The following is a 72089-nucleotide window of genomic DNA, read 5'->3' on the forward strand; positions in this document are numbered from 1 at the left end:
CTCAATCCCATGCAGTTCATATTAATCTTTCTTCATATTGATACCAACTTTAAAAGCGACAAACTAATGACTATGCTATTTCATTTAAATATTGTGATAATCATCCTTTAGAATTTGACGTTGCCTTATTATACCATTTCTAACTTCTTTTTTTCAAATACTAGGACTATCACACTAATAATCTTGTTTTTCTAGTTTTAAGTAATATTTGTCAAGGAATGATAGTGACGGACGAATAAGAAGTTGCACAAATATTCTGACTTCACACTGTTTGTCACTTTCACAATAGTTTTAAGCGTTTATCAGCACTGATTAATTGATAATTTAATTTATCAAAGCGAAGTTTCAACTTGAGCTGAACAAATGTCCATATTAAAACAGCAAAATTGCCTGACCAACATTTCCATTCTCTAACTTGCAAGGTTGAATTAAAGCTGCAGATGAAAACCCTTACATTGTCTGTCATGAGAGAAATTTCTTTAAATGTTTTGATAAGAAACATTATTTTTTTTGATAACTCGAATAAAACCCGAATCAGGGTCATCTCCCTGCCCGAATCCAGTTTTGTTTTGATCGAATATGTATATCACTCTAACAATAGAGGGGGCTATATCAGAATTAAATTGCTCCATCCAGCTAGATGATCGAGACGCTTGCCGAGGCCAAATACTTTCTATTTTTTTATCAAAGATTTTCGTGTTGTATCAACTTTCTCCAGAGGTCCAGTTCGTCATCTCCTCTAGAGAATCCATTCATCTGTACATCTGTCAATTTTCAAGGTAAGACATCTTCTAGATTAGCTGATTTGAGCAAGAACATGGGGTCTCATTTCGAATTTCCGACATGGCCGCATTCATTGACCGGCGTACTACGAAAACACACGTGGGTGTGTAACGGGGAACCGACCGGCTAGGCTAGGCCAGCTCTCGCGTGCACACTATATTACACACAGATCAATTCGTCGCCGAACATGGTAATTTTGAGGATTCGGGAAGCTTGACATTTTTCAATGTCACTGAAGATATTTTGCTTCATCGGCGGTGGCAAGGTATATTCTTTTCACCATTTTTATCATTATCTTCCACTCCTTGAAATACTAATGCTTTGTTCCTCTCCCTTTTCCCCCTATTTTCAACTTCCCCCGGAAACAAGAGATTTCCTGGGTTAGGATTGTTTTTGTTTCCCCCTCTCAGCTGAGCTCTCCGTACTCCATAAACAAAGGGCTTCGGTTGGTCCTGGTTGATCGACCGGGCCTCGCTGGGGGTCTTTGTTCGCGTGCCTGGCACGTGCCAGTCGCGAGCCACTGAGCCTAACAAAGCGATATATGGCCAGGATTTGGGCTTTATTCTCCCCCTGTGCTTTGTTCCTATTGGGTAGCACCGAGACCAGAAGGGTCCATAATTTATGCACACTGTCCTACTGGGTTGCGGTAGGGCTAAGCTGGCAATGAGTGATGTTTTGTTTAGGTTCCTTCTTTATTGTGGTCTAGCTCCCAGAACTTGGTGGACAAAGACAGTTTTGAGAGGTTATTTTCAACCACACACAGACTCACAGTTGTAATTTGGCAGCTCTGAAGCTAGGTTGGATTTAGTACATCACTCCCAGGACTTAACCATTTTAGGACAAATTATAGAGGAAGAATATATTGTCATTGTCAAAATGTGAGTATTTCATACTAAAATTTCATAATGCTATTGTGTGACAGCAAATATTTGCCAAGTTGATAAAAACTAAAAGACAAATGTGTTGACTCTTGTCTTACTCTTCTTAGCGTGAGTGTGACACATGATATTCAGCGTTCATTTAATTCACTCATTGTCATACTAGTACTAGTAGACCTCTACATTTATTATTATTATGAGGCATATTTTATTTGTAATGAAAATATATAAATTATCGTTGCCATTTCATAATCGTCTTGATGTAAACAAGATGGTTGAGAGCTATTGAATAATCTCTCAATTCATCCTCTGTTTACAAATAACATTCAATTTACGTGACATGTCACTGACCTCTGACCTTTAGTATCAAAACCAACTGCATCCATCATTTGTGATGATGTCATGTTCAACACTTGTTATAGGGGCTACTGGCTAGTGTCATGTATGTACATTTAGGTCTGTATAGTCAACGTGCAAACTACTTGTCTCTACAAATCAAAGCATATTTACTTCTAGACCGAAAGCTTCAGTCTCTATAATCGTCGGTTGTTCCACTGAGACTACGTCTGGCTCCACTAGACCTCCGGTTATAGAGACAGAACGACTGCCTATGCCAGCCTGTGTTGAACTTATTCCGCTAGATTTTAGCCGCTAGGCCCCTCCCACAAACTTGCCACGGCCGTATTGTTATGCCCCCAAAATCCCCCAAAATGTCATTTTACCTCGTTCATTTCCAATTTTAAATTAGGCCTAGGGTATAATACATCGGTTCCACTTACTAACTTGATTGATATAATCCGTTTAATGGTCCCTTTTAAGGAAATTATCGGTCAAAATCGACATCCATGTTGAAAATCTTGCAAGCCGTGTTAAACTCTCGCTGCCGTCAATCTCATCCCTTCTAGTCTACGCCGAAGGCAAAATGATTATGAAGGAAAAACTGTGCGCCATCTACACGTTCGTAATGGCGTTATCACAGTTTTTCCTTCATAATCATTTTGCCTTCGGCGTAGACTACAAGGGATGAGATTGACGGCAGCGAGAGTTTAACACGGCTTGCAAGATTTTCAACATGGATGTCGATTTTGACCGATAATTTCCTTAAAAGGGACCATTAAACGGATTATATCAATCAAGTTAGTAAGTGGAACCGATGTATTATAGCCTAGGCCTAATTTAAAATTGGAAATGAACGAGGTAAAATGACATTTTGGGGGATTTTGGGGGCATAACAATACGGCCGTGGCAAGTTTGTGGGAGGGGCCTAGCGGCTAAAATCTAGCGGTATAAGTTCAACACAGGCTGGCATAGGCAGTCGTTCAGTCTCTATAACCGGAGGTTTAGTGGAGCCAGACGTAGTCTCAGTGGAACAACCGACGATTATAGAGACTGAAGCTTTCGGTCTAATTTACTTCATGTTTTTAGAATATTGTCTACTCCATTGATGGACATTGTTTGCAGACACTGACTGTCATTTTGTTCTTTATGTAGTACGTTGAAACTAGGCATTTCTCATTTTGAAATCCTGAAAACTGGCTGGTTTCAAATTTTTTTCAATCTGTTGTGCCATGTCAATGGATCAAACTCCCTTCATTTTTGAGAAATAGTACTTCACTCGACTTCTTAAAAAAACATCTGAAAAAAATACCAAATACGATTTTTTATTTGTCCTTAGACAGTTATGCTAGCTGAGTATCCCCTGGAAAAGGCACGATGCACATCCATATATTATTATTATTATCATTATTATCATTTTGCATCCTGCACAATGCAAAAACATTGTATGTCAGGTGACAGCTAACCTGTCTCTAGTGCCCCCCCCCCCACCTGAAAATAGAATCCCTTCAGCCTTAAATAATTATTTGATTACTATTATGACTGCCTCAGTAATTGTATTCATATTCTTCAAGTATCGATACATTTTTTAAGTCTCGTCTTTTTCAGTCATATTTCACTTTCATTGTTATTTCGCTACAGAGCGTACACAATACATTGGCCAAGCCCTTTGTGCAGATCTCATGCAGAGGAGATTTCTTTGTTGCTTCCCATGCCAAATTGCTCTTTTGATCAAATGTCTCTGAATTTCTCTTTCTCTTTGTCTCTCTTTGTCTATTTTTCTCTCTCTCTCTCTTTGTCTCTCTTTCTCTCTCTCTCTCTCTCTCACCTTGTATACCCCTCTGATTAGCATTATGACCCCCCCCCCCCTTACCCTACCAGCTGTGTGATACAGCATTGTGACTAACAATATCAAATGTAACACTAGTAATCTTATCAGCTACATGTACTTGTATTTATCTCTTATCATGCACATGTAGGTTGAAAATGTACCATCGTTACCAGCAGAAAAGTGTAGACACAAGATACAGGCTATAGATAGGTTACTGGGTGCTAGAAACTATAATTGAGTACCGGTAGACGGTAGTAAATCATTTTTAATCGATTCAGGAGTAAGTCACCACAGTTTCTGATCTGGGTATTGTAAAGATTGTTGTTATTGTTTTTGTTTATTTATTTATTTATTTTTCAACTTTATATATTGCAGCATGATGATTTAATTGATTATATGATCCCATGGGGGGGGGGGGGGCAGTTTGAGAAGCTTTTCATGAGTTCTAAAAATCTCAAATACATACAGTATATGGGGCTCTGGAACGACAAATATCATCTGAGAAGATTTTATCAACAGTTACAGGCTTTTTCTGTAGAAAATCCTATTTTGACAGCAGAATGAAAGAGAAACGGTAATGTACGGAGAGAAGAGAAGAGGAGAGAGAGAGAGAATGGAGAGAACAAACGGCATAGAGAGCGTTCTCTAGCTTTCCAATCACAAAGTTATTCCATCACGATCATCAACATCAGAAAGCAATTATGCATGGACTATTTATGTATTCTAGAGTAGGATTCGAGTAAGTCAGGGAGATGAAAATAGCCCCGATTGATCCATAGATTTGGTCCTCGTATCGAGGGTGTAACGAAAAAGGAAACCATTTCATGCTGTCGCTTCAATATACAATAAAATAATTTGTGTGTTTGGCTTCATGATATACATAAGATGTGTGATGTCTGCACTGCATTGAAGAAAGAAGGAATACAAAAATTACGCAGTTACTTAATGGCCAGATTTGGCTCAAAAATGTACAGTACTACTATTAGTAGGTTTGCTTACAAAGTTCAATCGTATGAAATAGATATATGGCAATATTCAGATTAGACTGATAATATTTGATTGGGCTATCTATTTTTAAGGCTCTTTTCTGTGTTTACTTCTTTAATTCAGAAATTTTTTTGAAATACTAAAAAGCATCTAGTAATTGTGTAGAACTACAATACATCCAACTAGTACCATCACCAGGGAGGGGCTTCGTGCTTCTTGCGCCCCCTTCCCCCCTTGATCCGCCAATTCCACATTTTGTGGTATAGCTTAATAACTTGTGATTCAGAGCCCTAACAATTTGGAATGCTCCCCAGGGAGTGGAAAATGTGCACACATTGTGTGTGGGTAAGCCTGAATCCGATGACCGGGGTAATAATATATCTGTAAAGCGCTTAGGTACATCGTTGGATCGGTGTATTGAGCGCTATATAAAAAACCGGATTATTATTATTAACAATTATTATTGATTGCCATCTGAAAAACAATATGTGATCAATGTAGCCCTAAAAATAATTCCTGTCCAGAAGGGGTGAAAAGTAGTGTGGAGACTTGCTTTAGGGTTAGTGACAGTGCTAAACATTTTCAAAACAATTTATAGTTTTTACAGGTACCCACTTATCAGCCTTGACCCCCCCCCCCCCCCCTCTCAACCTTCCGCCCCCACGCACGATACAAGATCAACTGTGATGTATTAAAGCAGGGTATATGAGAGAAGGGTATTCATGATATATGTAGGCCTGCTGGTACATTACATTAATTTATGCACATTGCACATGATAACATAGATACAGGTACATACACGTGTTAGTGTGTAAGGAGTAATTAATTAACTGCGATTGTTCACACGCAATCTGAACACATGACTCATGCTTGATGATACAGAGTCGATCCCCATCCTCAGACCAACCCGATGCACTCACACACACACACGTAGAGCATGGGAACGTTCACACTCTGTGACTCATCATGCAAGGGCAATCTCTTGATTCACTGATCTTTACACAGGTGATTAATTAATCTATAATGTGAATCACCTCATGCATATTCATGAGGTACATCATACAAGTAGATAATCATAATCTTCATTTGATTAAATCCATAAGCTCCTAGCATAGGTGCACATGCACTTTAATTAAGATGCAACATATCTTATGTGTGTAGCTGCAAATCGGATCAGTGACTACTTACATGCAGGTGTACATGTAGCCTAATCACAATTAACAATTATAGCGCCATACATAAAAATGTATTGTACATATTTACAATGAGCAGTAGAAATGTTGTAAGGTTGATTGGCGATTTGCATACCTGGTACATGTTTTGTGATTCTATAGCCGGGCAAAAAATACAGTTAAGCTCACAGTATCAAAACCTAGACCACCATTACAAACATGATCGATGGTGAGATTAAACTATCCTTGAATAATAGATTAAAATGAACTTGACTTTACAATATCAAAGAATGTATTTTTGGTAGTAATTAAAATGATTATCAATTTAATGTACAATAAAATTGAATATTTATTGCCAAAGTGAGCTGACTCATATTTTTCAATAAAAAAACATATCACCTTTTCCTTTAGCTCTTTACATTTACAACCTAACTCGATCATGGTGGTAATCTTGGAGAGCCATGTTCCCATTTAATCTAAACCAACAACACACATGACTCATCTCGCATCACTTCTTATCAAAGTACTGTACATGTATGCATAGCCTCTCTTCTTGTTGGAATGAGTATCGAGTATCAGAGAAATGAAATTGTCTTAACGCAACCAAATTTAATGCACACTTCTTTGTGATGTGCCTCAATACAAATTATTTCATTCACCTTACTATTGCTTACAAGCATAGACCGAGGCCTTGATTTATAATAAGGCGTACACAAAAAAGTGTTATATTGCCCTTTGCGACCGACCCCAAAATCTTGAAATCCATGGTCGGCTTTTAGAAGAAAAAATTTTACTGTTTTTTAGAGAAAAAAATGTTTAATGAATACAAAAACTGACAAATATCAGCCCAAAGAGGGAGAAAAAAGAAGATTTTTAAAAATTTGTATAAAGATTTCTGACCGACCGACCCATGTTTTGTCACCCTAAAGGGCAATACAGCCCAAAAAATTGTGTAAATGTACATAATAATAATAATTTGTTAAAGTCCACTCCAAATTTTATTAAGTTAAACCGAAAATGGAAATTCTTTTTGCCCAATTGATCGTGAGCCCGGCAGCCACTGAGCAGCGCCAGATCGACGTTGCTCTATCTCTTATTGTTGAACACCAAACAAGGTAGCAGCAACTCCCGTCTTTTAACGTGAGTGGTTGTGAGGTGGACGCTCTACTGACTGAGCCTTACACACCGGTCACCGGTCATACATGTATGTGCCCCTCATTACAGTAATGTTTCAGCTGTATTCATGTTCAATCTTATTCTCCTGTTACACATTTATGACTCACAACCTTCTACAAATTAACTCATGTACTCTCTCATGATAGTTTGCAGACCTTTGCAAAAGCAAGCAGCCATGTTCACATTCCACCGTCCCAAGATCTACCGCAGTGTAGCTGGGTGCTGTATCTGCAAGGCCAAGTCATCCAGCTCCAGATTCACAGGTAAGTGTGAACAGTCCCTCCTTCGGACACATCACACAGTACACATACTACATACATACATGTACTTTAACTTGTCCGACTCATAAGTACAGTGAAACCTGTCTTTAAAGACCATCCAAAGGGGAAACACAAAAAGTGGTCTTTGTAAACAGGTGGTCTTTGTAGTAGACAGGTTCCTTTAGTACATGTTTCAATGAGAAACCATTTTCAAGGGAAACAAAAACTTGGTCTTTGTAGACGGGTGATCACTAAAGCCGGTTTGACCGTATAAAAGCATGTTAACTCTAATACACCCATTTTAATCAAATGTCAACTAACTTTCAATCAAGATGTTTAGGTGAAACGTTATAGTTGCCCAATAGACTGGTGTACTGACTAGCATATTCAAACTTATGGATATTGTTTCCCTGGGGACCTAGTGACGAGGATTGAGATTGAGATTGAGAGTGAATGAACCACTCTATCACGACACCTCCATTTTACCCCGAATCCTCATCTTTGTATGCTTTTAAATTTTCAATTATCATATGGGCTACTATACAGTTTCTACATATATCAATTCCGTCTGGTAGATCTTTCATTCACAGATTCTAAGACACATTTTTTCAAAATTGCTTTTGATGATTAGCTTACTCTGTTCACATTGATGTATATTTCATATGTACATGTATTGTAATTTTTTTGGGGGGGTTTTGTTTAACAAGTAATTGTTTATCATTGTATTTTGTTTGTTAGCGCTTACAGACTTTGGTGGTTAGCGCTTTATAAGCACCGTTTTTATTATCATTATCATAAAGTCCCCTGTGTTATTCTGAGAGAATCTCATTTCTAGTCATGACCAAAATGTAACACATGACCTTTAACACAGGTTTACCGCGGTATAAAGGATTTAACATGAATCATATCCCACACATGCCCTACTACTGTTTGAACCCATGTCATGAGTCATTCATTTACCAGCTGTGTCATGTGCTAATTTCCTTTAGAGTCATGAATATCAATAATGGTAGAATGATCAGAGGTATCATCATTATTACATGTTTCCTGTTGCAACATTTTTTTTTCTTTTCATCATGAAATAATAGACTACCGGTATGACTATTTTCGTAATATAATAAAATTGAATGCACAAATCTTTGTTACCGGTAATTGCCCTATTACAAATTATTTCATTCACCTGTTACGAATAAATGAATCTCAGTAGTCAAGATGCAAAACGCAAACATAACATGTAGTTGTTGCTAGGTAGGGCAAACATTATGAGTTGTCCTACCTAGCAAAAGGTACCCATTTACCTCACCTAGGTCAAGTGTTGCAAATGTAGATTAATGTATTGTCAAAGGACATTAGTGCCATGGCGGGGAATGAACCGCGGACCATATGTGATCTACATTCTGGTGACATATCCACTAGACCAAGACATGTCCAGATATCATGATCAAGACTCATGATGTATTATGCGCTATACAAGACTGGATTATGTAACAGTATCCTGTTTATATACATTATAGTCTGTCAGTTGACTACAGTAAATCACATAAATAGGATCAACTGACAGACTTTCATGTATATTCAGTTAGAGGGCGCAACCATGCCTTTTAATAAAAACTTTCCTCACATGTTAAAACACCTGTGTAAGCTCTCTTCTCTTCAACTCAAGAATAACACTTGAAGATAAGGTTGAGTTCTGGTCATGCGATTGCATTGTGAAAGAAACTTTGTGGAATCGATCAGAGAAGGTTGATGATTGATCATCTGGCATATAAGTATTGATGTGTACTGCAAGGTTCTGGAATCATAAAAATGATAAGAAATTTGGCCCAGTCTTGGTAAAGTTACAAGCACTGTACACAGAAATATGTATATTGGACTACATCAAGAATATATCAAGAATATTAAGGCATTTGAAGAGCCATGCTTTTCAGGGAACATTGTTTATCTGATGTTCTTCGACATCACAAATAATACAATGATAACGCTCACAAATTATTGTTCACCTTATTTTTCTACTATGCATCTACATTTCCAGACAGCAAGAAGTATGAGATGGAGTTCAAGAACTGCTTCAACCTGGTGGAGGGCCAGCAGAGACAAGGAGAGATCTGCAACGCCTGTGTGCTACTCATCAAGAGGTGGAAGAAACTACCCAAGGGAACCGAGAGGAATTGGAACCATGTAAGTTTCAGCCATTGCCATGGTTACCACCTGAAAATCAGGAAATGAATTCATTTATTTCCAACTATCTTTTCACCTTTGGGATTTTAATTGTGTTTTGTGATAAACTTTTTTTTCTTAGCACCTTTAAAGGTATTAAAGGTAAAGACCAGTATTGGAAACGCCCCAATTTCAAAAAATGAAATGGAAGCTCTCATTACCAATCATGTGAAAGAATATGTTTTGACTAATACATGATGATAAAAAATTTGCCGGGAAACCACCTACTAATTCATATATTTGGTAAATTTGTTTCTCTCATGGTCTGTGAGAGATATAGGGTAGTCCCATATACATCTTTCTGTGTATAGTGCTTGTAACTTTACGAAGAATGGGCCAAATTTCTTATCATTTTGATGATTCCAGAACCTTGCAGATGCTAGATGCTAGATGATCAACCTTTTCTGATCGATTCCACAACGTTTCTTTCACAATGCAATCGCATGACCATAACTGGTCTTTACCTTTAAGTTCATAATTATATCAAGCTTGCATGTATATCCAGTGGGGTTGATAAACTTGTTTGTATTTTGTATACGTTGAGGACTACGCGGCCTTGCAGGTTTTCAGCAGTTCAATTTTCCCTTAATTGCATCCAATCTTGCACTGTATATACATGTATATCATTGTTCTTCTATAGCTCTTATAACTGTCGGACTTCACAACTGTCATTGTTTTTTTGTATGATTGAGAAAAAGAATAAGATTGAACCAAATTGAACTAACTCACTCTACCACACCTTCCCTTCAATCGACCACCAGGTAGTAGATGCCAGGGCGGGGCCAGGGGGGAAGTCCCAGCTGAGGCAGAAGCTCAAAACCCAGAAGACCGCGCCCACCAACCTCTACTCCAACAACTGCAACAACAACAACCCCGGCTCCCTGGTGACGGAGCACGGGTGGAGCCGGAGACACAAGAGGAAGCACGCCGAGCGGAAGAGGAGGATGCAGCTCCTGGACGGGCTGAGAGCAAGGAGTCACCCTGACAGTAAGAGATTCATTGAATTTAGAGTTGTACGGTCCCTTGGATAGGATGTTTAAAGGGATAGTTGAGTTTTGTTGCAGAGGGTGCTTCGCAATTTTTTTTTTTGTGAGCTAACGAAAAACTGAGAGTCTAATTTGAAAGAACATACAATTTAAATGACAAAATCATCTTTGTTTGATCAAAATCGGTTCAGAGACGGCTAAAATATCCATAAATATAACAATTTCTAATATTTTTTGGTGCCCCACAAATATTCCATAATTTAAACCAGCCGTTGAAAAAACGAGATAGCCCCTCATACGTTTTATTCCAGCCAATGCCGATATTGGCTTTTTCATGTTGGTTATAATACGCACAACCAGCCGGCCTGTGTATTGTTATTATTAATGAATAAATTAATTAACAGTTACCATTATTATTTTAAAAGTGGAGCTGAATTGGTATGATCGTATTTGCTAAATTGCACACATTTTGGGGTCTAAAATTACCTTCATAGCAATTTTAGGTCCTAAAAGAGCAATAGAAATGTCATAAATAAGAATAAGAGCAATAACCGTGCACTTTGAAGGCATTTGCGGTCTGGAAGAAGAACTCAGCTATCCTTTTAGTAGTAATAAACAATAATGATAATAATATGTCTTGTTTACCCAGGGTAGCCTCATCAGTATTAATACTGTTCTCCACGAGGGCCCTGCATGTTAATAGCACTAATCAAATGCAGACAATAATCATGTCTTTTCCCTTCCTCTCCTTTGCGTACCTCTCAGCGGAAGATGCATCGCCACCTAGCCCCACCCCCAGTGATGCCTCAGACATCTCAGTAGCCTCCCAGCCAAGATCTAGAACAGGCTTAATATCATCAGATGACTTGGATGAACTACCCCCTCTACTGGCCTCCATCATTGACACTTCTTACTGGAAAATGTAGGCAATTTTAAAATAAATCTTTTTCTTTAACAAAGTGCTTTTGTTTATATGTTGTTCTTCTTCAGAGCACTTAGTGAAGCAATATAAGTCCATAGTTGAGTGCTTCAGTAAGTCATATCATATCTACAGCGTGGAATAATTTTTAATGATATCTGAAGAAGAAGCATGATGTAGCTTTAAGTGTAATGAAGGATATTAGTTCTGACTTGTGCCGTTTCTTTGAATTCTCCTCAGTTCCAATTCGTTAGAGTGAATTGTAGGGCTAAGTTGTGTTGAAAACTTGTTAGAAAGGAATTATTAATCGACAACAATTTATGATTGTAGATATATTATGATGTTAATATTGATTTTATGGATGTAGAACAGGTTTCAGGTCAATATACTGTAGGTCACTTTGATTAATGTGTTACATTGAAGTTTTATCTAATGACCATCATTTTTACCATCAATATGACCACCAATACACAATTACCATTACCATCATCATTAATTTTATTATCATCATTATTATCATCATCATTCATGACTTCATCACTTCTTTCAGTTTTTGATTAAAAGATGGTCATTAATGTATATATATTTTTCTTTAACAGGGAGAAGATTTGTTGTGGGACCATCTTCAAGGGGGTGCGAGGAGAGATCATGGTGCACCCACAGCTCCTCAGACCGTGCGCAAACTCCTGCCTGGGGTCAGGGGTCAGACGGCCGACCCCTAGCCCCGCCCACAGGTCACCCTCTGACCCCTCTTCCCAGCACAAGCCAAGCCCTGCCCTCTCTTGCAACAAGGGTGTGGTCAGCAGCGACCCCATCGCAGCAGTGACCAACAAGCGTGGGGCGAGACAGGACAGTATCGGTAGCGAGGGATCCAACGACAGCTCGGAGTCGGATGACCTCAGCTTATTAGCTCACTCTGCAGAGGTCGAAGGGCAGAGGTTAACAGGAAGTGACATCATGGAATCATGCTAGTGTTGCATGTGTCCTCTTCCAAGATATTATAAGACTTCCTGAACTGTTGTTTGTTCCCTCAACCTTGGTCAAAAGAATATTGTGTTGTACTTGAATGTCAGCGCCGGAATCAAGTGAGTTCTTCCTCAAAATCGTCCAGCCTTTAGATTCGTATGTCTGTTTACGGAAGAGCGAGATGTGAATTGGTCTGCATGTAGAGGTCAGATCTCCAATCTTTACATAAACACAGCCTGGTTTTTTGACTAGCTCCCATATGCCACATCTTGAGGTTGGCAACTGGTGAGTCGCAGACGTGAGTAGTGTGAAGCTGATTTGCGTCTGCAAAAGCCTCATTCATGTGCAGTGTAAGAATGGATTTCAATGGTTGGCTTCATCATCACTTCAGATGTCTAGATTTGTGATTTTGCTGACATGAGTCTCTATCCTCTCTCCCATCGGCAGTTCCATCTTCACCTTATTAGCCATCTCTTTTGTAATGAACAAGAAGGTAACCCGGTCGAGGAATCGCGCTGAAAGATGTCTTTCAAGAATTATGCTGAAAGATGTCTTTGTGAGGTCACAATGGCCATTCTTGTGATGAACACACACACACTTGATCATCATTGCCCCAATGGGATTCATAATTATACGAGGATGTGTTTGTGTATATAACAAGATCCCAATATGTTCAAGTGTGCATACACGAGTTTGCTGCACACACATCAGGCTGTGCGTTGGCTTAAGGTAAACAGAACGATATACAGGTAACGCTTACCCTGTTGAGAGCCAGAAGGGCATTTTACATTGTTGTAAATGATTTGAAATAATCCCTTCTGGCTCTGAGCGTACAATTAATGTGTGCATATCGTGGAGATCGATGCAAATACCCGTCTTTTATGTAACTTATCATAAAGACTTGTCAAAATTGTATGTCGATGGTTCAGTGGCACAAAGACGTAACTCCATATTTTGCCGAAATGAGTATTTGATATCAAAATGTTCAGAAAAATGTAGGCGCTACTGGAAACACAAAGACTTAACCGCACCTAACACCCCATTGAAGTCAATGGCTAGTGAAACATAGACTTAACTCCTTAAGGCCCAAGTGTTCAGTGACACATAAATCACTTTTTCTTAAAATGTAGTTACGTCTTTGAGTCACTGACCCCTCGATACAGACTTTTCAAAATTGAATGTGTACCAATGGTGCGTCATTGGATGAATGATGTATGATTGTTTGCTGTGCCACAAAGTAAAGAGGAGAAATTTGCTAAGAATGTTTGATTGAGCGAATGGCTACTTTAAATACTGTTCATTCATTATGAACTTTCAACTGTACACTACAAAGCTGGTAAAACACATTAGTTTTCTAATGCATGTATACATGCATTTTCTGTTGTGCTCGAGCAAATTGAGGGCACAATTTAACCTTCAATAAAAAATGCAAAGTATAAAAATGGTGTTTAAAAAAAATGCAATAAAATTGGCTTATCTTCATTTGCTGTATAGACAATTGAAGTTGGATATAATATGCTAGCTGTATCCATAGCTGTCGTGTTATGAACACATTCAAAAGTTATATTCAATAAACCATTTTTCTGTATGAATTACATTAAAATAAAATCTATTCTTCAGGAAGGAGGCTAGACATCAAATGATAATATAAGAAAAACAAGGAGAAAAAAGAAAAGACATACAATTACTAAAAGTGGTTTTGGGGATGGGGAGAATTGAACTCCAATGTACCGTAAGTGTGACAATATGTCCCTTTTTAATTTTAACAGACCACAAAACCAGGAATTTCCTCTTTTCTTAGTAGCCCATTGCAAACAAAACTGTTCTTTGTTATTGAATGTTGGTTGCTGTTATATGATGTGGACAAAGTGAGGTTTATTATAAATGCATAATTTTATTATAGATGCATTATTTTCTTGATGAGATATGTTGCAATTGAAAGTATTTTTTTGAGTGTTGTTACTACAGAGAGAGAGAGAGAAAGGCTAATTTTTTTATTCAGATGCTCTTATTTTTTAACTCTATTTATTGCCAAAAAGGGCCAAAAGAGATAGAAGAAGAAGGTTGTATGGAAACGAAGTATATTATAATGATAGAAATGTAAATATGTAATTTCACGTATGTATGTATGTATGTATGTATGCATGTGGAAGTCTGTATGTGTCAACCAGCAGTGTATGTGTTCAGTGTTTGTGTATATTTGTCAGAAGTGTTTTGCATTAGTACACCAGAAAGCTGAGCAGTTTGCAAGCACCGTGGGTGTAGTCCATGTTACACCGAGAGTGTAGTCCATGTTACACCGAGAGTGTAGTCCATTTAACACCATGAGTGTAGTCCATGTAACACTGAGAGTGTCCATGTTACACCACAAGTGTAGTCCATGTAACACCACAAGTGTTGTCCATGTTACACTGAGAGTGTAGTCCATGTAACATCATGAGTGTCGTCCATGTTACACCAAGAATGTAGTCCATGTAACACTACAAGTGTTGTCCATGTTACACTGAGAGTGTAGACCATTTAACACCATGAGCGTAGTCCACATTACACCATGAGTGTAGTCCATGTAACACCACAAGTGTAGTCCATGTTACACCAAGAGTGTAGTCCATGTTACATCGAGAGTGTAGTCCATGTAACACCACAAGTGTAGTCTATTTTACACCACAAGTTTAGTCCATGTTACACCTAGGGTGTAGTCCATAGTAAACACTGAGGGAAATGAACATTGAAGAACATGCCAACTACATCCAGTTTTATTTAATGCTTACACTTGAGTCTTACACCTACCGTAATGTTCTGTACAATATGTATGTGTACAGTCAGTGTTTAATATTGTAACGCTCCCCAGTGGTGTTAAGCAGCGTGGTGTTAATGTTAAAATGTGTGGTGTTAAGCAAAATTAACACCAAACCTGTGGTGCCAGTTTAAAATTTCTTGTAATAACGCCAAATCTTTTATTTACCCCAAATCATTCTATTTACTCAGTGGCGCCTGGTTAACACTGAAGTTTTACACTGTAGGTGTTAGCACATATCATGGTATTGAATCAACTTTATGCACTTCACTCTATGCATTCTTCGTAGTTTTTAATCTACACCACACTATTATTAAACAAAAACTAAACACCCAATCCTTGCAAAGCTCAGGAATACATATTTGTAATACTTAAATCTTATATCCTAAATAAATCAAAATGTATTATTTATATGTTTCTCCTGTATATCTAGATAAGGATAGCTGTATTTTTCTTTGTGCAATTTCTAATTTTGATTATTTCTTGCCCTTTCAAGTCAGGCTGAAAAGTAGTACCTCCCGAAAAAACACCTTGCCTTGTATACGTCCATATTATCCCTTCCATATTGTATGCTAATCATCTAGGTATACTTTTTTCAATGTGAATGTTTTCATTAATTGACCAAAGACTTTTAGAAATGTGAACAAAGTCCTGTTTGTATAATGTACACAATATATAGCTAGACTTTTCCCTTTCATAGACAATTAGATATACCTACACGTATAGGTTATTTTCAAACGAAGAGCAGGGGTGTTGCTTGGGGTGGGGGGATTCACCTCTTTCAAAGTTTCTGTGTGCAAAATGTGTGAAATTGGTGACCTTTTTTTCTTTTTTTTGCCAGAGAATCACTCAATCACAAAAGAAATCAGGTTTTGAGTTTTGACTGAGAGTTAATTTTTGCTGACAATTTTTTTTTTTAATTGTAAAATTATTTTGGGGGTGGGGGAGGGAGAGGTCACTTGCCCCTTGCAAAGCCCTTGCTCACATGCACAGTAACAGCTCACTTGCAGGCGTTTTAGGTAGTTCACTATAGTAAAGGGGTCTGCAATCATAGGCTAAATATAGTACATAATTATACAGTTTGCAGGCCAAACCATTGTCAGTAGTTTTGTGTTATAAACTGTCTGCACTGTAAAGACTAGGCTGACTGCACGGTCTACCGCACACCATAGGCTCTGCATTTAAGCTCCTCCTGACTTGGTTGTGTTAAAGTTTCAAATTAGAGTCTGTGCGTTTAGACTACCAATTGATAATGACTGTGTATCCTATGTAGAATGTATAGTCTACATACTGGCTACATGTAGCTCAGACCCGGTCAGTGCTATACCGCTGTGCATTTGGGGTTGACAAAGGCTTTGCCTACAAGTCTAAATCCCATGTAACAATTAAGTAACACATTAATCAAAGCACTGTCCTACTACATGATCAATTGAAGTGACCTATAATGGCAGGAAACCTGTTCTACATCTATGAAAACACAGAACAAAACAAACAATGATTATATCACCTTTCTAATCAAACTAACCTGTAAATGACCTTATGTCTCTGCTTGCAGCTTTGGAAAAGAAAATGTTTGACCTGAAAACAAGTTTTGTGACAATCCTCCACATTTAATCTCATATGCAAATGCTCAATGTATTGTCTTGTCAGTTAACGAACCAGGAAATCGCCCAGCCAGTGGATGTCAAATGCCTAATCTACAGGCGCAGACATTATTTGACACTTAAGTTAAACACAAATCCTCAAAGTATTGGGCCGATCAAGCCTAGCTCCATCAGTCTCGTTTACTCTTTACTTTGTATTTTCATGTAAATAAAAGGAAAAAGAAAATATCAAATAAAAACCAAACAAGAAAATAATGAAATGAAGGTTGTGTTAAATCAAAGAGATTCTACAAATTAATAGGAGCAGCTACACTATGAACATGATGGACAAAATATACAGTTCCTCAGGTAGACAAAGGAACATCCCTTCACTGCTATTATGTAAAAAGGTGAATATGCATGTGACACCTGTTCTACACATTTTTACATAATAGCAGTGAAGGGATGCTCCTTTGTCTACCTGAGGAACTGTATATTTTGTCCGCTTTCTTTGTCAGTCATGTTCATAGTACATAGCCCAATAAGTGCAGTAGGCAGTAGTCTTATAGATCAGCCACTTTGCTACACATCGCATCCGACAAGGGTTTGTGTGTGTTTGCCGACTACCCAATGTCTGTCTCTGTCTTCGTCTGTAGCCTTTAATAAAAAAAAAATATATAAAAAACTTCCATTCGCCTCATATATTGGACAGTGGTATGTCCAAAAATCATAAGCAATACGTCAATGTGAAATGTCTTATTTCATTGTGAAATTATATAATTGTAAACATCATTAATATGTGTTGTGTAATGGTAGGATGTAATTTGCTGATGCATACATGTTGATTATTTAAGAGGCAGAAAGCCTCTTGATCTAATATTTTGTATATTTTATTTCACATGGACTGTAATTATTATTTTGGAATCACTTGATCTTAAAAATGAATTGAAGTTTTAGATTATTGCGAACTCGCAAACATTTCCATTAACTGAAATTTGATCAAATTACAGAGGATTGAAGTGAATTTTCAAATAAGCAATGTTGCAAATATATTTATAAATATTTTTTTCTGGCCGAGGAACAGTTGTTTGTGGTACTATACTCTTTACTGAATTATCAAACTTGAAATTGAAGTAGACCTGCGTGTATTTTGGAAGTGATAATTTTGTGACGAATTGATTCCTGAATCTAAGTGGATATTTTATATAAAGGTAGTTGTAATTAAATGCAAGGTTACAATAAGGATGCCAGAAACTTATTCATTCTAAAGAAACTAAAAATAATGAATGCTTATTATTCAGTAGGCTATTAAAACAAAAATTGGACAATGTGAATTAACAGTAAAATGGAATCTAAATGTATTTTGTCTCATGAAGACTATTATGAACACAGTATATATTTGCAAATTGACATGAATTGCAAACCTGTTTTTCCATACTTTCTGGATAGACTGTAATTTTTTTTTATTGTGAAGTCAAATAGTTTACGTTGATTTTCTTGCTGTGATTGTAAAAGTACTTGCAGTAATAAGTTTTTGAAATAGTAGATGGTAATCTCGGTCTTGAACGTTCCAAATAATCACTTTTCACCATTGAATGTTGATATAAGCCTCTTGTACTACATTATTCATTGCATGTATTGTAATAATGTGTAAATCACACAATCTTCCATTACTATGCGAGATGCCAGTTTTTTAAAGTGTCCAATATTGCATGGACCGAGCTGATATTTTACAGGGTTACATGATGGCCGATATGCATCATGGACGAATTTAAAACAGAAAGAAAATATGGTAGCTAAACCTTCTAGCTATTTCAAGACCAAAATATTCATTTCGTCACTCGAAAAAAAAAAATACTTTGACCCAACCATTATTCTTTCCTTTTTGTATTAATGATAATATAACAATCAATTAATTTTGGTCCTGTGATTTATAAAATACTGCGAATGTAATTATTTCTGATCCATCATAAAAGTTTTCCGATATGATATTGGGGAGACAGGGTCTGATAATATTGACATACATTTATCTTTATTTCAATGAAAAACTTGGAACTGTTATTATTATGTTTTTTGAAATCACATGTCACCTTGGTGCTTCTCATAATGTTCTATGTCACAATCAGTAGGACATTACAATCTGTGGAAAAGCCTTTCAAATATAACAAGGGTCAATACACTTAAAATGATCGATTCGGGGGGGGGGGGGGGGGGGGGGGGGGGGGGGGGGGTTGAATGACGTAAGAGCCATTCCATCAGTATGAAACGTTCTATCACTTGTAAAACTTTGTATCTCTTTCTCGCCTAGGCTTATTTTCCATTTGCAACGAACTTGCCATTTTTAACTCGTGATTGACAAAGCGAAAGACTAATCCATGAACATTTTTTAAAACTCCTTTATCAAATATGATAATTAATTACAATTTTTTTAATTGAAATCTGAATTTCTTGTATATAATGCTGAATATGCAATACATATTTTGCAATACTTATTTATTTGTAACGATATGCATCTCAAAAATGTGTACATATTACTGTGGAGTGACACGTCTAGAATTATAATATTGAATAGTTCGTGAAATGTGGTGTTGTGCTTGCGATATAAGCAAGCTGTGTCTGTATTCGAGTCGTGTTGAATTTCTTTGAACAAATTAAACGAAAGCAAGATGTGCTATTTCTGTGATATTTTGTGGTCCATTTCATTTTACTTTGATGTGATAACAAATGCTGGTTAGACGTAATGAGACAGTTTGGCAGAGAGAGGGAGTGAGATTTTAGATAGAGAATGGAAAGGTGAGGAGGAAGAGAGTAAGATAGATTTTGAATAGAGAATGGAAAAGGAGAGAGAGAGAGAGAGAGAGAGAGAGAGAGAGAGAGAGAGAGAGAGAGAGAGAGAGAAAGGAGTGAGATTTTGAATAAAGGATGAAATAATGAGAGAGAGAGGGGAGGAAGCAGATTAAGAAAGATAGACGGGAGAGATAAAAAATAGAGAATGGAAAAGAAGAGAGAGGGAGATATATTTCAATTAAATAATGGGGGAGAGAGAGAGAGGGGGGAGTAGAGTAAGAGAGATAAACAGGAGAGATAATTTAAATAGAGAATGGAAAAGAAGAGAGAATTAGAGAGAGAGAGAGATTTCAAATAAATAATGGGATAGAAAGAGGGAGTAGAGTAGTGGAGAGAGATTTCAAACAGAGAATGGAAAAAAGAGAGGGGGAGCAGATAGAGTAAAGGAGAGATATACAGGAGATATAATTTAAATAGAGATTGAAAAAGAAGAGATAGACAAGAGAGATATTTTAAGATAGAGAATGGAAAAGAAGAGAGAGAGATTTTAATAAAATAATGGAACAGAGAGAGAGAGAGAGGGGGGGGGGGTGGGCTTCTTTACATACGCATTTACTACAATCAAGAATCAAATTAAAAATAGGGTCGAAGTCCTGTACAGGTTGGCCAGCAATAACGTATGTTCAAACCTTGAAAGTGAGACATTAACACAAAACAAAAACCAACGATCAAAAAGAGATAAATGACCACTGCTCGTGAATAGTGACCATTACCATTGAACGGTCAAGACCATCGGGAAAGTGACCACCAACCTTCACAGCTTACTATCAAGATAATACATTGACCGCCTTGACACAGGATCAAGACCAACTTCAGCAAAATGCATCCATGACCTGAATGACGTCATGTCTGGTGCCAGTGCGAGCTGATCCGAGGACGAAAGGCAGTATAAACATATTTTGTTGTTGATGTTCATATTTTTGATGATGTTGTTATTGCTGTTTTGCTGTTGGTGTTGTTGTTGATTATGATGTTGTTGTTTGTTTGTTGGTTGATCGGTACTTTGTAGACTACTATCTAAAAAAACAAGAAACAGTACAAGTACCTTCACTCTTGGGGCACTACTTTATATCTCTCGAACAACAACACTAAGGAAAACAACTAAAACTAGTTGAAAAGAACATAAGGACACTTGCTTCTTTTGTCTCCTTGGGAAAGAAAATAAAAATGTCGACATTTAAAAGAAATGTCGGAGAATTTTATCAGTATCTTCACGATTTCACTCTACAGTACAGCTGAAGTAAGTTCTTGGATTTTAGGGAGTAAAGAAACTCGTTGAATTGTCATGATTATAAATGAATCTCATTTAAACTGCTTCAAAGTAAAATAACGATTATCGAGTATTTCTATATATTTATTTTTGTTTTCTAGTTTTCTAGTTCCATGTTAAAAAATTATTGTGCACGGAGGGACAATTCATAGTCAACAAAGACAAATATCTTTCAATGGTTATGTCTAAAACATGTATGAATTGTCCCAACAATTTTTGTTCTTTGTATTTCTTTTCTTTTCTTTTTTCTTCAAAGCCGACTCTGCCCCTAAATGTTGATGTACGGACTACGTGTCATGTGCAAACATATTTCATTACATTCGTATCGCTGTTTGCATTTTTTAATGATGAAAAACAAAAACAAACGGGTACCGGCTAAAATTCTTCGAGCTAAAAACAAACAAAAAACAAAACAATACCCTCACATAATTTGATAAGCGATCTCACTTATGCAAGAGTCAAATATGCATGAAGGTTGTTTTATTCTTAGATATTGTTTAGAATGCCGGATGGGATGGCATATTCCCAATTAAATTGCCCTGCTTTTGTATATAAATCAATTCCCCCAGCGTTACAATGGCCAAGCTCCGGTATACAGATTACCATGTTACATACAACTCCTTACCCTATAGTATAATCCCTCTCAATTAGTCTATTGATACACAACAGGATGGTAATTCCTTTTCATTAAATTGGTCTGAATAAAAGCTACCAGCATAAGCTGTCCTTTGTCTTAAAGATAAGCTCGAGTTCCGGTAATGATAGAAAATAAATTCTCACAGAACCCAACAAAACTTAAACTGAATATTCAAGTTTAACGATTTTGGTTGAAAATGTATAGAGGCAGAGTAATGAGCATAGAAAGATAAGGAAATCAATGTAACTAAGTATGCCCGACACCATAATGCTTAACACAGGTCACTATGTGTAAATAAAAGTTGTGGTTTTTATTAAAGATGATTTCCAGCAAGTTTTTGTCAGTTTGTTTTTATTTTACTGTTTCAAACAATCAATCTACTGCAGGATAAACAATCCAGAATGAATTATAGCCGTGTTCTCTCGACATACGACTCCAATACCAGAGTTTAAGATTGGCTTTAACATAAGAGTGTTACACCAGATCGTCAACAACAGATATGCAGTTTCTGAGAAATTTCAGATAATAGATTGAGAGAATTAATTGCCAATCGCTCTCACTTTTTCTTAATTGCGTGGATGTTATAAACATTATTTATCTCCCTATTAGGATATGGTTATTTCCATCGGATCATTTTATTATTCAAGATGTAAGACAGATGAATAAATTAGTCCCTCCGAAAGACAGGTGGATACTTAAATGTACCCTATTTTATATAATGTTGCATTCCGTCCGAAGAGGAACACTTCCTGCGCAAGGTCAGTTCAGCAATCCTGCTCCCTGATTGGTCAATCCCTAGCAAGGTGCATCCATCTTGTCGCCGACGTGATAATGAGGTGAAGGGTATGAGCTTTATTTAGGCAAAGCTAGCTTGAAACGCGATCAAACCAGTCAGTTAGCTCACGGCACCCGGAGGCGACGAGTCGACAGATCAGAGCATCAATTTCTACAACTATTGACGACATTTTGATTGTTTAATCGCAATTTAAGGAGACATTTGGGAGAAATTCAGCGCCGTCGACAGAACACTGAGGTGAGTTTGAGAAATTATTGTGTCTGATGCAACATGTATAAATTCGTGAAGTCAATCGCCGTGTACAGCGAGCATCACAATCATTTTCAAGATGACGGTTTTTTTCAGTCGGACTGAGAAAGGTTATATTCAGACAAGTTTAATTAGTTAACACCAGTTAGTTTGAATACGCGTGATTAGTGATTATGCAAATAGAGGTTTACGTAATGAGATAGAAGCGAATTAATTAGCAGGTGCAGTGGTTCCCAGGGAAAGCATGAGAAGGGAGAGAGAGAGAGAGAGAGAGAGAGAGGGGAAAAAATGGAGATATTATAGATAGAAAGAGAGAGAGAGAGAAAGAGAGCAAGAGAGGACAGGGGGCTTTAAAACGTGGGTGAACATGTATGTATGGAGTAAAGATCTAATAATAAGGATGTAGCTCAAACAAGATAGATTTGGGCTATATCGTAAAATAAAACTGCTACATTTTGAAGGAAAATCATCATGTTAACAATACGCCTTTTCGTGAAATTTAACCTTGAAATGGTATTATACCCAGCGCAGACTATTCTGTCTATGATCCTTCTGGAACCCGATCTTCGAATAAATGGCAATTATACTAGTTATGGAAATCTAATCATTCATCTTCTTCCCGATTTAGATTCTGTAGTTGAGATAAGAACACTTACAACGAGCATTTAAACCTTTTAAAACTAGTTTAATCAAAATGGTGACTTAATAGGAAAATGATAACAAGGAGACTGCAATTTAGGACATTTTCAGTAAGGAAATCAGCACAAGTTTGTTGGGTTGCATTTTCCTTTAATTAATTCCTCGAAACTATATAACTCACGTATATTTGATTATAATTATTATCATGTTTAACCGCATATCGTGTCTAGCCTTGCTGGTTGGGGTCGAATGACGTCACAATGCCTACATTCCCGCTTCCGGCCTTTGTTTAATGTACAGCCATCTCCGAACATAGTGGTAGATCATACCACAAGAGCATTGTTTGGTCGGCTTTAAATCTTACCAGGATCCTTACTTTAATGATACGTGATGAGGAAACCAGAGCATTTCCCGGTACCTGTCTTTTTAATAGACCGGTTTAACAAACATAATTATTCAAATTTTATGCACACTTTTTAAACAAAGGTTGGCTTTTACAACCTGAAAACTTGCCTGAGGCTTGCCCGTCATAGCAAAACGTAACATATGCAGACTGGATTCCGAGTATTTTATTTCATCATTAATACCAGGTTAATGGAATAACTCGTCACTATAGGTCCCCAGGAAAGAAACATTCATCAATATTGAATGCAAAAGTTATAACGAAAGAGAGCTCGTCATTACAAGAACTATTGTCGTGAATATCATACTTTTTTTTTGGGGGGGGGGGGGTGTAGGAAGCGTAGCCGAAGTAAACATGTTAGCAAAGGTTTTAACATGAATGACATTGTGTCCATACTTTTCAGACAGAAATGTCCCGACTGATAGAATTAATGTTTTAAACCTTTTTCTTTTCTTTTTTTTTCTATCGGGGGGGGGGGGGGCTACTGACTTTTCTTTGTTTATTAGTGTTTATTTTTTAGAACTAGATTTAAAGAAATATAATATACAATAGAGTTCATTCAGATGAGAATATACGGTTTGCGTTCATCTGATTGTCGACAAATATTTGCCTTGTCGACAGACAAACATAATAAACACCGTTTATGTTTTTTCCTAGAAGACCGTGATATGCCTATAATTGTCCTAATCCGGTATTCATAACTGCCCTAATTGTTTGTCAATACCTTTTCGTATATTCTATAGAAATCCTTTTTGGATGACGTAATACGTCATTTCAAAAGGTGATTGACATGGCTATTCCAAGAAATCTGCAGATATCGTAATTACTAATTCTCGGTAGTTTGTTATCAGTTACATTTTGTTTTGAGATCAACATTTCTTTTATTATTATATTGCATACACGTTCCAAAATGTGTTATATTTTGTGTAGGTTGTATCGCTGAAATGTAATTTGATTTGAATATGTATGTTGCAGAATAAATTCAATTCAATTCATTTCAAATTGCAGTAGGTTCATATTCGAAATCATTGCGATCGTATTGTATACCCTGTATGAAATGCCATCCTTTCGAAAATATATAATGATTAAGTCCAAACTCCACATGACCATTTAATTCACACGCATTAATCTTTAATGAATGAGGGTAATCTAAAACCAACACGATTCACGCTCGTTGCTAGGTAGAAGGGAAGGGTCTTTTTCACTAAGCGCTAAGATGCGCCTTAAGCATCCTGAAGTCCGGTTTTAGGACTTAGTGACGGGAGTTTCACAAAGACCCCACTAGGCGTCTTTAATTTTGGTTTGTCTGTAGAGAAAAGGGTCACACCAATCACAATTGGATGTAAAAGACTTATAGTGTAGCCCCCACCCCTTCGCCAACAAAATGATGAAACACATAATTTCATTCATCTCTTTGAAAAAAAAGCTTAAGCCAAATAGGGATGCGTCCCCCCCCCCCCCTTCTGTCTGTATAATGAACTGGGATGCACCCTTTCATTTTGTACCAACTCGCTTCGACATCTATGTCGCCAAATGTTTCAGACTTTAATTAACAGTCTTGAGCGGTGCTCTTCTTACAGACAACGCGTGGCAGCTAGGTTGTTTACAGTGAAACAAAACTGGACAAATGGAGATAAGGATTGTTATCAGATAAAACTAGCCGGATGAATCATGAGCCATATAATTGTAATTGAATATCTAGGAGAAGGGATAGAAGGGGCACGCGCCCTTTAAAAATTTCAACCTGGCATACCTTTATCCGCGCATAAATGTGCGGGATAGGGGGTAGCAAAGAGGGGGGGGGTAGCCCCCTTGTTGTTTTCGTATGCATCCCCTTATATAGTCCTTTTGCTTGCCAGAGTTTAAAAAAATAAATATAGAATTATGCCTCCTTCTTTCAAATGACAAATCTATAACGCAGAGCTATTGTTTTGTCCGTTTTCCTATGGACGTCCCTATATCAGATTGAAAGCGAATGTTCAATAAAGTGTGAATATATTTAGAGCCCCCCACCCCCACCGATCCGCCAAAAAGTGAATAGGAGACAATACACCTATAACCTGAACATTTTCTTCTTTCTTTGCAGCCCAAGATGAATCGGTTCCTGGTCCTGCTTGTCGTGTTGGCCCTGGTCCTGGGCCTAGCCGCTGCGAGGTCTGAGCCAAGAAAAAACAAAGGAAAGAACAAGGAGGGCGGAAGGAGAGAAGGAAAAGGTAGGCCAACCTGAGAGATTAGATAATTCTGGGGCTAAATGAGTCTAAGGAAGCACGGGAAATGACCCAAGTGATGGGATTCGGAATGGACCTCTTCAGAATATCACCTGTCTAATTGATTTAAAGTCAGTAGTGATTGTAAAAGTGGGGGGGGGGGCAAGCTTTTGGGTTGTCAAGAACAACCTTTCTTTAATAATTTAACCAGTATACGCATAAAATTTGAACATATTAGTAAGACCTCAGAATAATGCTTGATAAGCGCATGCAGGTAATAACGCCATCGACATTACGCCTCGTGTGCAATAGGCATTGGCCATAATTATCAACATTATGATGAAAATTAGTCAGAATGTACTGGCACTAAATAATGTCGTCTTTCGAGACTGACAGAACATCGACAGTATACAAATAATACACAGCAGTGTGGGCATTAGTAAGAATTACCCACGCAAGGTACCTTTGGAACAGTCAAACATACCCGAAGCGATAGCCGAGGGTGTTTGGAGTGTGGGTTATTTTACTAATGCCCAGGCAAAATGATGTTTTATAACTTGATTTTACTAATGACCGGTCATAAGTACTTACTGATGACCAGTCATTAGTAAAATTACGTGCTAGGCAAAATAAATTCCTGGTCACGTGTGCACTCTCAACCAATCATTTTGATTAGGATCCGCTTCATCATCTGATAGTAATCAATAATCAATAATTCAATAATGATTTAACTCTCTAATCATCACAATTTGTTCACCCGTGCATAGGCAACAACACGTCTGCAGCCCAGATGGAATGGATCTGGAGCGAGTGCGTGCCGAACACGGGATCATGCGGTAAGGGGCAAAAGATCGGTAACTGCAGTGGTGAGCCATGTGAAGTAGCCACGAAGACTGTCGACTGCCGCGTCAAGTGCGCAAAGGAAGCGGTCAACAATGAAGCACCGGTTGCAGTCGATGATGAGGAAGCGGTCGCCACCGTAGCTCCAGCTCGAGGCGGTGGTAGACCCGGTAAAGGGCGTCGACCGGGCAAAGACGGGAACGGAAAGGGCCGGGAAAATAGCGGAACCGGAAACGGAAGGAGGCCGGAGAAGCCATCACGAGGGGGCCGTAAACCCAACAAGAATGATAAACCAGCAAAAGCTAAAGGTGAGCTAAAAGAAATACCACGATAGAGAATTTGTCATCTCCAGACGTAGACTGCATGGGGAAGCTGGGGTGTTTCCCAGCGGGCCGCGTCTTTTTTTAACCTAACCTACACATCCTACTGCTGCATTTGATTGGCTCAATAGAAACCTAAACGTGCTAGTCATAAATATTCATGATACGCATGCAAACAGAATTTGATGCGATAATTTATCAAATAATGAGATTTCATACAAAAAAAATCAAATGCAAAACATTTGTGTTCTTTGTCAACAAAAATGAATGAGCTTCCGATCAACATCGTCGTCATCATAAACAAAAATAATATATCGATCTGAAATTCCATTACATTTTTCTTCATCATCTTTTTCCCTTTCGCATTTTTCTTCCTAGAATGCAAATACTCCCGAGCGACGCTATCCGAATGCGACCTGACCCGGAACCAAATGAACAGGACGAAGGTCCTCAAGGGAACCCCTACCTCAGAGTGCCCGGAAGTAGTCGTTGAATCCATCCGATGTGATAGGCAGTCAATCAGGAATGAAAACAGAAGTGAGTATATGGGCGGATCCAGGGGTTTTTTTTTACGGTAGGGGCCAAAAGCGGTTTGCAGAAGGGGATGTTTGAAGGCCTCAAGTCCGAGTAGAAAAACAATCTTCAGTAAATTTTGTTTATAAATAAATACAAACAAGACAATGTGTAAAAAATATGAATATTAAAGACCCGATGGACAAGCGCCCCAATCCCATCCCAAATAAAGATTCTTTTAGAACCGCACCTAGGTTAAGAGGAATGGCCCCATTTGCAAGGACCTTTAACAAAAATGTAGGCACTTTCAATAGCCTCAGTTGTGTGTCGCCATTTTGGGGAAAGAATCACTCAAACACCTGCTTGTACATGTCTAATAAACTTTGACCTTTGACCGCGTCAGATTGTAACTACACCCGGGGTGAGTTTGGACCTTGCAACGAGACGACAAACCTTAGGACCAGAGAGGACACCCTCACCGACATCGCCCAGGTTTCAGAGGAATGCAGACTGGTCAGGACCATTGAGCATGAGTGCTCTAAACCAGGTATGGAAGTCGTCATCATCACCAATCATCATTTTCATAATTAACATCCCAAACATCATCATCATCATCATCATCAACACCATTGCCATCTTCAAATATTATTGACATTAACTCCATTATCATCATGACCTCCACTACCATAATCAGTGTTAGCATTATCGTCTGCTCCTCGTCATCACCCAGGTTAGGGCTGTTGAGGATGGTTGCTCTAAACCAGGTACGAACAGCATCTTCATCAACATCACCATTATCATCATCATAAACCACCACCACCACTACCATCATTATTGTCGCAATCGTCATAGGTTTACGGTCCCACCCGATTTCTTTTCTTTCTGTTTTTGTTGATGAAAGTTGCTTGACCGAAAGAAAAGGGACAGTAGTTTATTTATGTTCTTTTTTTCTCCTGTGGAGGGCCCGAGGGATCTATGATTTTCAAACCATGAGGGCTAATGTACAAATCTTAAGATATTCGGGTTTCTTCTTTACTCCAGTCGGCAAATCTGAGTTGATACGGATTTCATCATTGTCGACGAATTTTGCAATCTGAGAAATTACTTTTGGTTCGTTGGCGGAAAAAGACTTGTCTGTAAACTTGTCTGTATTTTTTGGGGTTATTACAATTTAAACTCTAGTGATCGACGACCCTGCATAGATCTAATTTACTTGAAAAGCCGCTATACGATTTGTAAATGTTATTTTACACCCATGTTGTTATTTTGTACTCACTTTTTCTCTCACAACGTAGAACATAGAGGTAGGCCCATGCGATGCAGATATAACTGGGAACAAGCTCCTACCTGTAATGAAACAACAAACCAAATCACCATGACTGGCTCGCTTGTGGTCGTAGAGGGCGCCCCAGCTGAATGCGAAGCTGTCAGGACGCATGAACTGCCTTGCAAGAAAGGAAAAGGTGGGTGATGGTCTCATGGATGATGTCGATAATGCTCCTCCTCCTATTCTTCATCCAATTCTCCTCCTTCCTCTCCTTCTTCTCCTTCTTCTTCTCCTCCTCGTTCTTCTTCTCGTTCTTCTTCTTCAATTATTCATACAGTCATTCTTTCTGTCTGTCCTTGATTGTTTCTTTTTCTTAATAATCTTTCTTGTACTTTCATCCAGGATGCATTGTAGAGTCACTAGTGGGGGTGACAGTGATTTTTAGAAAGGATGGGGGCGGCGGCAAACTAATTTCTCGGGTTATTTTAATACAAAGTTAATACTCTCCAGTTATTTGAGGGCGGGGGGAGGGACCTGTATACCGATCCATATTAGGATCAACACCTCCGGTACATAGTGCACATCTCTCCTTTCGAATGGTCTTTCCCGTTAGCGCGCTTCCCGTTAAACTCATTTCTCCGACATACAGAAATATTGTTGACTTTAGTTATGGAAATGAACTCACTACATTTTCAAGACAGTGTGACCGAACATGACATCGAATAATAACGAATCTCTAGATCTCAAGTATGAATGAAATGACGGAAAATTTTATTGACCCCCGAAAATACAAGACTCTCCTAACCGTAGTACATTATTGGTTCATGCTTAACTCTAAATCCAGCATGATGCACACTTCAAATCTCGGCCCGGCGCGCTGGGCCGAGATTTGAAGTGTGCGGCGGCGTAGCCTTTGACACGACATTTTATCTTTTCTCCCGCTACCCATGTGTTGAAGAGGACTTGTGTACTTATACCTGGTAGGATTTATTCATTGAAATGCACTGTATTAAATGAGGGAACCGTTTCACAAAGCCTTTTTTGAATGACAAATGACAAAAATCAGTGACAACTCTGCTGATAACCAATCAGAAGCAAGGATTTCACTAGCTTATAACAAAAAATTGTCATTTGTCAATGATGACAAGTTTTGTGAAATGGGGCCCTGGTAACGGATTCCACTGCATGTAACCTCGTGGGGACGATTGTGAAATGCAGGGGGGAAAGGGGAATTGTTAAATATCATAATGACAATTTAACTCGATCTCTTAATCCCAACAGTTCCATGTACTCTGGGTGAATGGGGTGAATACAGCGAGTGCCTTGACGGTATGCAGACTCGAACCCGTGACCTGCAGAAAGGCCCTCACGTCTGCCAACGTCTCACCAAGGAGTCGGCCACTTGCGAGTAACATGAAGATGGCATATAACATGCAAAACCGTCCTAATAATACAACAAGGATTATAGCAAGTTGGACTGGGCTCAGGTAGGGTATGGTCCAGGGGTATAGTGGGCAAGATAAGATAATATTGGGAGTGGTCAGGATGATGTGGGCGGAGTTTTGGTGAGGGAGGGTGTGGTCTGGGGTCGGATGGAGTGGGTGGTCGGGTTATTATATTTTGGTAAAATTACAGCCGACAGTTTATTTCTTATAACTCATTCGCATAAATGAGTGTAAAATGTGTGTGATTTGAATTAATGAAAATGTTAAGGTCTATTCAGTGAAAAAAAGTGAAATCAATCAATGGTAGATTTTAGATTTTTAAAACTCGAAAAGAAAGGTGCAATTAAAGATAGTGAAGAATGTTATGCAAATGTAAACGTACTAATGTGAAATGATTCGTTTATTTTTTAATTGTTTGATATAACTATATCATAACGAACACTTAATGTTATTTGTTATGCTTTGGGGATAATTCTTTATGGTTATCATTACTTTCGAATTCGCCTGTCACCACATAGGCAATTCCAATTATTTCATGTTTAATGTATTGTCACGTCATGGTTAAAGATGTTGGTCGTTATAGTTTGCTGATTTTTTGTACTTTGTATTTTCTTTAAACTTTTAAGTAAAGGAATAAAAGATGAATTTGAAGCGCATAATGGTGTTGGACAGTGATAAATATTGTGTTGGTTTCTCAATGAGGATAAAGAAAGTCGCGTTGATTACGGAAAACTATAAGTTGAGGGAGGGAGAGAGAAGGAAAGATAGAGTGCGAGAGAGAGAGAGAGAGAGAGAGAGAGAGAGAGAGAGAGAGAGAAGCGGACGAGTGACATAGGAGAGAGAATGAGAGTTGCAGTCATGGAAGTTTGGAAATGGTTTCACGATGATGAAGGAGGAATCGTGATAAGCGGCGAGAGGGGGAAGGGAAGGGAGAGAAATAGGATGGAGGGATATGTTGAGGAAGAGAGAGAGAGAGAGAGAGAGAGAGAGGGGGGAGAGAATGAGAGTTGTAGTCATGGTAGTTTGGAAGGGGTTAAACAGATGGCAGGTAATGGTGCTGAATAGTTAATACATTGTGTTGGTTTTGACAATGATGAAGGAGGAATCATATCGTGGGTAATTTCACGGACCTACTACCAATGGTAATATCATGGGTGAGCAGCGAGAGGGGAAGAGAAAGGGAGAGAAAAGGACGGAGGGAGGTTGAGGAAGAGAGAGAGATGGAGGGGGTATGAGGAAGAGAGAGAGAGAGAGAAAGAGAGATGGAGGGGGCGAGGAAGATAAAGAGAGGGGGGAGGATGAGGACGAGAGAGGGGGTAAGTTGGAGGGGTAAGACGGATGCGAGATGTGAAAGAGTTTATGATAGGGGGCCTGAAATATTCCAAAATCAAACATGATCAGAATTTCAAGTAATATTTATTTAGCGTACCACCCATCCTCTCCCTCTTTTCCATCTCCCCCTCTCTCTCACACACACTCTCTCTCTCTCTATCTCTCTCTATCTCTCGATGACTCTTTCTCTCGCACTCTTAAAATAATGGAAGAATGTTCTAGGCGATTTTGCATTCCCCATCTGTGTATACAAAGAATAGGACAGCAAAAAGCATATCTGAATGAATATTGAATGAACTAACGCCAATTTCGAACATTTTTTGTATCATGACATTATTAAAAAGAGCAAAGAATTCAAAACCTCGACCAGTTGAATATCTTTCGTAAAAATGCATTTAATTATACTGCTTACAAAGAAGTCAGAACAGAATACATGCCCCTGAGCACTTCTTTGAGCAGTTCATAGCTTTTGATTGTCACTCGCAGTGAAATGTATACATAACAAAAACATATATTGCAACATCCAATATTTCTGTTAGGACGTATTAGCCTTCAGACAAAAAAAAAAAGGGGGGGGGGGGGGGTTGCCACAAACTCATTTCACTAAATTAGAAATGACGATTAAAGACATTTTTCGAGACATCATTAGGGTTACAGGCAGGCGCGGATCCAGGATTTCTTAGAGGGGAAGGCCCAAATTTAAAAACAATTTGAAATTTAGTGTGCTGAAAATTTGAAAATCGCGCCGGCCGATATTTCGCTCAGTGTGCGGGGGGGGGGGGGGGGGGGGCATAGTGAGCGCTTTTTTTTTTTTACTCAACACCCCCTCCCTCCCCCCCCCCCCCCCTTGAGCAAAAAAAAAGGGTAAATTTCTGGTCACAAGTTTTAATATTTTTTGTTTGTTTTGCCAGGGGCCGTCTTTTTTGGGGGGGGGGGGGCAGGGGGGCAAGGCCCACTCACCCCTAGATCCGCGCCTGGGTACAGGGGACAAAAGAAGTCACAGATGGCGTTAACCAGTATTTTGCATGCTACACCCCCTTTAAATGACTGGGTAAATCTCTAAAGTGTAGTATATATGATATTCACGTTCAAAGGGCAAAACTTCATCATTATCATTATCGTCATCAATAAAATAAAAAACCTTTGTTGTGTCGACTTATATTTTCACTTCACAAAGTGTAGTGAAATTAACCAATGTTTCATATTTGAAAGCTCTACTCGACATCATCTTCTTCATCGTCATCATCATCGTCGTCATCGTCATCATCATCATCATCATCATCGCTAAACATTGACATCAAGCCTTTTCTTTTAGTTTTACCGTCGTCTTCTGGTTTGGATTTGAAGGACGCCATACTCTCCAGTCTGTTGGAGAGGGTCTTGCCAAGCCCCTTCTGCCCCCTCCCCGCCCTCTCCTTGCGCGATCCATGAAACGCAATCATTGAATAATCTACAAACGATTCCCTCTTGGCCAACTTCTCCTCCTCTCTCTCTTTCATCCGTTTTCTCATAATCAGAAACTTTTCCTTGTCGCTCAGTTTGGGTTTATCCTCCTCCGCCGGCGACGTCGACGTAGACGTCTCGGGTTTAGTTCCAGTAGATTCATGATCGCTAGCAACAGATGCTGATCGGGTATCCGTATAGGGTGATGACGACGATAACGATGGCAACCTGATTTCGGTTTCAGATTCTACCGTTTCAGATTTTGCTGCTTCTTCCGCTACGTCCACAGATTGTGCGATACTTGAAGTCTTTGATTTCGTCGATTTTGACGATTTCGACGATTTCGACGATTTCGACGATTTCGACGATTTCGACGATGTCGACGATTTCGACGTTTCACTCTGGGTCTTTTTCATTGTTTTGAACGATTTTGTAGAAGGTGGCGGTGACGGTAACGGTAGAAAGTCCGGCTGCGTTGTGATGGGTTCATCCATCATCAGCGGCGGCTCGATATCATTATCACTATCATTATCATGGCTATCGTCGCTATCCTTCTCCTGTCGTCTGCGGAGTTTAACCCTCCGCGACTTTTCGTGCGTAGATAATCAACGCGCGATTTGTCCGTTTGATGCGCGCCCTCCACGGAACACGCTTCGCAGCTTCTGCGGAATTGCGTCGGAGAATGCGAGGGTGCGCGCGCTGGCCGTCTGCGCTTCTCTCTATCTCGCCGCTCCTGAATTTTCTTCTCTTCTCCTCACATTTATATTCAACACATCCAAGTCGTTGATATGCGATTGTACGTAACGAATATCAAATTTGAGATCAACGTGAGGGCGTGGAGTTCGTAAATCTATCGCTTCAAGTATGGCAAGCGGCTCGCTGTTGGCGATCGTCATGTTCTCAATAACTTCCGAGGCTTCGTCATTTTCCAATTCCTTCTCGACCATGTCCTTGTACCGTTCCTCCGAACTCCGCTCGTCCATTTTCAGCCGGAGTCCCCGTTCATGGCGGAGTTTTCGCGCGCCGTCTGCCCGTCAAGTTGCTGTCTGACAGCGCGTAACTTCTTGCACAGCGCGACGTCGAGTTGCTCCTTCGCGTTGATGAGCCGACGATAGGTAGGCGAGTTGCTGCGAGAGTGGTAGCCGTGTTTCGAAAGCTCAACGACGACTTCTTTCTTGGAGTCTCGGTGGTGTCTTCTCTGAGATGTGGTTGATTCCAGTCCAAATGGAAGCGTGCTCTTGCGGGGTGATATCGTAGGTGCCCCGTTGACGATGCTTACCTGGAAGTACAGAGAAATCAAAGAGGGTCAATGTGAGACAGGATGGCACAGTGGATATGTTTTGGTATTTTTTTCCAAAGAAAAAATTTATTCAATCATTCTTGACCAAGAACCAAACAGTGGATATGTAAACTCTTTAAAAGTACAGTATCGGAACTCCAACTTTTTGGAGTCATATTAATAGAGATCAATTTGTTTGAATGGCCGAAGCCCAGGCCCAAAAGAGTAGAACCCATTCTCAAAGTAGTAATTTACCCACTATACTTTGGAGCGTATTCCACTATTACAAGTTTGCAGTGGAATCATCTACCAACGAAGTGATCTCCTTATGTGACTCCTAAACCAGTGGGTCTCCTGTGCTCTACATTAAGAGAATTTTTCTTTGAAAAGGCGTGACCCATGTTCGAGACCTGGACCCCGCTTCAGATAGGTTGTTATCAATAACGATCGTTAGAATTCTATGACAAATTTGCTTGCAGCCAATCAGATTCAACGATTTCAGTAGCTTATAACAATTATTGTATAACTTGTTATTGATAATAAGGGACCCAGGGTAGATTTCAATACATATAACTATGTCATTTGGGGCGCTTCTATTAGATACTTCTCCACGTCCCAACATGAACCAAACGAGAATGGTTCACTTACAAGCATGCTATTTCTATTTCGACAGCCAATAGCCCAAACAATATAGGATATGAATAATGTAAGTTATTCGCTTGACGCTTAAACACAACAAAGTGGTCTTAAGGGGATTTTTTTTCATATTGAGTTGATATTCCCAACGACAGCTTGGACCAGACCAAAATAACAAGGAAATAAACATTTGAAATATTCACGTTTGTTAAGCTTTTTTCTCGACACCTCTATGGGACACCTAACGACCAGACAACAACGTTTGTTGGACTTGACCGTGATGTAATGAAGCATGCAAAAGGCAAAAACAAAGTTAATTTCGATCTTTCTGTATTTTAATTACAAGCTCTCGAAATAGGCACAGTCAATCTATCTATTATCATATTCATACACAGAGCATTATTCTCTAGTCGAAGGGAAACGCTTTAGAACAAATTCATCATTTTAATAATTATGATCTTTTAGCTTTCTTTCTAGATTTACCTTTAATCTGGGGTTATTGGCCAAACTTCGTAGAGCCGAGACACGCTCAACCAACCCATCGCATGAGGCACTGACTAGAGCATCAGCTCGCCCGTCTGTATGATTGGAAATCATTGGGAGGCTCGACGTCGAGATGGAAGAAAACCGCGACATCGAGCGAGAGGAGACCTTCGGCATCGCGCACCACGTCGATGCTCTCGAGAGCTGTGGTCGAGGTCGTTCGCCGGTCATCCCTGTGAGGTTGATCTTCGGTGTCCGGAGCTCGGCCACCGTGTGCGATCTCGTCAAGCCGAGCTCGCGGGTAGCAACGTCGGAGCGAGCCTGACGTCGGGTAAGTTGCGGCGAGACTAGGGTGGTGAATGAGTGGCGGTCCGTAGCACGAGAGGCCACGCCGTTTGTGGGCCCAGCTTCTGTAAAATAAAAAGAAGTGCAAAGGCGATGATGAGAAAGATGCTTATGAAATAAAGTTGACATAAAGGAACTTATCATATATGCACTGTGACATATAGCTGCGGGGGCAGGGGGGCACATGCCTCTAAATCGAAATAACTGACAATGAAAAGGGGGAAACCATACCAAAGAGGGATAATGGAAAAGAGAAATGGGAACGTGAAGAGAGAACGCTACGCCCCACACCCCCATATTTTCCTCTTAAACAATGACCTTGTTAATTTTGCATTTGATTCACAGAGTGCCCCCACCCTCAATGATACTGGCATTCACCTCATTTTATTTTTTACCCAGTAATATATTTTAATGGAGTCGCTAAAATTATCTACGCCCTACGTCTTCGGAGCCGTTTCCTGATGCACGTCACCGAAGGAGTCACATTGTGTCGAAAATGTTTTAATATACACTGTGGTCTATCAACTCTCTTACCTCTTTTCATGAAATAATCGCGAAAAACGTAGCCATTCCCGACAAAAAATGTTTAAATCTTCTCAGAACTTGATTGAGCAGTCTTTATAATTCTTATGACTCTTAAGTTAATAAAGTTCTGAGAAGATATAAACATTAATGAATCGAAAACAAACCACATTCCTATAATTACCTCATGAAAAGAGGCAAACAAATATTTAATCTTTATGGGCAACAGTACTGAACAAAAATCAAATGAAACAATTACAGAATAATATATTTTAATTTTTTTTAGAAAAAATATATTTGAAAACAAATCCCGCTGGTTCCAAGATTTTTTCTGTCTTGTTTTTCAATTACAGATCGATCAATCGATCTTATTTACTGGGTGTAAGCCACAAATATGTTCAAACTAATATATTTGAAGTATTTACAGAATTATACAAAGCAGCATTGTAAATAAACTAGATAGAATGGAAGGGGAGTTTGTTTTTCTTTTTAGCTAGACAATATTCTAAGTCCTTGTTGGATTTAAGTTGAGCCTCAAAATCCTCAATACACTTTGGCATATACAAATAAACATATCATTTTAGTGTCCCCTCAATTTATGGACCCACACTATAAATGCTACTTCGTAAAGAAGGTAAATAGCTACCGAAACACGACTGTCCGCTTCTTCCTTCATTAAAAAAAACAAATATTGCGATGTCGCATGGCGACCAAACATATTTTATTGTAGGAATATATCAGAACTTAATTTCAAGGACAATCGAGTATTGTGAGTTCTGCCTATTAGCTCATTCTTGTAATTAATTGTATAGTCGGTCTTTTCTAAATTCATTCTTATTTCGGGGATTTGTTATGGGGGAATTCGGGCGATAGTCGGACAATTTGATCCCAGACCCATCTGCATCTTCAAATACGCCGCATCCAATTATGAACATGATAAAGGCATTTGATGTTATTATGTTTTGGAAAATAATATATTATTTGATAATTTAATATGTAATTTGTCATTTAAATTTTATATTTAACCTATTCCAAGTAGAAATACAAATACACCAAAAGATTGTTGTCGGGTAATGACATAGGAAACAAGAAATATACTCTCCTGAATTTTTTTTGAATTATGCGCAATGTACAATTTAAAATGTTACGTTAAAAAGATTGTTAAGTACTGTTATCTACCAACATGCTTTTTTATAAATTCAAGTCGTTGCTAAGATTGTGTCTAAAGTATGAATGTGTTAGCAAAGAAAATAAAACTAAGCTGGAAGAATTGTTGAATATTATATAGTTTTTAGCCAATATTATTTTTTCACTCAATCATTGAGTAATCAATGTAAATACGTATCAAAATTATGCAAATAATGACCTCCGATGAGGAAAAGAAAAAAATGTTAAAGGCACCTGTTCTTTAGAACCTTGAGAATTACGCGAATTTGCATAATTTTCTTGAGTCTCGATTTCTACATGGATGTGCATAATAATGTTTTATAGAACATAATAAGGTTGTCTCTAATTATCTGATGCTTATGAATATGTAAAGGCCTACATAATATCAATGTATCTAGTTATACAACAATGTATTACGGTAGACCAGACTAACAATTTGCTTCACATAACGTTATGGAGATTTTCATACTACAGTACATGTATAGTGTCATTTTGCCAACGAAAGTTATATACCAAATTCGGGTAACATAAACTGATCTAAACATAAAACAGTTTTGTAAAAGGTTCGTTTCGACTTACTGCGTAGTCATGGTAATGTCTCTCATAATCCAACGCTTTGAAAATATGTCAGACCGAGGTCAAATACCATGTTAGGTACAAATCCCACCGCTGACGCAAGAATTGTACATCCACACGACATTTTACAATCACAATGCCAATATAGGTATATTGGGTAGTATATGTATAGTTCCTTGGTAGTTTTAAAGTCTCGAGAAGAGTGTAAAGTTGAGATTCACGAAGGGAGTCATCTTCATGCTTACATCTGACTGAATCTGTATAGGCCTCTATTCAAGATTGGAGTCATTTTATAGCTATCTGAAGGCTGAAGCATGTTGTTTTCTGGGACACCATGGACGTTTCGTTGTCATGCTGGTTAAACTTCTCGTGACAGCAGACATCCACGAAGGTCGACAAACCACATAAATAAGCAAATTCTGGCAATGTTTATGTACGTCTATTTTTTTTTCTTCTAAATGATGACGACAAGGTCATTTCTTTCAGAAGAATCTTGTTGACTCCATCTACGTAGCAAACGCTTGTAAATTCTTACAGATGCTTCATATCTAAAATCCATCAGAGCTATAGACAAGTGGGAATACAGACTCGACAGGGGTTCCCGAAGTCAAGGAAATTCGCCGAAGCGTAACAGCCTCCATCCTCGATGCCTGAAACAAACAGATTCTTCTACCCGTGAACAAACGAAGATTTCCTTCAATTTTAAAAAAGAATTCACCAAGAGCTCAAGGAATCAAGCAAAATCCTTACTTCAAAGAAGCATCCAACAAGTTGATGCAATCCGATGGAAAGTTCAAGAGATATCTTCTACAAGAAGAGCAGCGCAACGTTGCCACGCGTGCTACAAACCGTTTTGAAGATGTATCTGTGACACAGCAGTGATGTTAAGTGCTGTCTCGGGCGTAAACAAAAAAAGAATCACCCCTCGACTGTCTGTGTTCAGAGCCGGTGCAATCAATATTGATTAAGTTGTGTCCGATAACTATGATCGTACCGGTTTTTAGGCGGTCTGTTAATTCAGTTGTTAGGTATAGACTTAAAGTGACTCGGTAACATTGCCTCAGATCCTGAAGCAAAATGCTGGATTTAGCTCATGCTGCAATCATAATTATAAACCTTCAATATTACGTCAGTCAGGAATCTCATGACTTTTACAAGCCGATCGCCTGTCTGATTATCAAGATATTTATGATTGGAAATCGAAATTTCATTTTTCGTTTTTCTAAAGCTTTTTATAACACTACAGTCAATTGGGGAAAATGAGTATGGTAAAACTGGCCACTTAATGATTTTTTTTAAATACTTTTTTGAGGCACTTCATGATCATTTTTTTTGTTTAGGGCTTCTTCTTATCTCCATGATTACACCATATCACAGACACTGACAACACGTAAGGCCGTGCATCTCAGATTCAACATTGTTAAACGATGCCTTTAAAGAGATTGCCTCCGGCTTTGGGGAGTTTCCTTTGTGTAACAATTGTGTAACAACACTTCACCTCTTTGAGGAAGACATGTTCTCATTGAATATAAGTGAAAGGGATGACAAAGGAGCGCTCCTTGAAGGTTCTCTCTTACATTATAATCGCTGAGAAAAACAGAATCGCCAGGAGTAAATTTGATTTAATTTTAAAATACTGTTTCTTCGTAAATAGGAGCTGGAATATAGCGAGTCCCACGGTTATATGCTCTACTGGAAAACAAGATTGATAAATGTGTTCATCATAACACTACAAATACAGTGATACGAACTATTGGCGAATTGAAGTTTTACAATGCGATGTAGCTGAATGTAGACATGTTTGCTGGAAACATGGATCTAATATCCACGATTTAAAATCACGTCCAGATGCACGCTTAAAGGCAAGCCTTCTAAATTATACTTGCTTGGGATACCTGCTTCTAATTTCCAAGGAGCGACATAAATCGACGAGTATGCCTACAATGTGTCAGTCAAACCACTGCAGTGGCATAAGATCATATCATTCAATTATAGATTGTCATTATTAAACTTGAGAATTTAGAATTATTTTATACGTATGAAGGAAAGGCCCGTTTCCTCAGTCCTGATCTAGGAAAAACATGCTAATTTCTAAAGAATCGCGGAGATCGATGGATGTAATGTGTCAGGCGATTCGCTTGGCAGGACGGGTCCTTTCATCTTATTGATTATCATGTTTGTAGGAACAATAGACGATCGATGGATAGAGGTGGTAAACAAGACATTAGTTGTCCGGAAACGACGGACCAAGGATTGGGTCATCTAGGAGGGGGTAAGAAGGGTGTGGTCTTACACCCTCTGGTAGATTCTCCAGTTGACTTAGGGGTACAGAGAGAGAAGGGGGTGATAGAGGGAGAAGGGGACGATAGGAAGGATGCAGAAAGAGGGAGAGGGGAGATAGAGGGGAGAGAAAAGAGAAAAAAGATGTCACTTTATTACAGCAGAGATGAAGGTGCAGATAGAGAGAGGGGAGATGGGATGGGGGAGAGGGGGAGAAGGGGAGCGGAGGTGTGTCATTTCCAGCCGACAGTAGAAAGAAACAAGGAGTTGAAAGGGAGATAGAGAGAGATGGTTGGGCTATAAAAAGAGGCTTCTTGGTATCATCTCTTCAGGAAATAAAGTATCAAAAGTTAATGTGCATGCACTGAAATGTATTTCTATTAAAAAAAAAAAAATGGGCATCAAAAGGATAATGAATTTACAAATGAACCATTCCCCCACCCCCGATTATGTACACTTAAGAACATGACAACCAATATATTATATAAAAAGAGAGTGTAATAGAGTGTGTGTGGGGTGGGGGAGAGGAAGGGGGGAGGGGGAGAAAGGGGAGAGAAAGAGAGGGGAGAGAAAGAGAGGGGATGGAGAGGACGAAAATGGTGAGGGATACAAGGTAACTCAAGCATAAACAATCAAGCGAATTCAAAATAAACTACCAAATACCAGTTCATTGACACGACTTACAGTAGGTAACCAAGTCAAGAATATTTGACCATCCAACAAAACGTAACCACAATCCAATCAAACATCCCAACTAACCACAAAGACAATGTTTGGCGATCAATAGTCATATCGATGTAGTAGTTGACCAGGACTCAAAACGCAAGTCCTACATACTTCTCCCTGATTGGTTGAAAGTCATACATTATCAAATTCTGACTTCCATAATTCATCCACCTGAAACTAATCAGTCAGATACACATGTATTAAAGATGTTTTACCTTATTTTCTGCGTTGCGTCCGTTTATCCAATCGTAATTTGATAATTAGATTATCACTTGATGTACAGTTTAATCCAGCACATTTCAGAAAACGACCTTTACTTTCTCGATGTACGGATATTTCACGCTGTTGATCTTTTTATATGCAAATTGTATATGAAAAGCGACGAAATTTCGGTTAACATCCCTCAAACACCGAACGAAAAATGTTGAAAACAGAGAAGCACGTAGATTTAGTTCATACACAAGGACCAACTCTCCGTATTATGCTGTGGACTGTTATCATTCGTTATTCCTCTCCTGTTGCTAAGTATCGGTTGAACAGAACGTGAATAAAATCTTGTTATCCTTATCCGTTGGTTTTCTAATAAAGCAACTTTTGTCCCCTGTCTTTGAGTTGAAGGGTTTCTCGGATAACCAATGATAGCAAATGTTTTAAAAAGGAAGCATGACAAGTACTATCTTTGCAAAATGCAACTGATTGGGAAGGGGCGGCCTAAGGGAGGGGCACTTTGATTAATTGATTTTAAAAGTATATTAGACGGGTATGATGCGGATGTGCGGGAAAAGCTCTAAAATCTGTAACAATTTATAACAGTTTAATTAAGCTTTGGCAGGCAAACGCAATGTTTGAGGATTGCTTTTAAGGCCTGCAAGTTGATGGGATTACCATGCGATCTCAATTCCCTTAAATTGTACAAATTAGGCAACCAAACATTGACAGTCAACTTAGATTTATTTTTCATTTTCACGATATGTAGAAGGCTTACCATAATACAGTGAATTCCAAACCATTAATCAACGTATGATTAAAGAACAATGATTTAAATTCTCAATATAATTTGTATCATGTTATATTGCGTGAAAAGAAAATGACGTTCGAACCACAATCATGTTCAATCGTCAGAAGCTGAATGTTCGCAAAAATTAGGTGCTGCGCGACAACGATACAATCGTTGACTTCTACATGTTTAAGATCGTGTTAATATATTCTATTTTGAGGAGGTGAATTGCCGTTTGGTCCACAACCAGTTCGTCTATTACCCAATTAGTCTGTTCCCATATGGTCTACACCCAGCCCGTCTACTATCCACATGGTCTAATAATCATTTGGTCTAATGGCCATTTAGGCTAATAGTCAATTGATCTAATTTCCATAAGGTCTAATCTCCAGTTAGTCTACTACCCATCCGGTATATAGTTCATTCAGTCTAATAACCAGTTGGTCTAATTCCCAGCTTGTATAATGCCCATTGCGTCTACTGTCCAATCCATACGGTATAATCATTAAATTATAGATAATAATCATCATCAAAATTGGTTATTGGACGAACTGGTTGTAGACGAAACGGAAAGAAACCTTTTCAGGGCACATGGGCTCTTACAATAACAAAGTGTAAGCCAACAGTTCACACATTCCACCATAAAATACGTTGTTCCTTATATTTACCGATGACTGTACAAAGATACAAATCCATAAAATGACAACTTCAAATGTAGATAGTAGTCAAGGCTACAAAAGAAATTCAGCTGTAAACTAATCATGAACGTCATATTATACTTCATGTATCGAGCGGACTTTGCACAGGATAACTAATTTAGTTTTATTTACAGACAGGGGCGTTGTAAGACTATCTTGAAGTAACGAGGGAGGGTCACAGCGAATCTGCCGACATAATTATAACGCTAGAATTCTCCAGCTTTATTAAACTGCGTCATATTTCAAAATTTGGGTAAACAGGTAAAGGTGCGTCGGCAGATTTTCAATTTTGCTGACATGGAGTATATCGGATAGGCCAACAGAAAACGAACAGCGATCGGTAACAACAAAATTTTGAAGTTTTCCAAATAGGTTTATTATGGATTTACACACAAAATATTTTATAGAAAATGTCACAACCAGGGGATATTTGCTCCCACTCTCCCTCTTTAAAGAATAAACCCGGCTTACCTTACGTAAATAGACAAAAATATGTCCCGAATCTATTTTTGTGCCCCTTTGAAGATTGAGACCACTAAATACATGAAAAAACATGGTATTTTTTCTTTCTTTATACTTCTCAAAAAATTGCGGCATATGCCCCCCCCCCCCCCCCCCCCGTCTGTACGCCTCTGATTGTCTGTGCTATCATGGAGCTTGCATTATCATGTCAAGATGTTTATAAACAAGACAGTGTGCTAGCAAAACAACTTTTATCTTCAAGAGAAATGTTATCTATTTAAGAGGGACTGACGCCGGCTCACCCGCATGCTATCAGCTGATCAGTAGCGTAGCTATAGGAGGCAGGGGTATGTGCCCCCAAATGGACGGCCTGAAAGAAAGGAGCACTATCAATTGTTTCTTCTTCCAAATTCGTGAGAAAATATTAAGCGCCGAATCAACACCCACCCCCTTGCTCCCGTCTTCTTTTTTTATTTAAAAAAGGTTTTATCTGTTTTTTTTTTTTGGGGGGGGGGCACAGGAGGGAACCCCCCCCCCCCCCTAGATCCGCCTCTGGTCTACACTTATAATTGCCACCAAGTAAGGGTTTGGTGATAATTATACAAATTGTCTTTGCAGTAAATTGCAAATCATCAAGTATAATTACAGTTCTTGCGTTTTAATGTTTAGATCCGTTTAGACGCATATTAAATAACAGACCTTATATACACTGTCGCTCATAAAGGTGGAATATTTTTTTTAAATCCCAATTTATGGAATTATTTTAAAAATAATTTAAAAATACTAGATCTAGATAATAGTATACATTCTCAGATTTTATTGAATAATAATTTGCCAATGTGTGTTTTGCGTGACTGCTAAAGCATGTATATGCTACTATGCTTATCAACTAGGGGACCTATGCCCTTAAGTCATAAATGACAGTAATGAGGATTAATACCCACAAAAGGGCACTAATATAGCACATCGACACGGTGTTGATCCTGGGGCCTCACATTTACGAGGCCATTGCTTTGTCACTGAACCATGACTGTACGCATCGGGGGCTAGGGTAGGGGGCAGTTTCCATAAATTAAAAAAAACACAGAAAATGCATGATTTTCAATAATTTATTGCATTTTACCCCGGCCCCCCCCCCCCCCCCAAAAAAAAAAAAATCCTCTGGACGGCCAAGCATTATGGCTCAAGGCATGGGCACACAGAAGATTTGTTTATGTTGGGGACCAGGGTAGAATGCAATAAATTATTGAAAATTTATTGCATTTTCTGTGTGTTTTTTTATTTATGGAAACTGCCCCCTACCCTAGCCCCCGCTGCGTACAGTCATGGTTCACTGAAAAAGCAATGGCCTCGTAACTGTGAGGCCCCAGGATCAACACCGTGTCGATGTGTTATATAAGTGCCCTTTTGTGGGGCATTAATCCTCATTACTGTCATTTATGACTTAAGGGCATAGGTCCCCTAGTTGATAAGCATAGTAGCATATACATGCTTTAGCAGTCACGCAAAACACACATTGGCAAATTATTATTCAATAAAATTTGAGAACGCGTACTATTATCTAGATCTAGTATTTTTAAATTATTTTTTAAAATAATTCCATAAATTGGGATAAAAAAAAATATTCCACCGTTATGAGCGACAGTGTACCTCTCTTTAGTATGTTGAATAAATCTATTCATCTGATTGGTCGAAATTGGAGTCGTGATTTTAGCCATGGCCGTTTTTTTTTTTTGGGGGGGGGGGGTTATATATTTTTTTATTTGCTTTGCTTTTGTTTTACTTGTTATGAATAATCCATAAATATTAAAGTTTTGAAATACATACCCTTTATTTTGATGACCATTTCGCCTTCTCTCCATATCGGCCGAAGCACACAGTCCCATCCGTCCCTTCCTGTGTCCCGGGGAACGACCATTATGTGCCGCAGCCATCCTGCGGTCGTAGTACATCGAGATGTCACTGGCTGGGGTGCCCAGAGGTCTTGGGCCAGAGGCCCTGCTCTTCGTGCAGGATCGTACCTGGTCCTGGCGAGCTGATGAAGGACTATGGTTCGATACAGACCTGCTTGGTGATTGGAATCGCATCTTGTCCGAATTCGTCATTGTTGTGACGATCAGTCCTCAACCTGTCAGAAAAATCATTAGAATCAATGAGACCATGCATTAATATAAATTATATGCACGTAAAAACGATCAGCTAGCTCTGCATTATGATCAAAGTCTATGTTTTTAAAAGAAGTAAATAACTGATTTTTTTATTTTCGGATTGGATTTTATAATTAATACTCTTATAAAAAAAATTACCATGGTAACCATGGTTCTTTGTCCAAATTACCATCCACCATTCGAACCATGGTAACCATGGTATCAAACAATGCCATCCACCATTCGAATCATGGTAACCATGGTATCAATCAATGGATGGTACCATGGTTCGAATGGTAATTTGGGCAAAGAACCATGGTTACCATGGTATTTTTTTTATATGTTTGTAAAATATAATGTTTGTACATGTAATAGATTTTGTTTCATTAGTCATCAAAGAAGTGAACTGATACATCGGCGGATCCAATTAGCTATATTGAGTGGAGGACTCTTTTAGGATTAGGTGTGGTAAAAGTGTGATTTTATCAGAGTGATATTGAGGTATTTATTATTATAATACCAGAGCTATTTTTTAGTCTTCCAGAGCTATCCTTCACCCCTGTATAAGATAAACTGAAATTATAGTAAATGTGGTCTAAAAACCTTGAACCTGCCGCAGGTCCTGACAGTGGCGGATCCATACATGTAAAAACATGTGATTTTTAGCTTTTTGGGGGGATGGCCCCCCCCCCCCACCTGGCGCTCAAGGGGGGGGGGGGGGTGCAAATTTTCAAATTTTTGAGGGCCAAAAAAAAAATGTGCTCACTACCCCCCCCCCCCCCCCCCCCCCCCCCCCCCGACGGCTTTGAGTCATCTGCAAGGTACTTGGTAATGAGGATTAATGCTTTACCAAAGGGCACCGGCGCATTGACTTGGCTTCGAACTCGGAACCTCCCGGTTTTGAGACCACTGCTCTACCACTGGGCCAAATTATATCATAACGTCTCAATCATGCCAATACAATCATGGACTTAGTAGTATAGTAGTGGTCCATTAGTAATTCCCCAAAGTCTCGACAGTTTATTATCTGGTACTTCAAATATTGATTCAGTCTTCTGCCTCACACATGCATGCAGGTTATCCGTATGGATATCAACAAACACTGAAAGGTACTACTAAGTGGTAGTACACCCGTGATAATACAGAATACAGCTTTATTATTTGACTTTGCAATTATCACGTGACACAAAATGGAATCAGGAAGGTTTGGAGAAACCATCACCTGTCACGTGTCACAATATTATTCTCGGGACTAATTGGCCATGATCCTCAAAGGAGGTTTGTCGCCAAACCTAGGTTTCTGTGCGTCATTATGACGCGTTTCGATGCGTTTCAGACCAAGGTTCAGACAAACCTTGGCCTGAAACGCGTCAAGATGCACTTAAACCTAGGTTTGTCTACACAAGTCCTTTGTGAATTGGGGCCTTTATCTTTGCACTATTATGCCATTGGCAGTGGCGTGGCAACAGGTGGTTGGAAATGGTGGGAAATGAAAGAAATGAGGAAGGAAGAAAGGGAAGTAGAGAGAAAGAGAAAGAGAGAAAAAGAGAAAGAGAGAGAGAGAGAGAGAGAAAGAGACAGACGATCCGGTTGTGTAGTCTTGTTACTTTGTATTTCTGTCTGTCTGAACTTCCAGCATTCAAGAACAGTTTGTGAAACATTTACGAGGCCAGCCTGGGTGAAGCAAACAAACTTGAAGGAAATACAAATACAATGAAGATAAAATATGACATAGCCTCAGCAAGTTATCGTACTTTCAAAAGCCTCTTTGTAATATTATCGTAAATATATATACCGACCAAAACATCCTTTCAAAACCATCGTAATGGAAATATTACAGAGACATGTATTGTCGGCTGGAAAGTCGTTATTATTTATTTGAAATATGGAAACCGCAAAGGGCATCTATTCTCTTTAAAATCTCAGTGGGGGATAATGTTTTTGATGATGAATTATCAGTTGACGATTGCTGGTTCTGTTATTCGTTTTTCGAAATGTTTTTTGGACGTGTTTGACAGAGAGAGAGAGAGAGAGAGAAAGAGAGAGAGAGTGGGCATTACGAAGGGATGAGCAGGTAGATGCTCAATTATTATGAGGGGGACTTAATTTGGGTCATTCATTAATGTTATTGTTGTACAGGATTATATTTGACCATCTAAACCATGGGATTTATTGCGGGTAATAATACTGTAAGCGCTTGCGTCTCCGGATCATTTTGGTCTGCTGGGCGTTTACACCGATGGGTAATTACGGCTCGCCCACTATAAATTTTTGCAAATTTGGTTGTCGACGGTAGCAGCTTTTTTCGTTGTCGAAGTTTACAACCGGTCGTACTCCTATCGGCGCAATGCAAGTGCGGCTGAAAATTGGCTATCTGTTTCTGTTTCTCATGTTTTCTTTTTTCTCCTTTTTTGTTGTTGTACATTCTCTTGATCTAAATGCTGTTGTTTTCAATTCATACTACATGTATATGACTTTTCTTACTTATGTAGCGCTTTTTTTTAAAAACCGACATTTCTCTTGTCACTTTTTAAATGAAATGATGAGCCTACCACTTAAATAGGACCTAAAGGACTAGGAAGTTACACTGTCAATAAAATGTTTCTATAGTGCTGCCATGTCTTTAAGATATTTCAGTCAATGTTAATGACACTTGACAAATTTCTCAATTTAAAGGCGTACATATTATATATCAACATCATTAACATGCATATACACGAATGGAGAAAGAACAAATAATTGTATAAATCGGCCTATCCGAGACTATAGACGTACGTTTGGATAGCTATAGATTCCATCAAGCAAACATGAGTTTGCATTTCGTGACTCTATACAATTAACATTGATTAGAAATGTTGACACTCTTTTCCTACAAAATCATTAAAAATCTCGAAGAGATTAATCTGACTCCCTGAATGAACGTCAATTGTCAATGATCTTCAAAATGCAATGATAGCTTATATTATATATGCAGAGCCTGTCGTATATATAGAACACATATTCATCTTCGTGATTGCAGAGTAAATAGCGTAAATAATTCGTTATTGAACTTTAATCTCCGTCTACCAAGGTATGATTACAATAAAACATTTTCGTATGCCAAAGCAATTAAATCATGCAATTTAATTGAAGATGAGAAAACTTACCAATAAAACAGCATAAACCAAAGCGATAGACGATGGACTTAGTCTGTATTCAAATTCATATAAGCCCTGTATATCATGACGATATGGGATGAAATAGTTTCCAAATTAAAAGTCAAAATTAATTAGCCATGATTCTGTAGCAGTTGCAGTTATATCCAGTGAGTTAAATCCATGTTTCCAGGTATGTATATCTCTTACGCGTACAAGCAATGTTCTTGAGATAACTTCACTTCCAATCAATCGACCTCGGTTGTTTGGCCTATGCTGAATAGGACCTGCTTGCTAATGGTCTTACAGGCGATTCGAGGCTGCCGAGATTTGCTCTGGGTCCATTGAATCATGGACCTACAATAGAGCTATTGGGGCGAGATACAAGGTATTGACTCAGCGCAAATCCAATTTACTTGTTTTAGACATTTCGGCCCAAAGTGATACGCCTTGTTTCCCGGCGATTCGCCATTCATTTATGAGCTACACCCTTTTGAGACTCGGTAATGATGTGAAAAATGTATAACATAATTGATTATATTTATCGAAATGAGTCAACTAACTCTGTTTACAGACAATTAACAAATTTTATTGTCTCACTAATTACGCCATGTTTCTATTATTATTGGTTGACTAAGATATGACAAAAATCAGCCTGAGGTTTAAGTTTCTTTTGTCACCTCTCGAACATGCAACTATGGCTGTTTCCCCAGCAGATAATAATTTGCTCTCATGAACAAATCAGACAGAGAGCGAGAGAGTGACAAAGAGAGAGAAAGAGCGAGGGGAGAGAGGATCGAGCTCTAGCTAGGCGGATAACTAACAAAAAGCCAGTAAATAAGCAATAACGAAATCAAGCCTGTCACATTGCTGAATATTGCTATATCAAAAGGGGTAAACAAAAATGAGTATAGGCTAAATTATAACGACAGTCTATCACTGACTATTCTGGAAATCAATGTAGGCCTACATTCGTTTCATTACGTTTTGGTCGAAATAGCTCAGGGGCAGAAGAACTACAAGGCCGAGCTTTTCCACAATGCCGACGGGTTTTTCTATTCATTCGATCAAGTCACCTAACAACGCGATTTGTTTGTGCTATTGAGTACTCTGTGTACCAGTTCGTTCTTATTCATGAGTATCAAAAAGAAAGACACTCTGCTTGTCAAGCTTGTCTCGCTTGAAAAGCAGGATTTATAATGTTTTTGAGAAAATCATTCTAGCGTAAACCCGGGCGTAAACCGCCCTCACCACCGGGTCTGTTCCAATTCTATAGGCGTAAGAGGATCCGAGATTTAGCATTGTGACGTCAGCAATACTAATTGATTGAGTGGAACTAAATCTCAAAGTAAAATGCAAGGGACTCTGATTTTTTTTTCCCCAAAAAAGTTAGAAGATTTAATTATAGGCAAGCTACTATTTCGTCTTTATCAACCTTATCGAGTTCATATTTCTTATAATAGCAATTAACGTACTCGTAATGCAGACTTTCAGAATAACTAATTAACTAATTAACTAATTAACTAATTAAATAATTAACTAATTAACTAATTAGAAAAATGTCAAAAACGATGCTGATTGCATTTCCGACTCCGAGCTAACGAAGAATATCTGCAGCACGGACTTTTCCCCATCTAAAACACGCCCAAAAAAAATTATTGGAGGGGATGCACAAAAATTTTCTTCAAAATGAATTACTTACTCGGTGGAGTCTTTCTCCTTTTTGCGGGGAACATAATATACTGTCAATTATATATTTCCAGGAGTAGCGCTTATAAGAAAAAACTGAACATATATATTATAGCGCAGGGCCAGGGGCGTCGCTAGACCTTTTTCAGTGGGGGGGGGGGGGGGGGTGTAGAGGCCAACGATTACCGACAAAAGTAGCCACCAATTACCGACAAAATTAAATTTCCAATATCTACAAAGTCAACCCTATAAACCTGTGGCCGAAGGCTAAATTGTTTTTCCTATGGACTATCTATAGTACTTGCATATGCGCAAAATGGTCATTTTCCTCGACGACATTAATATACGAATTATTTCTTAAATTTAGTCAGCATCATAGCTATATATTTTAATGCAGGCGCGGAGCTAGGATCTTATTTTAGGGAGGGGCGGTAGTGAGCAAGAGAATCACTTAAAAGCGCGCTCATAAGGGGGTGTGGGTGATGAGCCTCCCGCGCGAAGCGCGGAAGCTTAGACGTTTCCTTAAATTATTAGGAAAAGAAGACGATTAATTGTACCGTTTTCGACTGGTAATCCTAGGCTGAATGAAGTTTCCCCCCCCCCTCCCGCGCGAAGCGCGAAAGCTTTGACGTTTCATTAAATTATTATAAAAAAAAGAAGACGATTTGCTGTACCATTCTCGACTGTTTATCCTTTTCTGAATTCAGTATTCCCCCCGCGCAAAGCGCGGAAGCTTTGACGTTTCATTAAATTATGAGAAAAAGCAGACGATTCGGTGTACTGTTCTCGACTCTTAATCCTAATTTAAATGAAGCTTCCACCTCCCGCGCGAAGCGCGGAAGTTTTGACGTTTCATTAAATTATTAGAGAAAGAAGACGATTCGTCGTACCGTTTTTGACTCTTAATAAACCCTATTCATCTGAATTCAGTTTCCCCCTCTCGCGCGAAGCGCGAAAGCTTTGACGTTTCCTCATATCATTATAGAAAGAACACGGTTCGTTGTACCGTTTTCGACTTTAAATAAGCCCTATTAATTTTGTCTGAATTCAGTTTCCCCCTCTCGCGCGAAGCGCGGAAGCTTTGACTTTTCCTTACATTATGAGAAAAAGCAGACGATTCGGTGTACTGTTCTCGACTCTTAATCTTAATCTGAATGAAGCTTCCCCCCTCCCGCGCGAAGCGCGGAAGTTTTGGTTCTATTAAATTATAAGAGAAAGAACACGGTTCGTTGTACCGTTTTCGACTCTAAATGAGCGCTATTAATTTTGTCTGAATTCAGTTTCCCCCTCTCGCGCGAAGCGCGGAAGATTTGACGTTTCCTTAAATTATTAGAGAAAGAAGACGATTCGTCGTACTGTTCTCGACTCGTCTAAATGAAGTTTTCCCCTTCCCCTTTAGGCGTTTCATCACAATATAGAGAAAGAAAGACGATTCCTCATACCGTTTTCGAATCTTATTATTATTAAGCCCTATTCATCTGAATTCAGTTTCCCCCTCTCGCGCAAAGCGCGAAAGCTTTGACGTTTCCTCAAATTATTAGAGAAAGAACACGATTCGTTGTAACGTTTTCGACTTTTAGTAAGCCCTATTTGTCTGAATTCAGTATCCCACTTTCGCGCGAAGCGCGGAAGCTTTGACGTTTCCTTAAATTATTAGAGAAAGAAGACGATTCGTTGTACCGTTCTCGATTCGTCTAAATGAAGTTTCCCCTTCCGCGCGAAGCGCGGAATTTTTGGCGTTTCATCACAATATAAAGAAAGGAAAATGATTCGTCGTACCGTTGTTGACTCTTAAACCTTGTTTGAATTTAGTTTCCCCGAAAATTTTAAACCTCTGATTTCTTTAGCTGATATTATAGGAAACTGAAACTTCGAGAAAATACAAGTATTGTAGTTGTAGTCACTCTCGAAGTCGTCACAGCGGATAAGAAGTCGCAGTTCGTAGGGAAAAAAACTTGTCGGCCGACCGACAATATACATCTCACCGACTTCAAACTTATGCATTGATGAGGATCGAGCAAGAATACCGACACAGCTGACCCGACACAGCAACATATTTACCCGTGTCTTTCTTGCTCCCCAGGCTCGACGAGACGACTCCACCCAACAACCCCCTTTTCTCTTTTACTCCCACTCCTCCTCTCTCAGACTCTTACCTCCCCTCTCTCTCCTCTCTTTCATCCCCCGTTTCTTTTGTTTCCCTTTCACTCTTTTTTCTTCTTTTTTTCCTTTTATTTCTTTTCTTTCTTTTCCTTTCTTTCCTCTCCCCCCTCTTTTTCTTTTTTCTCTTTCTTTCTTCTCTTTTCTTTCCTTTCTTTTCCTTTCTTTCCTTTCTTTTCCTTTCTTTCTTTTCTTTTCCTTTTCTTTTTTTCTTTTCTTTCCCTTCCCCTCTCTTTTTTTCCCTCTCTTTTTTTCCCTCCCCCTTTTCTCTTTTTCCCGACGGCAGCGCAATTTTACCGACAATATCCTGACAGGTGGGGGGGGGGGGGTGTCGCACCCCCACCCCCCCCCCCCCTTTGGCGACGCCCCTGCTCTGGGCTACAAACGGGAGAGTCGAACTTACGTAAATATGTAATTTAGATTTTGTCATGTCGTCCATCATAAAGAAGGGCTTATTTGCCCGATTACTTTCTGCTTTCGAACAAATGAACCAGTTGGATTGCAGCGTGTGAAAGATGTAGAAAAAATGTATACAAGATCGTTTATACTTGTATATATATTTATTCACAATATAAATGTATCAACTACTCTAATTCACTGTAAGAAACCTTATTGTTCCATAATTATAGTTCCACCCGAGTCACGGCCCTGCTAAGTATTTTACTCGTGTGAACAAATATTTTGGGGCTATTTTTTCTATACTATTATTCCTAGAAAAAATGATTATTTTTCAACTAATCTCTTATAGTAAAAGAGGAAAAAAAATATAAAAACATACTTTGAACAAAATTAGATGAATAAAATATATTCAGAGTTGAAAATAGTCTAAATACACATTTTACGTGCTTTTTTTTTCTCGACTACTATAAGTTTATTTTGACTATAGGACGCCGCTCATCCCATGTTCTTTGTGTTTGCGGGTGAGGCGCCCTTCCTCTTCTGAAAAAAACAAAGTGCAATCCTAAAAAAAAAAACATTACTTCCACAATTTTACCGGGAGGGAAGCTAATCGCATTCGAGCTGAAAGAACTTCTGGAAATGACAGCAAAAATCAGAATTGATAAAGTTTGGAAAGGACTTGTATATCATTGTCCATCCCGGATATATATTGCAAACCTGTTGACGGTAATTATGTGTAAACAGAAAGCAACACGCATGCAATGCCTGACGTTATACCTCACACACTGACTAGAGCTGGACGTAAAAATTAAAAAATCTTTGTACTAGTTGTTAAAATGACAATTTCTCTACACTAATACGAGCTTGTTGTTAATACTATTACTTTACAATATCTTTCTCTCTCTCTCTCTCTCTCTCTCTTTTGTCTCTCCCCTTCTCTCGCTTTTCCATACCATTTTAAGTCATGTTGTAGTCTTGATTAGAGCAATTCCCGTGCGACATGTCTTAAAAGTATTTTGCATTTTATTTCATAATTAATTCGGAAAGTAAAGACGAAATTAAATCTAGGCTACTGGCTGTACACCACTGGTCTCTATGACATTACATCTTGGGCAATAGAGCCACATCAGTGACTCCCAAAAGAGCCCTCGCCGATCTGAGGGATGTTATGAGCAACCAACATCCTTTCATCAATCCACACAGACACCAGGAGGAATCAAAAGAAATGCATTCTTGCATGGCTAGACCTAATACAGAACGCCTTCGGGAGTGTCCCCTATGCCGCAATCCACTAGGTGCACCTGACAGCCTAGTATCTTTGGTACAAGAAATCTACTCAAGAGCATCAACATCTTTCAGAACACCTAATGGACAGACCCCAAGCATCCCAATCCGCTCTGGGGTGAAGCAAGGATGTCCACTGTCAGCAATCCTTTTTAACCTGGTGATAGAGCTGATATTACGATCTGTGCAGAACACCTAACCAGAGTCTATGGCAAAGATGTGTCAATCCTGGGACCCGTTTCACAAAGCCTTTTTTCAATGACAAATGACAAATATCAGTGACAAATCTGCTGATAATCAATCAGAAGCAAGCATTTCAGTAGCTTATAACAACAACTGTCACTTGTCACGATGACAAGTTTTGTGAAACACCCCATGTATGTTGACAACTAAGTCCTCACCAGTGACTCTGAAGAGGCTCTACAGGTTCAGCTTGACGCCGCAAGTGAAATTGCAACCGCTCTAGGAATGATCTTCAAGCCAACAAAGTATGATTCGTCGACCCTCAACTGCAAGAGAATGAATAAAGTTACGGTTCAAGACCATGCCATTCCTGTCTTGAATGAAGAGCACTAACGTATACCTCGGCGTACCATTGGGCTATAATTTTCTGATGGTAACATTGTCTCCCTAATTACTAGAATTATACAAGACATGGAAACCATCGCTGACTCCCTCCTTGCACCATGGCAGAAGCTGGACGCCACCCCCGTCTTACCTTCATCTTGCGTCCTGAAGGGATCCAGAAACAACACCTCACACGCCTTACACAAACAATAATCAGGACGACTAAAAAGATCTGCAGTCTCCCAACGAGAGCTACCAGCAACGTCATCTTTGCAGATAAAACTGCTGGTGGCTTAATAAGGCATCCAACACCCAAAGAAGGAGGCTAACATACTGACCGTCATCCAAGCCATTGTATGATGTCTTCAGGGATGCCAGTTTTCAGGCAAAAGCCTGAATCAAGGCCTTGGCGATTTATTTTCAGGCCATAATTTAGTTTATTTTGTGTACAAAATTGCTCATTCTAGGTGATTTTCAGGCCCTCTGATCAATTCTAATTGGCATCCCTGTGTCTTAATTACTCCGGTACATGCGTCAGTGGTATGGCTACGTACAATGTACACCATCTCCACTCCCTGGGGAGTATTCCCAACATATGGTCACAGTGAGGGCATATGGCAATTACTAACACAAATGCTTTCATCATCCTACCAGGTCCCCATTTCTCTTCTAGGTAATAACAGACATCAATGTAAAAGAGACACATAATGCATTATACTTGTTGTTTAAGGATTTTATTTACATTAATGTAGTCAATACAATACCAGAGAATATGTTCATATAACTTTTTAATTTATTTATACTGCGTCTATACTGGATACTTAAAAAAATGGCATCATGTTAATATCAATGGTAAAAGGGAAAAGAGTATTTTCTTTTCCATTTTTCATCCCCCCCCCCCAAGCACCTGACCTGACTGAACTGGAAATGATTAGGAATTTCCCATCAAATTCCCAATGCAAGTGCTTGGAATGATACAATCATAATGCCAAATGTTTTCTAGAATTATAAAATAAGATAAGAGAGGGGCAGAGAAAAAAAAAAGTATTTTAAATTTGATCAATGAACAAATAAATGCTACTAGTGGGGAAATTATCCTCTTCTTTATACAGTCAAACCTGCTTTAGTGACCACCTGTCTACAAAGACCACATTCTTTTGTTTCTCTTTAAAATGGTTTCTCATTGAAACATGTACTAAAGGAACCTGTACATAAAGACCACCTTTCATGTGTCCCTTAGGTGGTCTTTATAGACAGGTTTCACTGTACATGCATTTTTGAGATTCTGAATGGAAATAGAATACAAATGCAACTGATGACAAAACAGGCAATTTTTCTAGTGTTTTCTAAAATGAACCAGTTTTCAAAATTCACGACTGTTTGGAAATTGCTAAGAATGACAAAATGTGGCAATGTCAGGCACACTACTGGGCAGATATAAACAAAACCTACAATTATGATTACATTTACATAACATTTGTGCATTCTATTTTCAAACACTCAAATACAGATAATACTTTCAAATTGTCTTCCACGTACCAGTTTGCATAAGAAAAACTAATTTCTGCAGTGGTATATTTTTTCTTCCATACATGCCAACTAAACCGAAGGAACACTGAACTAAACATATCACAAACTGAACTGTTTAAGATGAGGTGGCTTTTAACTTGGTCCTCAAAATATTTTGAAGTTGCATTTCCGATTCATCATAAATTTGGTGTAAAAATGTCCAAATCCTTGGAATATTCATGATTATGGCATCACGTTTTACATGTTTTCTATTGCAGTCCTACAGAGATCAACAAGTTTGCATTAAGATACACGAGACAAATCACCTATTGTTTAACATACATGTACAATAAGATGTCAGGTGGCATTTTGGTTCGATACATCTTCTTAGCTTTAGGTTAAAGTCATACACAATTTCCTCCCTAAAAAATGCTAATTTACCCAAGTTTGGCAAAATAATGCATGAATACGACTAAGGAATGTCACAAATGAGTAATCCACATATCATGCACGATCAACAAATATCATGAGAAAGAAGGCACTTCCATGTGTAAAAACTCAGAAAACAATCACTCCCTAAAATCAAATTATTAATTGTAATTTTATTACTGTCTACCTTCAACAAAACAGAAGAGGAATATTTCCAAGGACAAAAAATATGCACAAAAAGAATTTAAACACTACATGAAAAATGCCATTACAGAATTATCGAGTAAACAAAGAAATACACAAAATGAATTTTATTGATTCATACCCAGTCCAGCTTTCAATGTCTAATTTAATACTGAAACTTTGACTGATTGGGATTACGAAAACAGAGCTGTGTATTAAAACTTGTGCTTCTTTTTTAATAAGACAGGTAAGCTGTGAATAACGTTCAATTGAATGATGGAAATCAATTATTTTTGGTGTCATCTTTGGTTAATCTCATCTCTCTTTATTCATAAATCTGGAGTTGTTGTTTCTCTCACTTGAATTTGTTTGCAAATTATTTTTTATTTCCCTCTGCTATTATGATGACATTATATTTGTTCATCATAACTCTTTAAAATGGAAGCACATAGGTGTAACAACAGTCGGTTATTTATTGCCCAACTGAAAACATCTTGAATGGGGAAAACAAATACACCACGGCCAATAGAAATCAATATTCAGGAAGGAAACTCATCAAATGAAATGTTAACTTGTACCCAACTAATGTTGAAATAATGACATGGTAAAAATCAAAGGTATTTTTGTTTCAATATGCAGGTCTTTAATTGATATGAGCTAAAACAAACCCTGTTGATCAATAACATCTAACATGTCATTAAATATTGATTGAAATCTCAGCATCTGAACATTTACTCCATTGATGGATAAGTTTACAAGCATAAACAATTGCTAGTTTTAGTGCATAACAGTGCCTGAGCACCGAGACTATATCTGCTCCCAACACATACAGGGACTGACAGGCTCCGCTCAAGACTTTATCATGGATTTGTGCTTGAGTGTCAAAAAGAGTCTGAACTTGAAGACTACTGTCATAGTGCCATATTCTAACGTAACCTTTATGGATTTGTGTTTGAGTGTCAAATAGAGTCTGAACTTGAAGACTACTGTCAGACTGCCATACCGGTATTCTAACGTAACATTTAAGGATTTGTGTTTGAGTGTCAAATAGAGTCTGAACTTGAAGACAACTGTCAGATTGCCATATTCTAACGTAACCTTTGAATAGTAACATAATGGCCAATAAACCTAATGTGTGCAATAATAAATTATGATCATTTTAGAATATACCTACCATCTCTCCTTACAAACACAAAATAATACAAGAATGTCTTTAAATAATTAGCTAATTTTGCCTTTTTAAAGAATTCATTTTTTATCAATTCACATCTGCGACCCTGCCTCAATGCATCAGAAACATTTTTCACTTAATTGGATTAATGAGCGCCATATGTTGCAACATCAGAAAAAAAGACATTGCCATGATACAATAATTCTATGCTACAAGTAATGATAAAAGTTTTTCTTTTGATATATATTTACAAACATACAATAAAAAAACAAAACAGAAGATAATTACAAAGTGCCCCCTGCGCCTAGTAGTGCACTAATTTCATTATACATAACAGTTACTGTCATTACTCGGTTATCATAGTAGATAGGCTTTAAAGGTAAAGTTAGATACAGGTAAAAGTCAAAGTTATTCTGACTACTGGTAGTTGATAATGCACATAAAGTGATGTGCATGTAAATAATGATGGCATATTAAAAGAGTTTGAATTTAAAACAAAAAATAAGGTAAAAAGCTATTCAACGTTGAAATACAGAATCATTTCAAATACAATCTCTCTTAACATTGCATTTACCTGTATCAAATGAGATGACTGACGATTGTAGTCTTGGATATTTTCTTTTCCCCTTACCAGTACTCTACAATACCTTTAAGCAAGGAAATACCATAGCATATTTAGAGAGACGGTTGCGACATGCATACGCATCAAGGTCAGAGGTGAAATCAAGGAGCTTTGAATGGCTCCCTCCCACATACAATCTCTATGGTAGGGAACTATTTGTGGCTTCGTGAAATGGCTGACCAATCAGAGGCAACTTACAGTGACGCAACTATCTCTCTCAGTCGGCTATGGGAAATTATACAAAATGATAAAATTGATGGACTACATCATTATTTAAAGTGAATGTATACACAATGTGACTTTTTTTTCCTTCAGAATTGTTGATCATCAGGGGGAAAAATGCCAATGTACAATCTACTAGCTATCACAGACCGAATGGAAAAGTATTGTACTGTAACACCAAAAACTGTTATGCGCATGAATTATTCACAAATTTTGTGAGTGGTGAAGATTTTATACCGTGAAATAATCATAATAATAGTGGTGGCTTCTTTTATACATAGCATGTTGTCACTACAACACTGATTGCAGATCACATCAGTTTCTTGCCGTGAAAAAAATCAAAGTCATTTATAATTCGTAACATTTTCATGTCATGGAAATTTCTGGTGTTACAGGAGCACTATTTCCTCACAGTTCAAGACATGTCTTAAGATGAAATTCATTACAGGGTGTCCAAATAAAAAAATTGGAAGTTTGCTACAAATTCCCTTCACCATGATTTCAAAAGGACATAAATATGATAAATCCAAATGATTTGGAAGAACATGAGTTTAATACCCTAAAATGAATTTAATAAATAACTATCAAAAATAGGACAAATTGACGTAGATGCCAGGCAGTAATAGATCCTGGCATTAACATGTTTCTGAATAGAGTTTACCACATTTTTTTAAACAAGGTCATTTGATTTGGCATTTCAATTTGTTTGCTATGAGCCAGTAAGGCATTAACTCTAATTTTTAACAAGACTTGTGTGATGTGAGAATCACTGCAACAAATGTCCTAAAGCCTTATTCACACATGACATGTTTAACCACCTGAGAAACATCCCCTATGGGAAATTGAAATGACATAAGGCCTGTCCTCATCAGCTCGAGATTGCCAAATAGCCCGCTATTTCAGATTTGGGAAATAATCCCGAAGTTACAAATCGCATCTTCATCAGCTCGAGACTTGACCTCGAAACTTGAAACTCGAGCTCGAGAAATTAGCTCCAGATATTTTGCTCAGCGTTCACGCATAGTGCGAGTCGTTGGGCTGGTGAAGAACGCACTAGACAAATAGCGGGATATTTTGCTAACTAGCCCAAGATATCTTAGGATAATTATCTCAAACAAATATCCCACTAATTGCAACTTCGGGCTGATGAAGACGCAAAATAACTTGATAATTTGCGATCGGGATAGTTCAAATAGCAAGATATTTGACAATCTCGAGCTGATGAGGACAGGCCTATTGTGCATTTCTCAGTTTACATCGGTCAGGAGTGAACAACTCTTAAAGGCGTTTGTTGCTGATAAGTTACTTCATTATATCAGGAAAACTGATTGGTTTCAGAGTTTGGCTAGTTGCGTGTGTCCTGATGAGCATTTCTCGTGTTCTGTCTCGATTGAATTCTTGATGGCTCTAGGAGACTTACAAAGACACTTGGATGGGGGTAGACTAGACACGTTTTCATCAATAACCGTAGTGATCCTGAAAAAAATAAGAAGAAACAAAAAAATTAAAACTAAATGATGTTAGAGAATCCATTTTCCCATAGATATTAAGTCAATCACATAAACCACTGATTATTGACTATTATTATTCCCTGTGGTTCTAACACAAAACTAGTTTGCAGACACAGTCTGTCAGTCGCTGTGCAAAACAAGGAAAATGAGCCTTAAAATCCTTAAATTAATCAACTTTTCGACAACATTCCCGCCCAAGAATAAAGTATATTATTTTCAGATACATTACATTTAATTGGAACATATTAGCAATAAAAGGAAAATATCGCTGCCAATTTGAAGGACAATATGTGAGCAATTGGGCCTGGGGGCCGTTTCACAAAGCCTTTTTTCAATGACAAATGACAAAAATCAGTGACAAAACTGCTAATAACCAATCACAAGCGAGGATTTCAGTAGCTTATAACAGAAACTGTCGTTTGTCACTGATGACAAGTTTTGTGAAACGCCCCCCTGAAAGGGTTAAAAACTGACCTGTATAGAGTTGACAAGTCCGTTGGCCATGCGGGACAGTTTGCCGGCGACTTGGTTGACGCCGTCCTTCATCCCGTCCTTTATGGCCCCCAGATCAGCTCCGGTGGACCCCCTCGCCGCTGTCCTCCCGAAGTATTCGTCGCTTGATATGGATTTCGCGTTCGCGAACTGGGCAGCCCGTTGCTGGTCCTCATGCTGTTAGAAAAAAAGAAAGAAAATAGATCAGTCAATGGACTAAAAATTGGGGTTTCTGAGGACCAGGGGAGTGTTTCACAAAGACCAAGATTGACTTTAAGTTGAACTAACTATGGAAGGCCATTAATGCCACTGGTTAATCTCACAATTATGGTCTTTAGATAATATCTTTCCCTTTGATAAAGAACTATCAAAGAAAGAAAATTCTGTAGATTTGTGACCATGATTTGTACGTCTCTTGAGAGACAAAAGCCCGTAAATGGTGAGAGCAAACAGTGGCATGAACGGCCCGCCATATTTAAGTCAAACTCAAAGTTGATCTTATTCTTTCTGAAACACTCCCCAATTAAAAGAGAAGGCACTAGATCAAAGAGATGGTTAACTCTTGAAAGCTGAAAAGATTTGTAATAGTATATCTGATCACTGCATGAAATACCATGAAGTTAATAGCCTTACTATATATAGATGTATCAGGCCAAATATGCAGGACAATGATATGATGATAAATTTTCCATTTTAGTATTTTTTATAATACGTCATGGTTATGTATGAGACATTGAACAAAAAAGTTAATACCTTGAGGTTGCCCAAATACCAAAAAATAAACATTCCTTAAACTTCAACGAAAAAATTATCAAAGGCTCCCATAAATGATTTTCTCTTTCACACAATTCTTTGTTTCCATCCCCATTAGTCACATTCTACCATGGCATATGAGAAGGAGCCTGAATGTGATCATTAGCAAAAGCCCACACATGAAAACCCTCACACTGAATACTGAAAGACAACTGCAACAGGTAAACATAAAATATGAATAGATTGCTTCTAGCCTAGGATAAACCAATTCCATTTTGTTTTGTAGCCATGCTAAGAATGGATCTTTTATGCCCAAATCTGATTTGAAAATCACATTTATAGTTGATCATCACATCTAAGTGACTGCATAATCATGTCTAATTTTGGCTATATAATATACACAACATAGACAACAAAAACAGTCTACATTCTGCAGGCATCAGACAATGTAATATCTTTACAAGCATCTAACTTGTCTGTAAGTATTTCTTGTTTATGCACTCTGTATCTAATCTGAAAAGGTGCTTTTTAATCTAATATTATTATCAAGCAGTTTTGTTAATTATTGTGATTGGATGATCTTTCTGAAGATTGTGTAATTGTGCATTGATGATGCATGATAAGTATGGAGTGGATTTTCTTAATAAATTGTTAGTTTCAAATAGACTATTTTCGTAATGTAATCAAATTTAATGCACAAATCTTTGCTAAGTGCCTTGTTACACATCATTTCATTCACATGTTACAAATAATTGTATTTCAATAGTCAGAATGCAAATTGCATACATTCTGCGTTGTTAGGTAGGATAAGCCATAATGTTTGTCCTATCTAGCAACAATTAAAGGTAAAGACCAGTTATGGTCATGCGATTGCATTGTGAAAGAAACGTTGTGGAATCGATCAGAAAAGGTTGATCATCTAGCATCTAGCATCTGCAAGGTTCTGGAATCATCAAAATGATAAGAAATTTGGCCCATTCTTCGTAAAGTTACAAGCACTATACACAGAAAGATGTATATGGGACTACCCTATATCTCTCACAGACCATGAGAGAAACAAATTTACCAAATATATGAATTAGTAGGCGGTTTCCTGGCAAATTTTTTATCATCATGTATTAATCAAAACATATTCTTTCACATGATTGGTAATGAGAGCTTCCATTTCATTTTTTGAAATTGGGGCGTTTCCAATACTGGTCTTTACCTTTAAGGTATGCTATTTACATTGTGACTATTGGAATACAGTAAGTCATAAGAGGTGAATGAAATAATTTGCAACATGGCACTTAACAAAAGCTTTGTGCATTTGATTACATTACGAGAATGGTCTATTAAAAAAGCTCATAAAAGCTTACTGAAAAAAATTATATCTAAACTTGTCTATTATCAGTCATTGTAACAGCAGTAAATATTAGGACTCCTTTCTGCCTAAAAGTCACACAGCATTTTGCTGCATTGCATTTTATACTTTCCATAATGGCCTCTCAAAATCCCAAACCATAGGGCCAATTTAGTCATCTACTGCCATCTTTGTTGTGTGTACATAATAAAAGGGCAATCGAAATATATTTTTCAAGCAATAATAAAACTAATACTTCATTCTCAGAATAAAAAGCAAAACCATATAAACAAAACCATCAACATTTATGGACAATCCAACCTAGATATCAAGTTGCTTTAACTGAGAGCAGAAAACATAAGCAAGGCATTTCTTAAAGTTTGGAGAAAAAAAACTGCAAAAATCATAAGAAAGGTACAGAACTTGAACATCGAGGCTGGATTGCCTTGTGTCCTATTTCTTCCCTGCCGAGACTTGAACCACGAACCTAGAGAGAACAGCCATCAAACCACTTGACCACACCAATAAGATGAGAGGAGTGAGGTCAGCAAAATGAATTCATCACAAAATGCCACATTCTCTGAAAACCTCTTTTTCTTTTTCTTTTCATTTTTTTTGGATGAACAAATTACAAAGTATGCTTACAGTATCAGATCCAGAATTCTTATCCAAGTTGTGGTATTGGTCTGACGATATGCTCTTGGCGTTAGCGAAACGCTTCAAGGCTTCGCTTGACGAAGCTCCAGAGTCATAGTCGGTCTTTCTGGTCGGGGGTTTGGTCCTAAGTGGTTCCAAAAATCATACAGACAGACACTTAGCTTCATTTTATCGTAAGCATCTTAAGCATTTCATCCCTAAGCTTCAGTTTATATACAGTTGGTTTACGGTTACACCATGTGAGAGGGGAGGATTGGGGATAAGCCCTGAAAAGGACTGTTGGTAATCTACAACTAGGCGTTGTGGCATGTGCGTGTAATCCAGCTTATAATGGAAGTTACAAACTGATTCAGCTGAAAACACAGGTTCGAAACTGAGTCACGTCTTTCGGATGGTGACGTTTAAAGGTCGGTCCCCAGACGTAAATAATCATATCTGATTGATACACGTCTGTAAAAACCCAATACACACACACTTTCTTGAGTGTGTGTAATCCTGAGAAAGACTGTTGGTAATTTTCCTTGAGCTCATAGTTCTAAAGAGAACTATAGCGCCGGTAGGAGAGGATGGGTGGTAGAAGGGGCTTGAACAGGTTGACTTTCCGTCTCTTTAGAACTCTAAGCTCAAGACTACCAACAGTCCTTTCAAGGACTCCCCAATCCTCCCCCTATCACATGGTGCAACCGTCAATCTACTGTATAGATTCATCACCATGCAAGCCGATACTAATAAGTAGCTTCATTTTTATCAGACACATCTTAAACATGTCACCTGTAAGCTATATTTCATTGCTAGCATCTTAACAATTTCATCAATTAGCTTCATTTTATGTTAGCATCGTAATAATTTTATCCCTCAGCGTTAGCATTGGATCTGAAGCACTTCATCCCAAAACCTACCAAAAAGTTGAAATCGTTAAAACTGACTCAAGAAGAGTAGTGAATATGGGAATATGTAGAAGATTTCTCTTGCGCAGATTGGTTTCACATGTTCATACTTCAAAGGAAAATTGTGAAATAAGTGATAATTTAGTTTTCTTTCTGAGTATTCAACTCTTAAAATGAATTTGCAAAATGTTAGTTCAAAGTGCAATTGAAAAGCAATAACAAGATTTGAAATAGACTGCAACATTGAGTATGACCAAATAGACCCTTTCATTGATATATTTTGGATAAAGAGCAAGAGAAAGTTGTAATCAGTCGCAATAGTTATTTGTTGTTAAAAAAAATTGATTAAAAAAATTAAATAAAAATTATTAGTTTTTTTTTTAACAGTATTTTTTAAAGACTCCAAAGACTCAAATAATCTGGTGTTGGTGTTCTATTTAATCAAATGGCTAGATATTTTAACCCTATCTTTTAGGTGCAATGTGCAAATTCCTTGACGATGAAGCATATATGCACAATGAATAAATAATTTCCTTTTCAAACAAAAGAAATGTAAATCATATTTTCTTTCCTGATGTATTTGCGCCAATGACAGTTATAATGATGAAGATAAAACTGTGATGAAGATGCTTATATATATACTATACTGATGATGATGCTAAATATTTGTCTTTCTTTCTGAATCAATGCATGGGCAGGGAATGACAGAAAGAGAGGTTAGTAGTGGGTTACAAGAAAATATTATGCGTAAATAAATGTAAAAAAATAAAACCAGAAAGGATCAAGTTGGAAGATAGAGAGACAGAGCTTGGAGAAAGGAGAACAAAATTCTGAAATACAAAGCAGAGAGAGAGAGAGAGAGAGAGAGAGAGAGAGAGAGAGATGGAGAGTAGGAGAAAGAGGTGGAAGAGATCTGAATACTAGAGAAAAGATAAATAAGATGGATACAAAAGAAAAAGAGAGTGAGGAAGAAAGAGTGACGAATCAAGTAAAAAGCAGACTTAGTTGAGATAAAAGTGAGAAAGAACAAAAGAAATGGGGAAAAGAAGATAATAGAAATTAGCACATAACAAGAAGAGGATGAGAGAGACGGACAGAGAAAGAGAGAGAGAGAAAGAGAGAAAGAGACAGTGACAGAGAGAGAGAGAGAGAAAGAGTGAGAGAGAGAAAGAGAGAGACAGAGAGAGAGAGAGAGAAAGAGTGAGAGAGACAGAGAAAGAGATAGACAGAGAGAGACAGAGAGAGAGACAGAGAGAGAAAGAGAGAGAGAGAGAGAGAGAGAGAGAGAGAAAGAGACAGAGAGAGTGAGAGTGACAGAGACAGAAAGAGAGAGAGGGAAAGAGAGAGAGAGAGAGGGAGAGAGAGAGAGCAAAAGAACAAGCAAGCAAAAGTGTTGCTAAAAAGCATCCAGCACAATCCACAAAAAAAGCAAATCTCAGTTCCCATATTCCCTCTACCCCTTTCCTAATTCCCGACACACAGATGGATATATATACACACACAAATAAAAATTTAAAAAAATACCTGATCATGAAAACAGATTCAAATGAAAAATTGCATGCAAAATACCTGGACTCCAGAGGAGCTATGCTGTCATAACTGCTTTGCCTCGTTTCACTCTTGTCGATGATGTCCCAGCTGGAATCTGTGGTTTTCTCATCGTCTTTCTCATCGCCCCAGAAAGAGGCGGAGCTAGAGTCCTTGAAGCCCCTGCAAAGAAATTTAAAATAGTTGGTAATAATAATAATAATAATAATAATAATAATCAGGATTTAAATAGCGCTTGATACGAAATACCATCTTCAGAAGCTTACAATCATCATCACACTGGTGTTTAATTATGTATGAGTAGATCAGCGATGCCCTTAGGCCTTGTCCTAGGAGAGTTTATCCATGTTGGTGCTTTTTTTATTCCATGAAGATTTCAGCACCATTCCTCGTGTCTAGTCCCAGGTGAGCATTTGCATGTTGGTACTTCTCGATGCATTTTCATGTACATCCTAAGCCACCATTTGACATAACTTAATGTGGTAGAGGATGAACTGCATGAGATCCCAAAGTTGTAGCCATCAAAGAACTCTCTACAACATTGCTATTATCATAAATTTTTGATCCAGTCCCATATGTGTTTATTTGTGTTGGTACTTTCCAATAAATATATTGTATATGAATACATGTAGACACCACCCTAAAGCAATATAATTGACCTCCAGTGCAGTCTTCAAGCAGAAACTTCAAATGTGAAACACTCTATCCTGCCACAGCACATATACGACCATACTAATCAAAACGTTGATGAAGCACAGTTAACCCCGAGTATACCAACGCAACCGAAACAGAAACATACCTTGATGAGGAAGAAGATGAACCCCGTGAGAAGCCAGAGTCGTATTCATCAAAGAAATCCCTTGATTTTGTCCGGCTGCCACCGCCGCCGCCCGATTTGACTGGATTGACCTGCTCAATGGTCTGCATATCGTTCATAGCTGAATGTGATACTCCACTGTAACAAAAAACACAGAAAACTCTGATTAAAGCCTGTTCGTATTAGTTTAGCCAGAGGGGATTAGACCTCCCTGCAAGGTCACTGACAGGTGGTTATAATCAAATCAGCTCTCAATTAACATAAGAAAAAGAGGATCATGGGGGACGAACAGACACCAATTAGGCATTGTTTGCTATGTAGAGGGCGCAAGTAGCTATAAGTAGTGAAGTGGGGCTTTAAGAGGTTTATCATTATTCTTATTCCTTGTGAGAAAGGATGTAATAGTAGCAATATAACAAGAAAAGAAAGTAGGACGGAAATGGAAAAGAGATAGGTGGAGGAAAAATGAAGGAAGAGTATAAATAGGAGAATGGCAAATCAGAAGATAAGTAAATTACCCTCTACTAGTTATCATCCTCCAAACAATCAAGAAGTGAGAGGAAGGATAGAAGGAAGAAAGGATGAGAGGAAGGAAGAAAGGATAATAGGAAAGATGAAAGGGAGATAGAGAGCAAGAAATTGAAAGATAAGAAACTAACCCTCTTCAAGTTATGTAACTCCACACATTTAAAAAGTGAGCAGAAGAATAAAAGGAAGAAAGGATAAGCAGAAAGGTGAAGGATGAAGGGAAGAAGAGAGCAAGGAAGTGATTAATAAGAAACTCACCCTCTACCAGCATACCCCATTCCAAGACGTTCCATCTGTTTAGCTTTGTGGGGATCCTCTTTCTTCAGTTTATCTTCTTGTTTCTTCATCTCTACTGACATGTCCTTGTATGCAAGACGCATGGATGCCCTAAATACATCAAGCAAACAAAAGAAGATACAATTCATTATTATCCATATAAGGCTTCCAAGTGCTATAATAAATCAGTGTATTCAATATGTTTTTATTTTATATTAAACGAATCCGTTCCACTGGCTGTTTGCCCGAACAAAAAAGAAGACGAAAGACTTCATGCATGGCTGATCGTCCATGAAACTGAGTTTGTTGTTTGTTGCTACGGCAGGCAGCCAGTGAAAATGTATTTGTTTAATAAAATCATAGAAATGCAAACATTACTTTAAACAAACAGAACTTTGTTATTCCTGGCACATTTCTCCAGATTGAGGTGTCATATGAGAGGGCAGAAAAGAAACTTTCTAGGAATGTAATTTTCTCTTTAAAATTCAGATACCACCCGCCAAGTGACTTTTTGGTACCCTCTCTTCATATTGTTTTTAATCACTCATGCGTGAAATATGCATCATATGAAATGCATCAAGTGAGAGAGGAGGATCTAAGCTTTATAAATCTGTGTCATTTATTAATCATAATTGTAATTAAGTTATGATAAAACATCGATAATTCTGGGTTTTGTTTTTTCTGGGACGCACTGTATATCCCCTCCGACTTCGTCAGCCATGGGATGATAATATTGGAGGGCAAACAAAATGCAGTAGACAGTAGACTCACGTCCTTGCTTCTTCGTCCTCTTTTGTCTTGGTCTTCTGAAGCTCCATCATCTTTGCGCTCTCTTCCCTCATCTTATCCTGCTGCAAGGCCTGGGATTCAATGTCATCAAAGTTTGCCTTCACCTTCTGGGCTCCAAGACCTTTGCTCTTCTTCACTCCAAGCTGATGGGACGGAAGATCGAAAATGATAAGGTAATGTTATTATCATCATCGTCATGATCCTTGCCGAAGTAATCAACAAAGTCAACATCATCATCATCACTACAGAGCTGCCAACCTTGTGCGGCCAAAAAAAGGAACCATGATGGCAAAGATATGGAATTTCAAGCTAAAACAAGGAATTCATTAAAACGAAACTTACAACCACGCGCGACACACTCCCAATGCAGAAATGTCCATTCCTCATGCTTTTATTACCATATACGAACCTATAGTTTATTTACAAGTAGGTTTTTTTTTTTTTGTTATTTTGTTATTATCAGTGTTTAATTTGTGCGGTATGTAAAAAAAATTAATTAAAAAGAAATAATCTTTTAAAAAGTATTTTATGAAGAAACTAGATGGAATTCGACTGCGCGCAGTCGAAAATGATGCCTCCGTCATAGAGCAATTTTACAAACCAAAACAGAAGGAATTTTTCGAATTCAATTTCAATTGTAATCCATTGACAGGTTCTCAGAATATCGTGATAACAAGCAATTTCTCATATACAGAATAAGCCCTTAACCTTTGACCTTATGAACCAAGAATCTACTCAGTTCATTGGCTCTGCATGTAACATACATGACCTAATTTTGGCAGGATTCCATCGATCGGTTCTTGAGATAACGGGATCACAAGCTGTTTTTGCATACATAATGTGCGCTGTGGCCTTTGACCTTTGACCTCATGACTCCTAAATCTAATCAGTTCATTGGCTCTGCAAGTAACATACGTGACCTAAGTTTGGCGGGAATCCATCAATCGGTTCTTGAGATAACGCGATCACAAGCTGTTTTTGCATACATAATGTGCACTGTGGCCTTTGACCTTTGACCTCGTGACCCCAAAATCTAATCAGTTCATTGGCTCTGCAAGTAACATACATGACCTAAGTTTGGCAGCAATCCATCAATCAGTTCTTGAGATAACGCGATCACGAGCTGTTTTTGCATACATAATGAGCCCTGTGACCTTTGACCTTTAACCTCGTGACCCCAAAATCTAATCAGTTCATTGGCTCTGCAAGATACATACATAACCAAAGTTTGGCAGGAATCCATCAATCGGTTCTTTAGATAACGCGATCACGAGCTGTTTTTACATACCTAATGAGCCCTGTGACCTTTGACCTTTGACCTCGCGACCCCAAAATCTAATCATTTCATCGGCTCTGCAAGATACATACATGACCAAAGTTTGGCAGGAATCCATCGATCGGTTCTTCAGATAACGCGATCACAAGAACGGGACGTACGTACGTACAGACGTACGTAAAGACGTACAGACGTACGTACGTACGTACGGACGGACAACCCGAAAACATAATGCCTCCGGCTACTTCGTAACGGAGGCATAAAAACGTACTTTGGAGGAAAAAACTAAAACATAATGGTTGGCAGCTCTGTCACTATCATTACCACCATCATCATCCCCATCGTTGTCACCATCAGGTCATCACTATCGTTGACATTGTCATCATAAAGCACAATAACACTAATCATCATCGTTGTCATCAGCACTATCAGTGTTGACATCATCATCATCACCACCATTATCCTCACCACCACTATTATCATCACTATCATCATCATCATTACCATGATCACCTTCATCATCATCACATCATTGATATTGGATAGAAATAATGCCAGCAGCAAGAACTCTGATTGACTGACGTCATGGACCCGTTTCACAAAGCCTTTTTCAATGACAAATGACAAAATTCACTGACAAATCTGCTGATAACCAATCAGACGCAGGAATTTCAGTAGCTTATAACAAAAACTGTCATTTGTCACTGATGACAAGTTTTGTGAAACACCCCCCTGGTAGTTAATGCTTACCCCTTTCTTTGCACTTGCTGGTTTCCTCTGTCCGATGGTGGGTTTCCTTGGCTCCACCTTGACCTGGGAGGGCGACGTACTGAGGGCTGCTTCCACGTTAGGTGCTCCCGCAGGTTCTTCTACAGCTGTGAAGGGTGCAGCAAAACATTTATTTGATTTGATTTGATTTATTTATGTCTGTTTGATTTTCATTTTCTGTTGCATTTTTACAAATATATAACAAACAAAACATTGCAAATTCTACACAATCATGACAAAAGAATATATGTAGAATAAAGTAAGACTGGCTGTAACTAATCTCAAAGTGATATCTAAGTTTTATATTGTTACTTTTACGAGAGTTCTTTTACAGATCATTAGAGCTCCAGTGCATACTTTTCACTGCCCTAGACAGGTTCTGAAATACATATTTAGTACACATGTAGGTGGTAACTATACACAGGGTAATCATTCCATGAAAGTAGGAAGCATTATCTCACCTGGTTTGGGCGAAGCCGACGGTACTGGAACTTTTTGGACCAATTCTTGAGCGCTAGTTAACGTGCCGTTGCTTGTTTCTGCAGGGATCGGTGTGATGTTAGAGGGCGCATCGACATGTTCCTCAAAGAAGTCTACTTCCTTCTGTTGAGGGGACTGCACAAAGTCCTCGAGATGAAGCTAATTATAAACAAAAACAAAAGACAATACACAGGGTCGTGATCCAGCCAACTTCAAAATAGCAACAAAAAAAATTGTAATTGAATATAAATGTAGAGGCTTAAAGAAACATAGTTGAGGGCTCTCATGAGGTATCCAACATCAATCAAGTGTTTATCCAATAACAGGTACCGCAATTCTCCGTTTATAAGGCGCACTTTTTTGCCGCCGAAAAAAAAAAGAAAGTCGGGGGTGCGCCTTATACACAGGTACAGATTTTTTAAATTTGTTTTTATTTTATCTTACTTTTTTTATATATTTTATTTATTTTCGATTTATGGCGCTATGACTCGCAATGTCTCCCAGCTACAACAACACTAAAATTTGTCTGTCATCTTGGTTTGAAAGTAATCTTTCTAATAGATCTCAATATGTAGTTTGTAATAATAATTCCTCATTTTTTTTATATAACAAATGGTGTACCACAAGGATCTATCCTAGGACCTAGGTACTCTATTGTTTTTAACTTACATTAATGATCTTACACATTCTTCTAAAAACGACATTGTTACTATTATTTGTGACAAGTTTACAAGCACAAATCAGCTCCTTTAACTGCACCTCGATGTTAAATGAAGGTCCTTCCCCGCATGGGTTTTCGGCAACAAAACAAGAACAACAAAACAAAAACAAGACAATTTTTTTTTTTCCTCCCCAAAATAGGGGTGCGCCTTATACACAGGTGCGCCTTATACACGGAGATTTACGGTATTGTCAATCACCGGGATTAGCCTTCAGTTTATGAACTACAGGCCTTATCTTATGCCTTGCATTCCCTCATATGATTATCTCACCTTTATGTGAGACCTACATTGTATAATGTATTTTTTCTACCCTCTTATACCGGCAATGATGCAAGCTAAATATAGCTAATGGTCTATTTTGCTGCTTACAGTAATATACTATACAGATATTGACTGCCTTGAGGGACATGGTTCAAACTATAACCAAACCTGATCTTGAAACTGTTGAGATCACACA

The 72089-nt window shown here is 38.3% G+C and overlaps 4 protein-coding genes across 7 annotated transcripts in view; 2 read left to right on the top strand and 2 right to left on the bottom strand.

Annotated features, from left to right (window-relative positions):
- Positions 1-605: 605 nt before the first annotated feature.
- LOC575309 (SIN3-HDAC complex-associated factor) lies at positions 606-12748 on the top strand. 3 transcript variants are annotated; one of them, XM_011664243.2, is made up of 6 exons: positions 606-779; positions 7310-7426; positions 9456-9601; positions 10402-10627; positions 11392-11548; positions 12145-12748. In XM_011664243.2, exons 1-6 carry the CDS (start codon positions 641-643, stop codon positions 12515-12517), a joined length of 1158 nt encoding a protein of 385 aa, XP_011662545.2. In that variant the 5' UTR covers positions 606-640; the 3' UTR covers positions 12518-12748. The 3 variants fall into 3 exon arrangements, with proteins under 3 accessions (XP_011662545.2, XP_011662544.1, XP_780813.2); XM_011664242.2 differs by lacking the exon at positions 606-779 and adding an exon at positions 923-1048; XM_775720.5 differs by lacking the exon at positions 606-779 and adding an exon at positions 1239-1661.
- Positions 12749-22501: 9753 nt separating this feature from the next.
- On the top strand, positions 22502-30980 carry LOC575388. The gene is made up of 7 exons (XM_775792.5): positions 22502-22678; positions 25819-25945; positions 26707-27087; positions 27478-27636; positions 28016-28159; positions 28908-29075; positions 30161-30980. Exons 2-7 carry the CDS (start codon positions 25825-25827, stop codon positions 30289-30291), a joined length of 1104 nt encoding a protein of 367 aa, XP_780885.2. The 5' UTR covers positions 22502-22678; positions 25819-25824; the 3' UTR covers positions 30292-30980.
- A 1672-nt stretch (positions 30981-32652) lies between these two features.
- LOC100889076 (uncharacterized protein DDB_G0283697) lies at positions 32653-48896 on the bottom strand. 2 transcript variants are annotated; one of them, XM_030994074.1, is made up of 4 exons: positions 48564-48896; positions 45098-45398; positions 35498-35907; positions 33594-34378 (listed from the first exon to the last, which is right to left on the bottom strand). In XM_030994074.1, the coding sequence occupies exons 2-4, from the start codon at positions 45186-45188 to the stop codon at positions 34085-34087; spliced, it is 795 nt and encodes a 264-aa protein (XP_030849934.1). In that variant the 5' UTR covers positions 45189-45398; positions 48564-48896; the 3' UTR covers positions 33594-34084. The 2 variants fall into 2 exon arrangements, with proteins under 2 accessions (XP_030849935.1, XP_030849934.1); XM_030994075.1 differs by lacking the exons at positions 45098-45398; positions 48564-48896 and adding an exon at positions 38111-39140 and having other exon boundaries at positions 32653-34378.
- Positions 48897-59923: 11027 nt separating this feature from the next.
- Positions 59924-72089, bottom strand: part of LOC591603 (ADP-ribosylation factor GTPase-activating protein 2) — a 24581-nt gene continuing 12415 nt past the window's right edge. The window contains exons 5-13 of the mRNA XM_030994076.1: positions 70892-71069; positions 70413-70537; positions 68369-68529; positions 67580-67708; positions 66776-66931; positions 65998-66138; positions 63530-63665; positions 60772-60966; positions 59924-60262 (exon numbers count right to left, since the gene is read on the bottom strand). Of these exons, the coding sequence (XP_030849936.1) occupies positions 60245-60262; positions 60772-60966; positions 63530-63665; positions 65998-66138; positions 66776-66931; positions 67580-67708; positions 68369-68529; positions 70413-70537; positions 70892-71069 (1239 nt within the window). The 3' untranslated portion in view covers positions 59924-60244. The remainder of the gene's footprint in view (positions 60263-60771; positions 60967-63529; positions 63666-65997; positions 66139-66775; positions 66932-67579; positions 67709-68368; positions 68530-70412; positions 70538-70891; positions 71070-72089) is intronic.

The sequence above is a fragment of the Strongylocentrotus purpuratus genome, unplaced genomic scaffold (genome assembly GCF_000002235.5).
Source record: "Strongylocentrotus purpuratus isolate Spur 01 unplaced genomic scaffold, Spur_5.0 spur5_contig_850, whole genome shotgun sequence".
NCBI classification, from domain to species: domain Eukaryota; kingdom Metazoa; phylum Echinodermata; class Echinoidea; order Camarodonta; family Strongylocentrotidae; genus Strongylocentrotus; species Strongylocentrotus purpuratus.

Excerpts from the sequence above, each read along its gene's own strand:
- LOC575309 (XM_011664243.2), top strand. The coding sequence starts at position 641 with ATGATCGAGACGCTTGCCGAGGCCAAATACTTTCTATTTTTTTATCAA. Across the intron at positions 7,427-9,455 it reads ATCCAGCTCCAGATTCACAG|ACAGCAAGAAGTATGAGATG; the intron begins GTAAGTGTGAAC and ends CTACATTTCCAG. Across the intron at positions 11,549-12,144 it reads GACACTTCTTACTGGAAAAT|GGAGAAGATTTGTTGTGGGA; the intron begins GTAGGCAATTTT and ends TTTCTTTAACAG.
- LOC575388 (XM_775792.5), top strand. The coding sequence starts at position 25,825 with ATGAATCGGTTCCTGGTCCTGCTTGTCGTGTTGGCCCTGGTCCTGGGC. Across the intron at positions 27,088-27,477 it reads TAAACCAGCAAAAGCTAAAG|AATGCAAATACTCCCGAGCG; the intron begins GTGAGCTAAAAG and ends TTTTCTTCCTAG. Across the intron at positions 29,076-30,160 it reads GCCTTGCAAGAAAGGAAAAG|TTCCATGTACTCTGGGTGAA; the intron begins GTGGGTGATGGT and ends TAATCCCAACAG.
- LOC100889076 (XM_030994074.1), bottom strand. The coding sequence starts at position 45,188 with ATGGTCGTTCCCCGGGACACAGGAAGGGACGGATGGGACTGTGTGCTT. Across the intron at positions 35,908-45,097 it reads AATGGTCATCAAAATAAAGG|AAGCTGGGCCCACAAACGGC; the intron begins GTATGTATTTCA and ends TTTATTTTACAG. Across the intron at positions 34,379-35,497 it reads CCAATAACCCCAGATTAAAG|GTAAGCATCGTCAACGGGGC; the intron begins GTAAATCTAGAA and ends CTGTACTTCCAG.